Here is a 72089-nt window from a genome sequence, read left to right on the forward strand (position 1 = left end):
TCCCGAGGATGCCTTGACTAAAGAAGAATTAGTAGATTGCCAACTTTTATCTGGCTTAGGATTGAACCTTGCAGATTTTATGGCCGCTCTTTCTAAGAATGAAGTGGGTAAATACATTGGTAAGGCATCTCATTATGCATTCTACCTTTCCTCTTTATAGCGAAATCTTCTTATATCCTAACACCACTATCTTATTACAGGAACAATGGCTCGACTTACTGAAGAAGACCTCCTCCGCTTTCGCCGTGAACAACAGGCCGCTCGTGAAAAAAGGAATCCCTCCAAGTCCGCTGCCGATCAAGACACCAGTCATTCTGGCACTGAAGTTGGTCGCCCCACTAAGAAAAAGAAGAAGAATGAAGAACCTGCCTCTCAGAAGAATAAAGCTTCGAACCAAACTTCTTTGGAACAATTCATGAACAGAAATGATTCGCCAGCGGCGAATAAAGGCTGCTCCTCAAGCGCTCAGCCTGTTTGCTGGAAAAACTTGCTGAAGGAATTTGAAGAACTAACCTCCAATGAAGTAACTTCACTTTGGGATTCAAAGATAGATTTCAACTCTTTGGTGGAAACGAACCTGGTTTTTGAGGCTGACCGTGAGAAAATGAGGAAGATGGGTTTAAAAGAGGCCTGTCAAGCTATGATGACCAAAGGTTTAGAGATTGCTGCAGTCGCCAAGATGATTGACTTAGAGTCTAACGGCTTCGATGGCCTCGCCAATGCCAAACTTGTTGAAGAAAAAGAAAAAGAAATTGGAAAGTTGAAAGCAACGTTGAAGTTGTTAGATAAATCCAACAAAGCCAATGAGAAAAAAGCTGCTGATTTGGCTGTAGAAATTGAGAATGCGAAGAAGACTGCTGAAGATCACAAAGCTTCTGTTCAAACACTGACTGAAGAAAATGACAAGATGAAAGCTGATCTCGCCCAGATTACTACTGTTCACAACCAAACTCTGGACGAGAATTCTAAGATGAAAACAGAAATTGCTGAATTACAATGTTCTGTTTTGGATCAATTTGAGGCTGGCTTCGCCAAAGCACTAAGCCAAATCTCCTTTCTCAATCCTGACCTGGCGATTAACTTGGAGGGGTCAAACCCTTATGCTCGTATTGTGGATGGAAAACTGATCAGCCCGGATAACGCGGATGGGAAAGGAGAAGAGGAAGAGGAAGAAGAAGAAGAAGACAAGAATGAAGAAGAGAATGTCAACACCAAAGAAGGAGAAGGAGAAAACCATTAGTGACAAGTCTTGTGCCCTTTTCCTTTTTAGCAAATTATATAAAAGACCTTCAGTCTCTTTGATCTTTGTCTATTTTGTTTTCTTGGCTGCCATGTACTGAACTTTCCCTTATTGTAATGAATTTCCTTTCAGCACTACATGAATGCATCACATTCTAGTTATTTCGCCTAATAACCAAAACATGTTATAATTGTTTCACCAAAAACCTAAAACTTCATGACTCTAGTAATAACGTTACCCTTTGTTCCCCCCAAACAACTATCACAATTACTAATTCTATGATTGAACACAATGTTACTGAAATATTCAGGTTATCATATAACTTCAAAATATAACTTAACATAAAAAACATTTACTAACCTTTCACCAAAGTTAGTCCGCCTTCATCATTTAGTGGAGTACTTTACCCTCTCATTTTACTGTACATAGTAAGATACTCTTGAGTGAATCTCTTTAAATGTTTTAGAGTTTAAACTTAATCAACTACTTTGGAATCATAAGGCCTTTGTTTGCATAACTTAGTCAAATTTTTCATTTTTGACATAGTTACTCATGGAAATCAAAGTCAAAATATTTGATTTCATTAGTATGCTCGCGTGGAGACTTGTGCTTAGTTTGGACAAGCTTAAATCCAATTTAAGACTGTGCTTATGAATTCGTGGCCGAATGCTCTTGTTTTAAGAGACTTACTTTTTTCTCAATTGTCTGACGTCGCCCAATTGATAGACCTTAGTTGATAAGTTTCCGCTATGGGTAAAAGAAATAAGTAAAATGATAAGCCCTTGATCATTTTAAAAAAGGTTATGCCTCGTTAAAAACTCTCCCGCCTGGGGTAGAGAAAAGAGTGGACACCTGTTATTCATTAATAATTGATGCCTCGTTAAAAACTCTCCCGCCTGGGGTAGAGAAAAGAGTGCATCAAATTTAATCCTACACAGCAAACATAGTCTTAAACGATACAACCAACAAACGTAGACTTCAACACACACAAAACTGAAACAACGAAACATAGTCTTGGACAAACATACACTGAAACAAACTGTACAACACAAAACAAACCGAACGAACCACCCTGCACTTCAACTGTAATAATAACGGAGATGCTGTGCATTCCAAGCCCTTGGGACCCTTCGCCCCGATAACTCCTCCAAATGATACGCCCCTTGACCAAGCTCTCGCAGAATCCTGTAAGGTCCTTCCCAATTAGGTGATAACTTCGAATCATTAGGCCCCTTTGCCTTCCCACGCAGAACCAAATCACCAACTTTCATTAGCCTTGGAACCACTCTAGAATTGTATCGCCTTTCCGACCTCTGTTTTACCATTGCTTGCCTCAAACGAACCTCTGCTTGCGTTTCCTCTGCTAAATTGAGATCAACCACTCTATTCATGTCGTTCTGCTCTTCATTATAAGTTGCCACCCTGAAAGTTACATCTTGTAATTCTGCTGGTATCATTGCATCTACCCCGTAAGTCAACTTAAAAGGTGATTCGCCAGTAGTTGATTGAGGAGTAGTATTGTACGCCCAAATGACCGTGATCAACTCTTCAGCCCATAATCCCTTAGCTTCGCCTAGACGCTTTCTAATTCCATTGAGAATGACTTTATTCGCTGACTCCACTTGTCCATTTGTCTGAGGGTGCTCAACTGAGGCGAAACGCATCTCAATTCCCATTCCTGCACAAAAATCCCTCACACTCCTGCTTGTAAACTGTGTTCCATTGTCTGAGACGATAGTTGCTGGAACGCCAAATCTGCAAACCAATTTTCTCCAATAAAACTTTTTAACTTTTTCTGCTGTTATTTTCGCCATTGATTCCGCCTCAATCCACTTAGTGAAATAGTCCACCGCCACCAAAATAAATCTGATTTGAGAACTTGCTGGAGTGAACGGTCCCAGAATATCTACTCCCCACAATGCAAATGGCCATGATGAACTCATTGAGCTAAGAGTCTCAGGCGGCGCCTTATGTAAATCTGCATAAATTTGACATTTACCACACTTCTTCACATATTCCATACAATCCCCTCGTAAAGTTGGCCAATAGAACCCTGCTCTGAGCACTTTCGCCGCCAAAGATCTTCCCCCTACATGACTTGCACACACACCTTCGTGAACTTCAAACATGATTCTTTCCGCCTCATCCTTAGAGACACATCTCAATAAAGGAACTCCAATCCTTCTTCCGTACAATTGATCGCCCAACAATGTGTAACGACTTGCCTCGCGAATTTGATCCTTAGAGAATGTCAACACATCAAAGCCTTCTGCCTCCAAACACTGTTTGATACGCCCCATCCAATCTGAATTCGCTAAAGTTAACACCATCATTGTCTCATCTTCTTCGATACTTAGGCTGCTTAAAACTTCCTGGATGACTGACTTATTATTTCCCGGCTTCTTGGTGCTTGCTAACTTTGATAGAATATCTGCCCTTGTATTCTCCTCCCGCGGAACATAATTGACCTGCACTGTGCCTATCTGCTTTATCAATCCCTGAGCTTTCAATAAATACTTAGCCAGATGTGCGTCCCTCGCCTGATATTCACCCTGAATTTGCCTGGAAACTATCTGAGAATCTGTTTTAATCATTATGCTCTTGACCCCCATCTCGATCGCCAACTTCAAACCTGCAATTATAGCTTCATACTCTGCCTGATTATTGCTTGCTTTAAAGTCAAACTTGAGTGACTGCTCAACTGTCACGCCACCTGGTCCTTCTAAGATTATTCCAGCTCCACTTCCCTTGACATTAGACGAACCATCTACAGACAAACTCCATTCGCCAACTTCGATATTTTTCTCACTGGAAGACATTTCATTAACAAAATCCACCAATACCTGTGCTTTAACCAGACCTTTCCTGTCAAAAGTGATCTCAAATTCTGACAATTCAACAGCCCAGGAAACCATTCTTCCAGCCAGATCAGACTTTTGCAAAACTTGGCGAAGTGGCAAATCTGTTTTTACCACAATTGGAAAGCCTTGAAAATAAGGTCTTAATTTCCTGGCGGATATGATTAGAGCTAATGCAGCCTTTTCAATTTTTTGGTATCTAACTTCAGCTCCTTGAAGAGCATGACTCACAAAATATATGATCCTCATATCATCCTTATTTTCTTGCAACAAAACTGAACTAACTGCATTATCAGAGATGGAAATAAACATTGATAATGAAATACCTGGAACTGGTTTGGCTAAAATTGGTGGCTTGGATAAATGATCCTTCAAACTTTGAAACGCCCTCTCACATTCTTCAGTCCACTGAAAAGTTTTGTTCTTCCTTAAGCATTGAAAAAATGGTGCTGATTTTTCCCCAGAACACGGAAGAAACCTGGACAAAGCTGTTATTCTTCCTGTTAACTTCTGCACATCTTTAACTGAGGTTGGACTCTGCATATCGAGTATCGCCTTACACTTATCAGGGTTCGCCTCAATTCCTCTCCTTGTGATCATGAAACCCAAAAACTTTCCGCTTTGAATTCCAAACGAACACTTTTCCGGATTAAGTCTCATGTTATGCTTTCTTAGTTCACCAAAAGCTTCTTCAAGATCAGAACAATGCGCCACCATTTCCTCTGACTTGACCACCATGTCGTCTACATAAATCTCCATGTTCCGCCCCACCTGCTTGTCAAACACCTTATCCATCAACCTTTGATATGTTGCTCCCGCATTCTTCAGCCCAAACGACATAGTCTGATAGCAATAGTTCGCCTGATTTGTCATGAAAGCTGTTTTCTCCTCGTCAGGCTGATACATTCTTATTTGATGATACCCTGAGTATGCATCCATGAGGCTAAGCATTCCGAATCCAGATGCCCTATCCACAAGCTTATCAATATTCGGTAAAGGATAAGAATCCTTAGGACAGTGCTTGTTCAAATCTGTATAATCTGTGCACATTCGCCACTTGCCATTAGCCTTCTTCACCATAACAACATTCGCCAACCAAGTTGGATACTTTACTTCCCTAATGAATCCAGCTTCCAGTAACTTATTTGTTTCCACCTTTACAACCTCTGCCTTTTCTTCGCCCATCTTTCTTTTAAACTGAACAATAGGTTTCGCCCCAGGATTTAAAGCCAATTTGTGACATATAAATTCCGGATCGATTCCTGGTAAATCTCTTGCACTCCATGCGAACAAATCCATATTCTCAGATAACAATTTTACCAACCTGTTTTCCTGACTTGTAGTTAAATTGACACCCACTTTCAAGTTTTGCTCACCAATTTGGATCGCCTTAGTTTCCACTTCTGATTTCATCTTGTGCTCACCGAATCCTTCTCGAGGATCCAAAATAATTTCTGACTGTTCTAAATCCACCTCATAGACTCGATGCCCCTCTTTCACTGCTTTCTTACCCATGTGCCCATACTGCTTAAAACTTTCTGAATAACACTTTCGAGCAACCATTTGATCAGCCTTTAAAATTCCAACTCCTCCTTTGCTCAATGGGTACTTCGCCGTTAAATGTCTTGTAGAAATGATCGCCCCCAATCTGTTTAGTGATGGCCTCCCAATGAGTACATTGTACGGTGAAGTACACTTTACTACCAAAAACTTAATAGCAAATGCCTCCGCATTCTTCCCTTCTCCAAAGACAGTCTTCAATTCCACATATCCTCGAACAAATACTTTTTCTCCAGAAAAACCCACTAAAGAACCATCATAAGGCAACAAATCAGATTCATTTAGCCCCAATTTTTCAAAAGCGTCACCATAAATCAAATCCGCCGAGCTTCCTTGATCCAGAAGTACCCTCTCAATTTCATAATCAGCAATCCTCAGCATTACAACAATTGGATCGTCTTCGTGAGGCTGTACTCCCTCAAAATCTCGCACAGTAAACGTTATATCGGGTTGATTGGTTGCCCAACTTCCCCAATCGTTAGAGTAAACAGCATTAATGGAGTGAACGTACCTCTTACGAGCTGAATTAGTCATTCCTCCGCCACGAAATCCACCAAACAATAGCCTGAAATAAATCTTCGGGTGTTGCATCCTAATCTGAATCACTAAATCCTTTAAGGGAGATAGTAGATTCGTACCTATTACTGGGGAACCTTCGATAAATTTCAGTACATTTAGAGCAGCCTGATAGTGTTGTTCTGCAGGACAATCAAGAAATTGGCCCAAGTGATTGATTGCATAGGTGAGATCAGCTCTTGTATGAGTCAAATAGAGGAGTCTTCCAACCATTCTTCTGTAGCTAGTAACATCAGAAAGTGTAGCAGTGGGATCCTTATAAAATTTTATAGAAGGATCCAAAGGTGTGGAATGAAGTTTGTCCCCAAGAAGACCAGTTCTTGCTAGAAGATCCAATGCATACCTCCTTTGATGAAGTGCTATACCTTTCTTAGGTCGTGATACCTCAAACCAAGGCAAAATTTAAGATCACCTAGGTCCTTGATGCTAAATTTCTAATCCAGAAAGTTCTTCAAAGTAACAATCTCACACATGCTTGTGCCAGCCAAAATCAGATCATCTACATAAACTAACACAATAGTAAAATCAATGCTTGTTTTCTTGATAAACAAATAATAATCATCTTTTGATTGAAGATATCCCTGTTCTTTGAGAATCTCTGTGAGTTTAACATTCCACTTTCTACTAGCATGCCTCAAACCATAAAGAGACTCGGTGAGTTTGCAAACTAAATTGGGATGAGGAAGAGATATAAGCCTTAAGGTTGATCCATGTACACATCTTCATTGAGATCACCATGTAAGGGCCAATTGTTGATTGAAGCAAGGGTAAGAAGCAACCTTACTATCGTAATTTTAACAACATGGCTCAAGGTCTCCAAGAAATCAATACCTTCTGGAGTAAGCCCCTTGGAAACCAACCTTTCCTTATGTTTTTCAATTGTTCCAACTGCCTTGTGCTTAACCTTTTGTAGCCAATGGTTTTCTTGTCAGGAGGCAAAATATTAAGTTCCCATGTATTTGTCTTATGTAAAGCATTCAGTTCTGCCTTAATGGTCGGTTGCCAACAACCATGTTCCACAGCTTCTCTGTATGTCTATGATCCAATGACAACAGACAAAAGCTAAAGACAAATATCTATGAGAAGGTGAAAAATTATCATAAGAAACAACAACAGGCAATGGATACATGATAAAAGAGTTTGATCACTTGATGGTGAAGTTTGAGCATGTAAACAACGAGCACTGATAATCTGCCAAGTATTGTGGTGCTTTAATATTTCTTAGGGAGCATCAGTAGCATCATTTGTAGGATTAGGATTTTCATTAATCTCTTCAGAAACATCAAGCACAGGAACATTATGAAACTCAGGAAGAACATAATTGGAAGAAAGACTAGTGTCTTATGTTTGGGCAAAAGGAAACAGGGGTTCTCATAAAAGGTAACATTTCTAGAGACCTGAATTTGTTTTATTTGGGGATTAAAAATGATAAAAGCTTTGATCCCTGGCTTGAACCCAAGTAAAACTGACCTGTGACTTCTTGGATCTAGTTTGCCTCTTTGAGTAGCATGAGAAGACACAAATCACAAGCAACTACAGACAAGAAAATTTGATAAATCAGGCATCATATGGTTAAGAGCTTCATAAAGTGATTTATCATGAAGAACGGAAGAAGGTATTATGTGCACAATATGTGACATAGCATAGTGCCAAAATTTTTAGGCAAACAAGACTGATTTATTATAGCTCTAGTTACTTCTAAGACATGTTGATATTTCCTTTCAACTATCCCATTTTTCGGGGGAGTATAAGGAGGAATGGTTTGATGAACAATGCCATTAGAAGAATAAAACTCAGTTAACTTGAACCACAAACCATTTCCAGATCTAATGGTTTTAGCAGGTTTATAAACCAAGTTTTTACAAAAGAAATAGAAGACTTAAGCAGTGTAGAAGATTCAATTTTAAATTTCATGAAAAAGATCCAAGTAAACCTACTCTTGTCATCAACAATGGTTGACTAGCTTCAAAATATCATTAGTTTGCTTGTGCTTTCAACTAGCCTAGATATTATGGACCGTGAAACATTACCTAGGTAGCTTCTCCGCTTTAACCCATATTCAAGCAATCACGCATGCATGACGGTTGCAGCTAGGTAATGTCCTTGGGTAGGTAGTTCGGGTATATATTGCCAGTGGTTTATTTGGAACCAAAAAATTATAGTTGCAGGCTCATATAGGATTCTTAGGAAACGTATATGATTCAAATACTAGCTACACCAATCATCCTCAAGAAGATGATCAAGAATATTGACAAGAGAGTGTATGAGTAAGCTTGGGAATGGTAATTTATTTCTCGCAAATTCAAGAACAAATAGGACATTAATCAGATAAAAATCTTTAGAGAAAGATAGATCCTGATAAGGATGTAGTGACTGTGTGACCATTAGGCAAAGTGATATGAATAGGCTTTATCTTTTTTAGACATTGAAAAGCCATCATGGTGTGGCAAACATGATCTGTTGCCCCAAAATCAAGTAACCATTCTTGTTTAGAACCACTGGCAGAAAAAAACAGATTATATTTATACCTAATGTGCTAGGGATTGGTTGAGAAGACCAAGTTGTGAAGTGATTCAGAGAAGTACTAGTAGACTGATTCAGTAAGGCTAAAATATCTGTGTTGTCATTCTCAGTTTGAGGCACATTGGAGGCAATATTGTTAGCAACTGAATGTTTTTCGTAACACAGATCAACAGTGTGCCCAATTCTGTTGTAGTAACTACACATCTTATTATACTTACTGTATGTCCTCTTCCAGTTCCTCTGCCTGATCTAGATTAATGTTTCTGCTATGGTTATTTATCAACACCAGAATCACCCTAGGTGTAAGCAAGAATCTCAGAATCACCTCCTGAACTAGACAACTGTCTCTCTTGTTGAATGATCATGGAGAAAACTTTGCTAATGTCTGGTAAAGAATCTAACAGCATAGCATGTGATCTAACTATAACATAATTGTCATTCAAACCATTCATAAACCTGATAACATAATCAATCCCCTTCCCATTACCATTATGTGTTAATTAACACGTCTGAGAGATAATCAAATATAAAAAAACATATATAACCAAACTGATTAACAATTTAAGAAGTAGAATTGACAATCATAGATACTCATTAGCTAGAGTACAATTGGGGGAATCAAGATCAATTACCATCGTAACCTTAATTCATTTAATATAATCTTTGAATACTCTCTTTCTCAATTATAGTCAATATATAATACAATTGTGGGGTTGTCTAAGTGACCCTATCTAAAATTTGGGTTAAATCACCCTCAGTGATGTGTCCCAATAATATTGTAACATGTGTTTTTATGAATTCCAACTCATTTCACTATTTCTTTTATTTATATTTTCATAATATTCATTTTATAAAATAATCAATTTGCACAATAAACCAATTAATTATGATAATCACACAACTCTTTTTCCAAATAAAAATTAAGAACCCTAATCCCCAATTTCTTCCAAGCTTTATGGGTCTGCTACTCTAATTTGTTCTCCCAAAAAGCAAAGTTGTATCACTCTCATCGGTAATCACCTTTCATGCATCTTCCTAGTTGCTTTTACTCTTGGTATAAAAATTATGGCAAACATTTTTTGAAGGGGGTGATTAGGGATTTATTGATTTCACATCAAAAGCATATGGTATTTGAAGATAATTCGTGCAATGATAATGAAATATGGTGCCGAAATTAATTTTTTTTATCATTTGAATGGAAACGTAATTGACGAAGAAGAGTTTGTTTGTCTACTACAATCAATTGATAATACAGAAGTCTCATATTAAGAGATTTTACTAGTTATGCACGTTGTAGAGCATGGAAGAAATTGAGATTAGGGTTCTCACCTTTCTTTTTGAAAAAGGAGTTGTGTGTTATTATTTCTAATTGAGTGGTTTATTATGCAAATAAATTATTTTATAAAAGGAATATTACGAAAATATAAATAAAAGAAATGCTGAAATAAGTTAGAACATATAAAAACACATGTTACAATATTATTGGTACACCTCATTAAAAGGGTGATTTAACCCAATTTTTATCTTGGGTCGTTTAGACAACCCCTACAATTGTACTATATTGTTTTTATGGTTAGCACATTATGAGTTAAAAAGGCATAGTCGTGTGCCTGAAGCTTCAATTGATACCAGAACCCAATTGGGGATCCTCACGTGTAAATTGATCAGCAAAATTTGTCACTCAACCTCTTTAATATTAGAATTCCCTCTAAAGATTATGACACATTAGTCCTGATTCCATTGGCTGCATGCATGTTGAATCAGAGCAACTCAGAAACAATAGTTTACACATGAATAACACATTTTGTAATTGGAGAAGTCTCTTGGAGGTTAACACACATAATTGGGTCAAATTGAATTAGGGTAGACCAACAAGCTGATGATGTAATTAAAAAAAAATGATTTTCAGGAGACACTGATATTTATGCTCAACTAATGACTTAAATAATGTTTATATACATGACCAAGGAATAAAGGAAAAGAAAGACCTAAATATTAAGACAAAAAAAGAAAGTTGCTGGGGTATGCTATCAGTGGACCCAGCTTGCCACCCACAAATATATTTATAAAGTAGTGGTGAATTGATCATTGTGGAGAATTCATGAGAAAATCATGGTTAAGCTAGAAAGGAAGGAAAACCAGTGAGATGAACCAAAGGAAAAGCTGCTTTTAAAAGGAGGACAAACTATACAACAAACACATGTGAAACAGAAGGAAAAGGTATTGACAACAGATCCCCAACGACTAGCATGTAAAATATATGTGTATATAATTGCACGTCAAAAAACATGCTCTTCAATTTTAACATGGGAAACAAAAGGAGAATAATATTTGTACACCCCAATTTCATTTCACACACGAAGAGAAAAAGAAATAGAAGAGAAATAAGTGACATATATACAGGGTGAAATGTGATAAGCACCGCTGGTGTCCGATGAAACTCGCGATAGTTGGTAAAAACTTATGCTAGCTAGGATGCTTAGCGGCTACGAAAATTTCCCAACACATGGCCAACCACTGCTTTTTATTCTTAGAGGTAGTGGTAACCGCCGCTAAAAGCTGTTTTTACTGTCGCTAAAATCTGTTTTCTTGTAATGTGATGTGATTTTAAGGGAAAAACTGAAAAGAAATATAATGTGAATAGAAAAGAAATGCGATACAAATACAAAGTAAGTGTGAATGTATTAAATAAATATGAGAAACAAGTTAGCTGAACTGTGTAGTAGCCTTCTTCTGCAGCCCACGCTAGTTAATACTCCTTTGTTTTTTTCTTTTACTTTATCTTTTAATTTCTTTATTCTTGTTTCTTTCCTCTTTATATAAATCCAATTCTTTATTGGAGAATCAAAAAAGACAAACATCTCTCTTTTTATGCACCTCTCACTCATTATTCCCCTGTACCTCTAAATCAATCAAACCCTCCCTCTTGGGATAACGTATCAACATGGAAAATGATGCTCAAGAAAACTTGTTTGGCACATCCTCCTCCTCCTCATCAACAACACCAACAACATCTTCTACTTCCAATTCAAATTCATGCACCAAGAAAAGCTCCAAAAGAAGGGATGCAATTGCAGACTCAGAAAATGACAAAAAAAGGAAGAGAAGTGAGAATGAAACTAAACACCCCACTTACAGAGGAGTGAGAATGAGAGCTTGGGGAAAATGGGTGTCTGAGATCAGGGAGCCAAGAAAGAAATCAAGGATATGGCTTGGAACATACCCTAGTGCTGAAATGGCAGCAAGGGCACATGATGTGGCAGCTTTAGCTATCAAAGGCCATTCAGCTTTCCTCAATTTCCCTGAATTGGCTCAGGATCTTCCAAGACCTCTCAGCACATCTCCCAAGGACATTCAAGCTGCTGCTTCAGAGGCAGCAGCCAGTGTCGTTTCCAGTGTTTTCAGAACCGGACCGGTAATTGAACCGGTATTTTCAGAGGCTAAGCAATGTCAAGCTGAGGCTGAACAAAGCCAAGGAGAACAAGCTTCATCTTCAACTCTTTCCATGGAGAGTACTCTGGAGTCTTCAAGTAATTCTGATTCTCCCTCTACTGCAGATGATGATGATTCACTGTTTGACCTGCCAGATCTTTTCACTGATGGAAGCAATGGACTTCTCTCTTATTCTTCTTCTTTGTATTTATGTTCTGTTGAAACTGGATTCAAGCTTGAGGAGCAACTTTTGTGGGAGAACTACTTGTAACTGGAACTGGAAATGTTTCATATTTGAAAAGATAAAGGACAATAAATTTTAGAGTTTGCCTTCAAGTTTAATCACTACCATGGTTTTTAAAGCAAAGTCAAAATGGACATTGCAGCCACAATATCCGCGACAAGGTTTTAAATTGCAGTTGCAGTTCAAGTCATGGGTGCTTCGCGGAATTGCAGGATGATTTGAAGGCCTCAATTGCAGTTGCAGACAACAATTTAGAATGTGTAATTTTTCCAAAGATAGCGACGTGCCTGCAGGACAGCAATTTAAAACATGGATCACTGTGTTATGATTGCAGAATACCACTTGAGGGAAAGTTTTCATTTGAATTTGTAAATGGCCATTGTCTGTTGTTAATTTTGTGAATTTAGTTGTGTAGTGATTGGATTAAAATAGAAAGCCAAAAAAATTGATGCTAAAGATGGTAAATAATGTATGGCACTGTACAAAGCAATAAAAATCTCTTTTCCGATGTACCAAAAAAAGCAATAAAAATCTTCTTCACTCGTATTTCAGATTGGAATTTGATTAGACATGAACAACCAGTGATGGAGCCATAGGGTGGACATGCTACTTCCATGGCCCCAAGATTTTCAACTTCTTTTGATGTAGGTATATAACATAAGTTGTGCTCCACTCGTTTTCCATTTTCTTTCACATAGTACATAGCAGCACAAACAAATTTAGCCTCCTAAGTCAAAGTCTTTGCTCGGCCATTATGTACATCGACAAACTTATATATGGTTGCTACTGCCGAGGTAACTTAAGACCATTTCCCTTAATGTTGTTTCCACTCGAATTCACTAAGGTCAGTGACTCATTTTTCACCGCCAGATACTTCATCCGAGGATAAGCAGAGAAGGTAATAGAGTGCAAATCCACCATCCATCCATCTGCACGAAGGACGTTCGACAAGAGGAAATCATAAGACATTGAAGGGACCTGAAACACTCCAACCTTTTTCTATGTAAAGGGACATAAGATAAACTAAGATACACACATTACTCAACCCTTGCTCACCACTAAAACTGTAAGTGACTTGAAGGTAAGACTGTTTTTACAAGTACCACTTGAGGAGGGTCCAACACCACGGTGGAGGAGCATCCGGAAAGAGGACAGGCATGAGGAGTTCGACCAGAGCACCAGACACCCTCACTAGAAGTATCTAGCTCACCCCGTCCCCGTAAGTTCAACATCTTGTTCGTGTGATTGGTTAGATTAGTCCAATCAGATATCAATTTAATAGCATATTTGAAAATTCTTCTATAATTAATTCAAAAGTTGAAATGAATTCTTAAGAAAAACTACTCTCTAAGTTGCTTCAGGGTGCCATAATTGATTTTGAGAAACAATAAATTTATCCAAACTTACTATAGTTGTTTTCTCATTGTGAATGGTGTTATCTTGATTTGGGAGAAATCGAACCTATCCTCTTTATCACTATGATTCATGAGGAAAGATTCTGTATAAAAGAACATTGTTCTTTCTTGAGTTTGCTTTCAACATTTGATGAAGGTTTGATGCAGTCAATTGACTGTAAAGCAAGGCAAACCCGAACTCTGTCTTTCTTTTCTTTATCTGTGTTGGAGATTGATGCCCGTAAGTATAAATGCATCATATAGTAATCATTTCTTTATTAATTGATTTATAAAATAAACAATCAGGTAACAAGTTGAGGTCATACCACTAATAAGAAGGAACCTAATGGAATATTTGTTCCCCCTGCAAATCACTTTTTGCTCCATATTTAAGCACAAGATATTTTATCAGATTCCCGGTTTGTATATACACACTCATTTAGCTTACCCAAAGAAGTTGGCAACATGCATCTTTTAACAAAAGAAATTTATGTAAAAGGCTAAGGTTAGTTTTTTGACATCATAAATATTCTCAATAAAACACAATTTTACTCCAAAGAGTCCATAGTAAAGTCCTTTTTTTTACATGCGAAACGAATTCCCTTTAAATATTTAAAATGTGTTTAGATTATTGGTTAAATTTATTAATAGATACATGTCTAAATGCCTTAATCGAAATTTTGAATTTAAGTCTTGTGAATGAAAAAAAAAAAACATTAATGAAAGAGCTAACCTCACCATTAAACTATTCTTAATAGCTTCTCGAGAACTTTTCTATCACCAATTTGAAAACTAAGTGATATCTAAACACATTTTTAATACAACTACATTCTATGAGCTCAAACTCTAGAAGCTTTTACCCAACCCAAGTTGTGAGGCTGCTAATGAACGACCTTGTTTTTCAATAAGAATGATTAAAAGCTACAAAACAAAAGTGCTTAATGACCTCACCTCGTGGAGACAACATAGAGAAAAGTTGAAAGAGTGAGAGATCAGAATCAGGCATCGTATCTCCATGACACTAGTTAATAATTGCACGCGATTTATTTTGCAATTGGCCAATTTTCTATTCTATGTCACAATCGTGTTAAGCTAAGTAATCCAAGTACAATGATTATTGTTATAAAAAAAAAAGTACAATGATTATTGCCAGCTTTTACCATTTGATATTTTGCAAAATTCAAACAAGCAAGCCAATAAATAAACCCTACTCGCTGTAGTTTCCAATTATTAATTGTATTTTTCCACGTAATCTAATAAAATTATGGAAGAATTATGTGTCTATACTCTATTCCCACCTCAGGGCTGCCTATTTTTTTATTTTTTTTTTGACGGGCAGGGCTGCCAATTATATACAATACATTGCTGATATTTCATATCAGAATTCCTAAACTATTGCCCTATAATATCTCCTCAAATTATGCCTAAAATAGCTTGATTACAATTACAACAAATTACCATCAATATAGCTGACTTTTCCTATAAATACAATCAAGATTAATGAGCCAGATTTGATAATTTGACTTCCTATTATAATCTGAGTATCATAGGGTGAATTTAAGAATCAGTATTGATTAATTCCCATATCACTTTCTCTTTCGTCTTATTCTCATCCGACTTCTCTTTCTATATCTCTTTTCTGTTCGAACTTTGCTATATCCTCAACCAATTTATCTGAAAGATCCAATGACTAATACAAAGAAAGTGGGAAAATTAACATTAATTAACACTCCAGCAATCGGTGGTGACCATGTGTTGTAAACAACAAGGTCAAAGGATGTTTCGTCCAAAAAGTCGTAGGAAACGACATTTCTCTTTCTGTTCTTATTACACGATTTATGATGATGTCTCTCATTTCTCGTCCAAAAAGTCGTAGGAAACGTCCAAAAATTATTTTTTAAAAGACTTGTTTAAATGAGTTATGGAAAAATTTGGGCTAAATCACCCTAGTTATATTTGAGTTATAATTGGACCAATGATATTCAAGATAAGTAAAATTTTTAATCTACTTATCATTAATATTATTGGTTCACTTAATAATAGAGTGATTTAACTCAAAAAATTTATAGTTATTGACAACTCTAAAATTCCTTAACAAATTTATCTAAAGCCACAAGTGTTTTCAGCAAAAAAGACAAAGTGGGACACTAGTTTACCACAAAATAATGCCATTAATATAATAATTAAAATTTTAAACCGTTAGAATATAATAGTTAAAATGATAATAATGTCCATATTACCTTCCTTCGCTTTTTATATACCAACAAGTTCAATCTACACCTCAACCTTCTTCCTCCTTCCGGAAATCCTCTCCTCCACCTTTTCTCTAATTTCCCCCCCCCCCCCGCCCTTCTCTTTAACTTATCACCACCATCAACCTTGTAATAATTCACCTCCCTAACACCCACATCACACCCGCACCACAAATCTAATCGCAAATTAAGCCTAAAAGTGGCCATGCATTAATAGTGCCTTGGTCTCCTTTCTCTTTTTTGGTACATCAGAAAGTTAAATTGCACCGTCAGGAACCGATCTCTGGACCTCTCATACCCAATCCATGTCCTCCAACTCCTACCACTTGAGCTATCCTACGAGGACTTGGTCTCCTTTCTCAAGAAGGTTTTCTAAATTTTTATAAAACAAAATCTTCTCCAAATCAAAATACCAGATAAAACACCACCCTTGGTTAGAGAAGAAATTAAATAGTTATAGATAGACACTAAAAAAATACGGTATTATTGACAGCTTTTTACCCGCTGCTATAAAGTCGTAGATAATTAATTACGGACTTTACCAACTGAATTTTTCTCCAAAGAAAAAAAAATGTTACTGAATCGTTGGTAATTTGGTGGTCAATTTAACTTCTGACTGACGACGTTGACTGTCAATATACTGGCGTAAACATTCTTTTTGTGGTAAAACTGATTGCTAAGTTATCGATGGCTTGGACCGTTACGAAGGAATAACTATATCTTCACACTTCATTTTTGAGGTGTGGAGAGGTGGAGGAAGAGAGAGATAAGAAGAAAGGAGAGAGAAAGTAAAGATGTGATAGGTAATTTGATTAATAGAGAAAAAAGAAATATATAGAAAATGAAAGTGAAAAAGGAGTGAAGAAGTGTGTATATATCATTACTCGTTATGAAGTTATACAATATATGTACATTAAAGTCGTCGGTAAAGTCAACTAGAAACCACGGTAATCTAGAAGTAAGGTCGCGCAAAATACTCGGTACATTGCCTACGGATTTGACCTCCAGTAACCTGTATATATCTTCAAAATTAATGTCATATTCCATTCCATTCTATGTTATATCAACCATAAAAGTTGTTTCAAAAAAAAACCCATAAAAGCACATTTCCTCATCTTTTTATTTATTTTCTTAAAATAGTTTTAATATTTCTTTATTTTGCAGTTAGTATTTTTTATTTTTTTCTATATACTAGTGAGCTTACTATTTGAGATTTCACAGAGGTTAGCTATTGATATTTATTTGTTTAGTTCATGTTTGAGCATTTATATGACATTTTCATATTACATGACATATTATGTTAGATATAACTTGTATTGCAAATTAAGCAAATGTCATCAAGCAATCCTTCTAGAGACCCTACGTGATGGAAGGGCAAAGTACACAGGTCTTCTTCGTAGAAGAAGTCATGCACTAGGTCTCATAATAGCGGTGTTGTTATTGGTTCAACACCACCATCAGCATCTCAAACGGATGATGGTGCTGATTGTGAGTAGTAGACGTATTCGTAGTTCTGAAATCAATAGAGATGGATCTCCTCCTCCATGTGGCCTACCGACGATTCTTCATGTGGCCTTGCAATAAGTAATATTGATTCTTATTAACTTATAATTTAACTTTGATTGCAGGTTATACAGTCTAATTGAGTCGTCTCAAATGTCAATGCTGTTTAGTAAAACATAAATACCTAAAAATCTCTTAAGTATATTTTAATGATAGCAATGTATAAGTCATAAGGATATCATGTACGCAAGTACTTAACCATGGTGGTTTGAGATTTCAGGAACAAAATCATTCAAGCACTATTAAGGTCTCAGAACCTTGAGCCCTCGTAACATTAAAGTCCTCGGATCTTTGAATCCACATAACAAACTTGGTCAAATGCACTAATGTTTTGGAAAAAATAAACAGACGAGGGTTTAAAACCTCTGTAGTTTTGGGCACTTTGCTAAATAATAGCATATTCCACCATCATGGTTACTATTGTCCTTCAATAGATAGAAGCAATTGATGTTTATCACATGACTATAATTCCCATCAGAAGTTGTGGGCAAATGCCAGTGACTGCATCCATGCAATTAAACATTGCCCTGTCCTAATTAAAACGTTTTTATCAATAGTGAGGGGTTGCACAGAGATTGCTGTATTTCAAGAACAGAAACAAAGCAACATTCAGAAGAAAACACTTCAGGAAGATTGGCAAATAAGTACATTAAAAGATTATTTGGCATTCTTATCATTACACAACACCAATTACAATTGATATCGTGACACATCATCTAATAATACACATATTACAGGCTGTGATGAACAAAATTGAAAGGCTACTTCTAACATATATACAAAATCTTCTGAAGCAAAAATTTGTGTTTCTGCCATTTCAGCAGGAAACAGAACTATTGATGTAAGGCATTGTCGTTGTACTCAAAGGAGTCAACTTCCAAGGCAAATAACCATCATGCCAGGCTTAGAATAATTTGAATTATTAATTCCACAGTCAAAGAACAACCTTCATGATCTCTCCAAATCGCATTGGAAGATGTATTATGATAAATCTGCAAAGAAATAATATCAAGTTTCAACGGCTCCATGTTCTCTCACTCAAATGCTAAACATCCCAGATTCAAAAGAGTACAGGTGGTACTAAGAAACAGTACCAGCAAAAATAATCATTTTTGGTCCAATGAAAGGAGACTGGCACTAATTGATCGCTGCCATTGTTTCCTATCACAACAGTTGGCATAAGCATACAATTTGAACCATGGTATCCAAAAACCAGATCATTTAAAAGAACACCGGCATCTTCTTAAAAAGCACGATAGAACCAATTTCCTAGTTACAAATAAACAGGCTTGACATCATTAGCCCCAAAGCTTGTACCACACTGTGGACATTTGCGGTGCCTACTCCCAGTAACTTTCAGCATACACGTGTTGCAGAATAAGTGGTAGCATTTTGTAATAACCACCTGACAAAAAAAAATAGAGAATGAACATGAGTGTTTTCAGCCAAAAAGAAAGCCAATGCAGCAAAGCATCAATGTAAGATATGTGGAAAACCAGAACATATATGGATTTATGTCTCACATGTCTAACTTAATCATGCATATGATATTAATCCAAAATAAGTGCAATTGAGACACGTACAAAGTTACCTAAAAAAATGCTGCTTTTACATTATTTTTCCTACACTGAAACTTTCGTCATTTTGCAAAAAGCATCTCTCCAAGACTGAAACGCTTCTCTACATTGTATTCTTTAATTCGTTTTATTTCCAGATTAGATTATAGAGTAGATTGATACAGCTGTGATCTCTTTCAATCCCTAAATCAAGGTTTACTCTTATTTATACAGCTTGTAAATAAATGCCTTGTATCACCTAAAATTGAAAAATTAAAAATATCTCAACAATTTCCACTTTTCAAACCCTATCTTTGCATCCAACAAAATGCTTCAAATTTTATTAAGTTTCTACTAAATTCTGAATTCCAAATCTTTGAAACTGTATTACATTTCAAATCCATTGTGAACCCCCCTGCATATTTGGATAGGAAACTAAATTTGATTATTTTAAAAAATAGAAGGACTTAATTTACTCGGAAAAAACTAGAAGCACTAAAATTACACATAGTTGAAACTACTAGGGCCAAAGTGAAATTAAGTCAAAAATTAATAATGTTAAGATAAAATTTTGAGGGAAAATACTCAGGCTAGAATCTTGTGGAGTGTGTTTGCAGTTTTTAATGCGTTTGAATGAGGATTGCTAGCATTTTCAAAGGTTCCCTAACCCTAAACATTTCATAGGAAACAACTACATTTATAGCTTCCCTTAAGTTAACGTTAGCCATTTATGCTGTTTCAAAAGAGCTTGTTCTCTGAAATAGAGAATGGGAAGCAGATCTGGATTCTACATTTTTTTTTTCCAAATCATATTAGTCTGTTTTAAAGGCCATGTTATCCCCAGCCTAGTTGTCATTTCACCTTTTCTCACTAATCAATTCTTTTAATATCAAAAAAAAAAAAACAACAAAAACAATCTACTAACTCTACAACAAAACTGCAATTTCAAATACCTCTGGTGAAGGTCAAGGTAAATCAGAAATGACTCTAATTTGAAAACCTAGCATGACTTTAAATTTAGGGATAAATATGAAAATGGTCCCTGAACTATGACCGAGGGCTGGTTTTGGTCCCTCGCCGGCGTACTTCCGGAAATGGTCCCTCTAGAGTGGTGGCTCCAGCCAACATGCTTATTTGTCACCACCGTGCCTATTTGGCACTGCCACGTCATTTAATTAAATGATGTGTAATTTTATTTTTTCATTTAGTATAAACCATTCCACATCATTTAAAATAAAATAAAAATTATTAATTAAAATAACATAACAAAAGAACTCTTTTAATCTTCCTCCTTCATCTTCATCATCTCACTCCCAGCTCACAGCTGATGCTCCCAAGCATTAGTTTACAGCTTGAGAAAACTCATGTGAAACCCATCTATTACCTCAGATCAAAAAAATAAATAATAATAAAATACCTCCTTTGTCCTGTCTTGGCAGATACTGCACTTGATAATTTCCTTGTATTCTCCCAATTCCTGTTGAAGCTTTTCAGTTAACGAGGAACCCTCATTCTGTACTTTAAGGCGTGAAAACTTTCTCCTAGCAACCTCAAGCTCCTCCTCAAATCTTTTCTTGGCAAACCTAGTAACGAAAAGACAAAAAGGTTAAAAACTATTGTGTACTAAAAACATTTTAAGAAAATAACTTGTATACATGAAGACTAAATACCTTTCTTTCTCGACTTCCACTTGTAACTCCATATAAGTCACTCGACTACTACTAATTTTGCATTGCTGTTCCACCACTGTATCCCTAACCTGTTGAGTTGATGATCTAATATCTGCAAGCCTTCTTTGTGTATTTTCAAAAGTGACAGAGTTTTGAAGCTTATCTTCTGTAAGTTTTTGAATCTGATCTGAAAAATGCCTCAACTGCATATCAAGTACACAAGTCAATTCCAATTTCATATATGAAGTGCGATTTAAATTAAGACAAAGCTACCTGGTCTTCAATTCTTGCAGCTTTCACATCATATAGATTCAGGGATACATTTGCTTGATGGATCTCTTGTTCAATTACTCGCTTCTCCATAATTAAAGAATCCTGCTTCTGTCTCGCCCTTACACCTTCTAAAACAAGCTGGCCAAATGCAATATAAATATCAATATATAATCAACAAAAATAAACATGTATATGTCGGTCTTCAAGAATAACAAATATCCATGTATAGCACAACAGAAAATTTGACAGAAAACATTCAAGTCCATTTTCTTCCAATTCATGGTCTTTCAAAATGGCGTGTACACTACCAAACCAAGTATTTTTTTTTGCTCTGAACTCAATTCTATAATAAAGTAATTCACATTTCTTTGAAAGGTTGTAAGGATTCTGAAGTTAGAAGAATCTCCAAATGGCGAAAAACCAATGAAATGATAATGTAGAAAAGACAAGAATGGAAGATTGAATAAAGAATGATGTATCAATCATCGTCGAATGAATGAACAAGAGAATACTCCTTTACCAGGAACGCCCCTTGAGAACTGAGCTCAAACACTTCACTCTCTTCACAATTCCTCAACTATACAGTTCCCCATATTTAACAATCAACCTAACACTCACTAACAAAGATGCAGCAGAACTATATCATCACCTCAGCCTGTTCTGCTAACCCAGACTGAAAACGACCAATCAAGAATTCAAGTTTTGTGAAACAAAGGAGGCTCTTGTTTATATGACGATGGAAAATAACATATTGCATTCGAAGTTAACATTATTATCAAACTAAACTTATATACAACCAAATTCAAGACAAATTACCTTAATATTATAATCATCCCTCTCAGTAATCTGCTGTAACAGATGTTGGTTTTGAGTTTGCATGTCATCATAGGCTTGTCCTATAGTCTGCAGGAAAATCATCCCAACAGCAATAGATCAAAAATAGCATTGTAAAAGCTTTAAAAAGGTACAAGCTAATAATCAGAACAAATTGATATATGTTGAAAAAGATACAAGCTTTACATAGTGGACCCCTTCCGAAGCGGTCCAAGGATGCACCAGTAGTAAATACGATATGATTTACTAATGTTACAATAGATTTCACCGTTGAGTGGTACAAAACCTACTTCAGTTCAAATCACACCTTCTGTGGTGCATTTTACACCTCCAGTTGTGCTATACCTGCTCAGATTTCTTCTTCAGTTCAAGCAAATCCTTTGGTGCCCTCTTCATCCTCCATTATGTTTTCTCCTTCAGTTATTTCTGGAAAGCTGGATAAAAATTTTTTTGCTACCGAAACAGAAAGTCGAACCAGTCATAAAAGCTCAAACTCCATTACTTCCCTGTATCAAATAAAACTTCTTGATTTTCACAGCGAGTTGGGTCGTGACCATGAGAGTCAATGAGGCATACACAGTCTGAAAGCAGCAAGAACAATTACTATTCTCTTGCCCGCAGTCATCCTTGCCCAGACCTATTCTCACTGAAGCTATTGGATAAGATCCACTAATTCTAGAAATTACAGTACAAATTGCACGACCACTTCTATGGACAAGGTTAATGCTAAAGCTAAGCAATTGAGGACTGAACTTCAAAGCACAAAAGGAAATCATTCTATTTTTTATTATCTACTTTGCATAAAAGCTATGGATGACTTGTTTACCAGCATTGGAGATCCTATCACCTTCAGAGAACAGTTAGAAGTTATGCATTGGGGTTAACCTTCAGAGTTTGAACCATTGGTCACATAAAGAAGTGGCAAGTCTTAAATGTTTCAGTTGGAAGAGATGATATGCTTAATGCCACCACATGAGGGTAGAATTGAGATAAATAAGAACTGTTTGCTGAAAGTACCGCAATGAATCTAACACAACAACAACCCTCATCACGAGCTCGAGCTCAGGTCAGTCAGTATTCTACTAAGTTTCTGCAGCCATTTCCTCATAGCAATTCTCAGGAAGCAAGAGCCAGTCCTCTCAGAGGAGAGGCAGACACTTTGGAAGAAGCTGGGATAACGTTCAGTGCCAGGTTGGTGATGCTGTGAACTGTTATCATAGGTTCTAATAGATTGATGAATATTCAGCAAAAAGAAGCATTCCCACTGATTGATTTTTCATAGAATGATCACGAGATACATTTATAGACTGCAGCTATGTTTAACCCATAGCTAAGGTCTAACAGCTTTGACAGCTGGAACAACTAATCATAACTACCTGTAACAAACTATATATTTTGCAACAGTTTACAAAAGCTATAATCGATACTATGCAACTAGTGAAGGGGAGTGCTACAGTCCCTTCACCATACCGATTCTCGGCACGGTGGGGAAGAAAGCAGTGTTGGCCATGACTTCCGAAAAAAATTAGGCTCTATAGATTTGTGAGAATCAAGAGAAAATTATAACTCACTAATTAATTTTTCAAATAATGATTACAAGATAAATATCCATAGATGGTAGCTATGCTAAGCTACCCATAGCTAAGGTCTAAGAGCTTTGACAGCTGGAACAACTAACCAAAACTAACTGTAACAGACTATACTATTTTGATCCTACACTGGCTGCAACAGTTTTACAAAGTTTTGATCATCTATTGTTTGCCACAGCTTTACAAAGGCTGTGATCCTATGCAACTAGGTGTATGCTAACTTGCAAACTCCAATAGATTCAACCCTTGCTACAGCCATCAGGATGTTCCTCCACAGCAGTTCAACAAGAATTTTAAGTAATTTCCTAATGAAACGGCACCACAGCATTGCTGCTCCTACCTGGCACAGCCCCAGCAGTCATGACGTGCTGTTTTAGCATCATCATTCCTATTCTACCAGCAACACCCCCTTCAACATCATCTTCCACTATTTCTTTCCAATGGGCTTTTATGACCGACTCCACAGCTCCTTCACAAGAGTCTCATAGTTGGTTTGTAGATTCCTATGCAAACCATCATGTGAAAAGTGATCCTCAACACTTATGGAATCAATCAGTGCAAGATGGCAAGGAGCAAATACTAGTTGTCAATGATCAGGGTCTGCCAGTCCACTCAATTGGTTCCACTTTCTTCTCCTCACCTTTTAATTCTACACTAATACTGTACTAACAGAATCTTCCCCTAGTTCCTTTTTTCACTAAAAAGTCCTATTAGTGTCAGCAAGTTCGCCAATGATACTTTGATTAGTCTAAATTTCATCCTACGAATGTTTTGTTAAATCTGAGGGCACTGACCAGATTTTGCTTGAAGCGCCATCATGGGCCTTTTGTGTCTTCCAATAGAACTTAACATCTGCCCAAGTTAAGACTTCTGCTGATCACTCATCTTCTGTTGTTTCTTCTAAGTCTTGTAATATAGTAATTGAATGAATGTACCTAGCTCACTGTAAATACTCACTCCACAGACAGTCACCAACTCTTACTTTTTAGTTCCTATACCTTATGGCCAATAGGTTAGGCCATCCTAGTTGGAATGAACAGGAGCTTGTTTCCAAACTTAAAAATCTCAAACCTATGAATAAAAATACTTCTGATTTTAGTGTATATTCTTGGATGGGTAATCCATCATATACCTTTTCATCAGTTTATTAGGATTAAGTTATTGTGAAGGTATCTTCTATTAGAAGTTGACCTTAGAATCATGAATACTATGAACAGGTGATATTCAGTGTAATCTACAGCACACCACATCTCAGCTCTGCTGCCTCTGATGTGAAGTCCGGCACCTCAAATGTCAACGCCGACAGGTAGAAGAACCACTCTTCTCTCAACCTTCCGCTTGCACTTAGGTGTATCCTGCAGCTACTCTCAACTTGCTTGCTAGTTACCCTGGCTCTCTCTTCACGATACTGTTGGCACCCCTGGTTTCACTGCTAGTTTTAGCCAAATCAACACCAGATCTGAGATGCTGGGTTTAACGACATTGTCTACAGTCATTTTGAGCTGCTTTTGACCTCATGGGCTTCCAGAAATTTTCATAACATTCAATTATTTTGTTATAAAACTAAAAAGACCTACAATAGCAGGTTAAATATAGTGGTGCGACGGAAGTGGTCCACCATATAACAGCCCATGCGGAAAAATACAATTGCATTCCACCAGTATAAGAAATCAAACCTCTATTTCGGATAAGAAAGCTTCATTTTCTTCATTTTTAGATCTCAAGACATCCGACAATTTTAACATCTCCCTGAAATAGCAAAACGCCTTGGATTGAAGTTAACCATCACTAAATAGTATAGCACAAACTAAGGGCATACAATAGCAAACAGATGAAGGACTGAAACTCTGAAAGGTAGTTTCATGAGCTTGCTTCAACTACTTTCACATGACACGTGCCCACTGACATAAAGAATAAGTAAATTCACCCAACAACTGAAAGAAAAACTGAAGTATCATAACATCAAACCCCAAGGACACAAACCTTAGTAGGCACACAACAGCATAATTAAAATACTACACTTTTCTTTGCTTACAAATATCAAAATAATTAATAAATGCAAAATCAAATTGGAGTATTTACAGAAGAATGATAAACTTGGTTTCAGTAATCGGGATGAGAATGGGATGAGTCTAGGGGTGCACATGGGTTGGGTTGGATGGATTTATAGGCTAATCAGGATCCGAACCAATCAAAATTGTTTGGGTTGGGTTGGGTTGGATTTTGCATTTTTCACCTTCGCACCCGAACCAATCCAATCCGACGATCTTCGGGTTGGTTCGGATGGGTTGATTGGATCACTATATTAAAATAATAATAAATCTGGAATATTAAAAAAATATATTAAAACTTCCAAAAAAAACTAGAAAAAACTGTTAAATACGGTATAGTACCAAATAGCATAAAAAAGACACAAAAACATTGTACTAAATAGCATGAAATAGTAGTACATAAATAACATAAAGCCAAATACCATGAAAAACAACTGCAGCAATGAAATCAAGTTAATCGAATGACATGACACTTGGAATTTAAATGTCTCCATTCTCCGACATCCCAAATAAAATTGTAACAAAAAGTGAAGAATGTGAAAAGTGAAACTGTGAAATAAAATAAGGGTTATAGAATATACATGTATGTTAGGTAAAACTATTAAAAATATATATTAAATAATATATTATTATTGTATGTTTGGATTTCGGGTTGGATTGGGTGGATTGTTATTAAATCCGATATCCGATCCGAAGTTGATTGGATTGTTAGAAGTCCCACATTGGCTAGAGATAAGGCCAATCAAGTGTTTATAAGGGTTGTGCAAACCTCAACTCTTGAGCTAGCTTTTGTGGTTGAGTATAGGCCTCCCAATTTCTAATATGGTATCAGAGCCTATCCTAGATCCATTTGTTGTTTGTTGTGGAGACTTCCCATATTCGGGGCACCCGTTGTTGTTGATCCCACGTTCCAGTCTGTTCAATCCTGGACGTGAGGGGGTGTGTTAGAAGTCCCACATTGGCTAGAGATAAGGCCAATCAAGTGTTTATAAGGGTTGTGCAAACCTCAACTCTTGAGCTAGCTTTTGTGGTTGAGTATAGGCCTCCCAATTTCTAATATGGATCATAATAAAATCCGTCGTATTGACCCGTTTGCCCAATCCAACCCGCATTTTTGTCATTGGATTGGGTTGGATCGGGCGGGTTCATTGGATCTACCCGACCCATGTGCACCATGTCCCGAGAAGTTCATACAGAAGAAGATTGATAAAAGATGAGTTCATGGTTGTTAAATAACAACTCAAAACCATAGAAATAGCAACTGAATGAATAATATTAGAGTACACTATGTAACGTGTAAGAGAAGCTACTGTTAGTTAGCTTGCTGACTGTGTATGCAGTCAGTTATAGGGTTAGTTAGTGTTAGCTGTCATAGTTAGTTATGCTGAGCTGTCATAACAGCTGTCATAACAAAATCAGTTAGATAGTTAGTTATGCTGAGCTGTCATAACAGCTGTCATAACAGAATCAGTTAGGATTGTTAGCTTGATCAACAAGCTAAGTGCTCTTCTATAAATACTGATGTAATCTCTTGAATCTGTAGCTTTTACAAATCAATGTTAATCAGTTTTCTCATTTACAGTTTTCAACATGGTATCAGAGCTGGTCTGATCCAAGCCATGACTTCCGCTTCCAAAAAAAAAAAAAAAAAAAAAAAAAAAAACGAAAAAAAAAAAGTAAAAATCCGAGAAAAAAAAAAAAAAAAAAGCAAAAATGGCAGTCCCATTTGCGCAAGCCAAGGCCTCAGACTCAGACGAAGGAGCACAAGTCCAAGGAACTCCGATGCTCCCGCTAGAGTACTAGCCCAGACAAAGAAAGTCGAAAGGCAGACTCAGACGAAGGAGCACAAGTCCGACGACCACTGATGTTCCCGCTGGAGTGCAAGGCACAGGCAAAAAAAAAAATGGAGTCCCAATTGAGGGGGAGTAATAGAGATAATGAAGTGGTAACTCAAAGAAGTCCCACATTGCCAAGATTAGCAAGTGCACAAGTGCATATATAATAAAGAACACACACACCCATTGCCTTAAGCCTAAGGTTTTGTGGTGTTGTGTGGTTCTAACTAAGGATTTCTAACATGGTATCAAGAGCAGGGTACGATCCTTGAGGTCTCTCTTCTCAAATTTTTCTTCTTCATTTTCTTCACCATGGCTGAAGAAGCTCCTGAGATTCCGATTCCCGTTCCAGTTGCAGTGGCTCAACCACAGTTGAGTTCCTCAACTCTTGTTCACAAGCTTTCACTGAAGCTTGATGATACGAATTTCCTTTCATGGAAGCAGCATGTGGAAGGGATCGTTCGTACGCATCGATTGCAGAGTTATCTTGCTCGTCCTGAGATTCCACCACGATTTCTCAGTGAAGAAGATCGTGTGAATGCAGTGGAGAATCCTGCATATCAAATCTGGGAGCAGCAAGACTCTGCTCTGTTCACGTGGTTACTCTCGTCTCTTTCGCCATCGGTGCTTCCTACGGTGGTGAACTGTTCTCAGTCGTGGCAAGTGTGGGAGGCAGTGCTCGATTTCTTCCAAGCACACTCTCTCGCACAGTCAACGCAATTGCGATCTGAAATTCGATCCATCTCCAAGGGATCGAAGTCATGTTCCGAGTATCTCAAACGTATCAAGTCGATCGTTAATGCGTTGATCACTATTGGAGATCCAATCTCCTATCGTGAACAATTGGAAGCAATTTTTGATGGTTTGCCAGAGGATTACAGTCATCTCCAAACGATTGTCTATAATCGTGAAACACCGAGTTCAATCTCGCAGATCGAAGCAATGATTATCGCGCATGAAGCGCGGCTAGATCGCGCTCGATCTCGTCAGGTTACTGCGAATCCTCCATCGGCGCTGCTGACGCAGGCTTCGCCGCCGCCAGCGACGCAACCTCCATCGTCGGCGCCGTCGCCGGTGCCTTCTGAGGCAAATTATGCTTCCAGTTCCGTCGATTCTTCCTATGAGGAGCGCTCCTTTGATGAGCGCGGTGATGAGCGCAGTGGTTTCTCTGATTCGCGTGGTCGTGGTGGTTATAATGGACGTGGCGGAGGCAACAACTCTCGCGGTGGCTACAATGGACGTGGCGGAGGCAGAGGCAACAATCGCAGTGTGCAATGTCAGATCTGCAAGAAGTATGGTCATGATGCCAGTATCTGCTATCATCGTGCATCTTCCACTCCTTCTATTGGCATGTCTGGCATGAACTCAGGCTATGGAATGCAATTTCCTAATTTCCCTATGGTTCCTATGCCTCAGTTTGGTTTCTCTCCTTACTGTGGTTCTCCTCAATTTGGAAATCCAACTCAGTTTGGACAACAACAATACTCTGGACCTGGTTCCTCTTTTCCAGGATTTCCTTTTGGTCCTCAGCAGTTTGGTTTTCATCCTTTTGCTGGTACACCTTGGAATACTTCATCCTCTTCTCAGTTCACAAGTGTAGGGCACAGACCTGGAAATTACAATGCAAGACCACCTCAAGCTATGATCACAGGTTCATCACAAGCAGGAGGCTCTTCTGCCTCAGCAAATCTGAGCACTTGGTTCCCTGATTCTGGTGCAACTCACCATGTGACTAATGATGCATCAGTTGTCTCAGATAGTGTTTCTCTTGCTGGTAATGATCACATCTTCATGGGGAATGGACAAGGTTTGCCAATCCTCTCTATAGGATCTGCTTCCTTTCCCTCTCCCTATCATACTAACACCACACTCACTCTCAAAAATCTGCTTTTAGTTCCTGATATAACCAAAAATCTGGTTAGTGTGAGTAAATTTGCAAGAGATAATAATGTTTACTTTGAGTTTCACTCCTCTTTTTGTGTTGTGAAATGTCAGGTCACATCTAGGGTTCTTCTTAAAGGTCATGTTGGTCCAGATGGCTTGTATGTCTTTGAAGGCATGCACACTCCTTCTCTTTCCAAGAGATCTTCTGTTCAAGTTCCAAGTTCCTTGCCTCCAGTTGCTGTTTCAGATTCAGTTTCTGCCTTGTCAGCTGTTTTCCCTAGTTCTACTATTCCTAGTTCTAGTAATAAATCATCTACTATTGTATGCCCAACCTCTTATGGTTTATGGCATTCTAGACTAGGACATCCTCATCATGAGGCTTTGCATTCAGCTCTCAATAGTTGTAATATTCCAGTACCTAATAGAGCAAAATTTACAGTTTGTTCAGCTTGTTGTCTCTCTAAATCACATAGACTACCTTCTCATTCTTCTAGTACTGTTTATCATTCTCCTTTGGAACTTGTGTTTGCTGATTTATGGGGACCAGCTTCCATTGAGTCCTCTTGTGGATTTTCATACTTTCTTACTTGTGTTGATGCCTATTCTCGCTTTACTTGGATTTTTCCCATTAAGAAGAAGTCTGATACATGTTCTGTTTTCCTTCAGTTTCAAGCCATGGTTGAGTTAAAATTCAGTTTAAAACTTAAATCAGTTCAAACTGATAATGGAACAGAATTTAAGCCTTTAACACCCTATTTCACTAAGTTAGGGATTGTTCATAGGCTTACTTGTCCCTACACACATCATCAAAATGGTAGTGTAGAGCGCAAGCATCGCCATATAATTGAAACAGGTCTTTCCTTGCTAGCACATGCTCATTTGCCATATCAGTTTTGGGATCATGCTTTCCTTGCAGCTGTGTTTCTCATCAACAGATTGCCTACCTCAGTTTTGGGCAATGTTAGTCCTTACTTTAAGCTCTTCAAGGTGCAACCTGATTATAAGCTTCTCAAGGTCTTTGGCTGTGCTTGTTATCCACATCTCAGACCATATACTCACTCCAAGTTGTCTTTGAGATCCAAGCTTTGTGTGTTTATTGGATACTCTTCTACACATCAGGGTTACAAGTGCATGGACAATGAAGGCAAGATATACATCTCCAAGGATGTCATTTTTGATGAGTTTACATACCCCTATCATGCACTGTTTAATCCTAATGAGAGTGCAACTTCTGGACAAGGATTGTCTTCTGTTATTCCTCTCATACCTGCTGCTGCACACATTCAGCAACCTAATACTGCTGCTGCTATTTCTGCACCTTCTCCTGAGCACAATGCAGACAGTGTTTCTTCTGTCCAGCAGCAGCCCATGCATTCTCCCTTGCCCTCAGCTTCTTCTGGTTCAGCAGCCCAAGGACATCAGTCATCTACATCTTCTTCTGCTGGTTCTGTTCCTCAACCAGTTGGGAATGTTCACCCTATGCAGACAAGGGCCAAGTCTGGCATTGTCATGCCTAGATTGTTCCCCACCTTGCTTCTTACTCAGGCAGAACCAACAACTACCAAACAGGCTCTTAAGGATCCCAAATGGCAAACTGCAATGCAGGCAGAATATGATGCTTTGATGGCTAATGGTACCTGGACTTTAGTCCCTCTTCCTAAGGATAGGAAGCCTATTGGATGCAAATGGGTATTTAGAATTAAAGAGAATGCAGATGGAACCATTAATAGGTATAAAGCTAGGCTTGTTGCCAAAGGATATCATCAAGTTAAAGGCTTTGACTATTCAGAAACATTTTCACCAGTGGTCAAACCTATTACAATCAGACTTATTCTCACTTTGGCCATCACCAAGCAGTGGCATATTCACCAATTAGATGTGAATAATGCCTTTCTTAATGGAGCTCTCCAAGAGGAGGTTTATATGACTCAACCTACTGGTTTTCAGAATTCAGATACTACACTTGTGTGCAAGCTACACAAAGCTCTCTATGGCCTCAAACAGGCCCCTAGAGCATGGTTTGAAAGGTTAAAGTCAGCCTTAGTTAAGTATGGGTTCACACCTAGCAAGTGTGATCCATCCTTGTTTACTTTTTACATAAAAGGTTCAGTCATATACATTCTTGTTTATGTGGATGATATCATCATTACTGGCAATTCTCTGCCTTTGGTACAGCAAGTAGTGCAGAATCTTGACTCTGAATTTTCTCTGAAGCAACTGGGTCAGCTTGATTATTTTCTTGGAGTTCAGGTTCATCACTTGAAAGATAGGTCCTTGCTTTTAACTCAAACCAAGTACATACATGATTTACTTGAAAGAGCTGAAATGGGGGAAGCAAAGGGTATTTCTACTCCTATGATTGGTGGTGCCAAGTTGAGCAAGTATGGGTCTGATTATTTTGCAGATCCAACCTTGTACAGGTCCATTGTTGGTGCCCTGCAGTATGCTACTCTCACAAGGCCAGAAATCAGTTTTGCTGTGAATAAAGTTTGCCAGTTTCTTAGCCAGCCCTTAGAAGATCATTGGAAGGCTGTCAAACGTATTTTAAGGTATCTTAAGGGTACTATTCATCATGGTCTTCACCTCAATCCTTGTTCCTTGTCCTCTACAGTTCCTCTTGTTGCATTTTGTGATGCTGATTGGGGTTCTGACCCTGATGACAGAAGGTCCACCTCAGGATCTTGTGTGTTTTTTGGTCCTAACTTGGTGTCTTGGAGTTCCAAAAAGCAGACCTTAGTTGCTAGGTCCAGTACTGAGGCTGAATACAGGAGCCTTGCCAATACTTCTGCTGAGTTACTTTGGATACAATCTTTGTTGCAAGAGCTCAAGGTCCCCTTTTCTTCTCCTAGAGTTTTCTGTGACAACATGGGGGCTGTGGCTTTAACACACAACCCTGTTCTGCACACCAGAACAAAGCATATGGAGCTTGATATCTTTTTTGTCAGGGAAAAGGTGCTGAATGGCTCTCTCTTTGTTCACCATATTCCTTCTGAAGACCAGCTTGCAGATATTTTTACCAAGGCTCTTTCTCCAACCCGGTTTGAGCTTCTTCGTTCCAAACTCCATGTGGCTGAGAAAATCCTTTCCTCACCACCTTGAGTTTGAGGGGGTCTATTAGAGTACACTATGTAACGTGTAAGAGAAGCTACTGTTAGTTAGCTTGCTGACTGTGTATGCAGTCAGTTATAGGGTTAGTTAGTGTTAGCTGTCATAGTTAGTTATGCTGAGCTGTCATAACAGCTGTCATAACAAAATCAGTTAGATAGTTAGTTATGCTGAGCTGTCATAACAGCTGTCATAACAGAATCAGTTAGGATTGTTAGCTTGATCAACAAGCTAAGTGCTCTTCTATAAATACTGATGTAATCTCTTGAATCTGTAGCTTTTACAAATCAATGTTAATCAGTTTTCTCATTTACAGTTTTCAACAAATAAAAGACTATTGATGAACGAACCTTAGTTATAATTGATAAAGAAAACAAAAGCAAGAGGAAGGAAGACAAAAAAAAACACCTTTGCAGTAAAAAAAAATCATCAAAGATCCAGAGCTAAATAAAATAGATAATGTGTCTTAAGGCTTGCGTATGAAAGATGCAGATCAGGTTAGAGTACTTTCAACAAGCAACATCAAACTAGAGGTCGACCTTTTAGAATCTTCCAACTTCTTTCTCATGTCTGCTATCTCAGCTTCAGCAGCAGCAAGATTTTGTTGAGATCTGGCCTCTGCTTCATTAGCCATCTTAACTCGAAGTTCCAAGTTGTGTTCATCAAGAGATGATTTCAAACTTTGAACATGTGCCCATGCTCTGTATTCTGCATCCCTTGCTTCCATGACATCCCTGCAGACCCAAATCCCTATTAGTGTTCCACATATCATTTTTCGTTCATTTTAGGACCTAGCAAAGCAACTACCCAAACAAGGACCAGATGAGGCACAACTCCGAATCGTTAATGAGACACAATTCCAAATATTGACCAGAGGTAAAGCTTATATGTCTTCATTAAAAGTTTTATCAATTATCATATAAAGTTCTTTAAGAGATTTTAATCAGATGGAAGTGGACATTGTGTTTCAATTCTGAGTGCAAGACTGTATATTTATTTCCAAGGAGTGTTGGAAAAAATGTAAATCAAATAATTATAGGCTAATCTTATGTTGTATATTATTATGTCTTAGGGTTAAAAATATTAGGGGTTTAGGTTTATTTTATTTCTATCTTTTAGTTTAAGGGTCTATCTTTTATTTTAGGAGTTTAACCTTTAAATTTGGTAGTCTATCTTTATTTCTTATTTGATAAAGTCTATTTTATCTTTGGTCTATATTTTAGTCTGTTTTATTATTTGAGTTGAGTCTGTGTGAGGCTAGTGTTATTTGCTTAGTAGGGTTAGTTTATTATAAATAGGAGTACCCTCTTTAGGTTAGAGTCAGGAATTGAGTAATTGAGTTTGTAACTAGGAGTATCCTTCTTTGGAATACTCACCCTTCTTGTTTATTTTTCGGTTTTAATATACAAAAACACCAAAAACATTCCTATTTCCTCTCCCTTATCTTATTGTTGGCTGTTAGGATTCAACAATCCTAACATTGTGCAGTTACGGAAATTAGGGAAACCATTGATCCTTGTATTTATGAAACTTACAATATGAATATATCATTCGCCAATGTGTATTTGAGACTCACTCATGTGTTATCTCGTTTTCTCTCTATCAAAAAATTCCCATATATCAAATTAGGACAGCATGCTTATGTATAACACTTTGCCTCTATGTTCCTTGGTTACTATTTCTTCACATACCAACCAAAAAAAAAATCAGTTTTTTCCATCACTCATTTGTTTCAAAAGGTAACATAAATTCTGAACGTTCTTTGCAATGTTAAGAAGAAAATATAAATTGGATCATTTCAAGAGGTCATGTGAATGCAAGAGAATTGAAACTCGGACCTTGAATCAATGGTCTCACGTCTAAACATTTCCCAAAACAACTTCAATTCCTTATCAGTCTGTCTCAAATCTTTAACCTGCATCACAAGCAAAGTGATAACATGGAAAGGAAATGAGGGAACAAAAAATCAACTCTAACTGCCTTCATACAAACCTAACTGGAAGCATTTATACGACTTTGCATACAGTAAATTGTCACAAAACTCATTCTTCCCAAAGCAGAAATTATAATTTAAGACATCCAGTGTAATAAAAAATAAAAAATCCCTACTTTTTATCCAAATAAATTTAAATGCCAGTAACGCATGATGGAAACAATAATGAGAATTAGCATAACCCTAGTTAACATATCACCCACTTCATTGATTTTGGTTTTATTTATAACTTTATACATAAACTGATAAGTATTAGAGTATAAGGCAGTTAAACTCAATGTTTGTTATGAGTTTGTTATAGTTAGTTGCGGTTAGTTGTTAACCCTGGTTAGCCAGCTGTCAACTCTAGTTAGTTCAGTTAGAATTATGGTTAGTCTAGATAGCTTGTTTAGCAAGCTACTCTCTCAAGTATAAATACTGAGACTCACTCTTGTAATCATACCTTTGATTCAATGATAATTTCTATTCAGTTTTTCAGTTTCTGCTTAGGTTTTCAACATGGTATCAAGAGCACGGTTAGATCCTTGTGATTTTCTTCTTCGATTCTTGTGATTTTCTTCTTCTTCTTCAGCCATGGATGAAATTCCAGCAAATCCAGGAGCACAGCACAGTGTTACCAATGGTTAAGCACACAAAATTTCGATCAAGCTTGATGATACGAATTTTCGTTCTTGACGCCAAATTGTTGAAGGCGTTGTTCGTTCTCATCGATTGCAGAGCTTTCTGGAAGATCCAGAAATTCCTCCTCGTTTTCTCTCTGAAGAAGATCGAGTGAGCGCTACTGAGAATCCAGCTTACACGAACTGGATTCAGCAAGATTCAGCGTTGTTTACATGGCTTCTTTCGTCTCTTTCTGACTCTGTTCTTCCTACTGTGGTGAATTGCAAGCAGTCCTGGGAGATTTGGGAGCAGATTCTCGAGTTCTTTCATGCGCAATCGACGCAGCTTCGAACGGAGTTACGCACAATCACCAAGGGCTCGAAGACTATCAGCGAGTATCTCAAGCGGATCAAGACGATTGTCAACGCTTTGGTTTCGATTGGAGATCCTGTTAGTCATCGCGAGCAACTGGAAGCCATTTTCGATGGACTTCCTGAAGAATTTTCTTCTGTTATGACTGTCATCTATAATCGCGATGATCCTTGTCCAATATCGCAAGTTGAAGGAATGACCATCGCTCATGAGGCTCGCATGGAGCGTGCGCGCAAGCGTCAGTTATCTGACACTCCGGTTTCAGCGCTTCTTACTCAAGTTGCTGCGCCGCATTCGTCGTCTTCTCCGGCGCCGACACCGACGGTGAACCTCACCACTGGTTCCGCCTCAGATTCTGAGTCGTCTTCTTCCTCGCAAGGTCAGCGCTATGAGGATCGCAAGTATGAGGATCGCGGTCGTCAAGGCTACGATGATTACTCCTATGATGATCGGAATCGTGGAGGCTACGATGGCCGCTCTAGTGGTCGCGGTGGTCGTTCTGGTAGAGGTCGCGGTGGTGGACGCAATGTCCAATGTCAGATCTGCAATAAGTGGGGCCATGATGCTAGCATCTGCTATCATCGTGGCAATGGCAATTCTTCTCCATCTGGCATGTCTGGGAAGCAATCTGCTTTCCCTGCTTCTCCTTATGCTATGGCAGCGCAATTTGGTGCTGCACTTCCACAGATGATGATTCCTCAGTTTGGCTTACCACCTTATTTTGGCATGTCTCAGTTTCCTTCACAGTATGGAGTTGTGCCTCAATTTCCTGGTCATGGATCTATGTTTGGTAGTGCATCTGGCATGTCTGGTTATGGAATGCCACATCCTCTGTACTCTGCACAGTTTTCAGGAGCTCATAGGCCTTCTCTTTCTCCTGCCAGGCCACCTCAGGCCATGCTCACTGGCCTCCCAGCTTCATCTTCTGGAGCATCAACTTCTGGAGCTTCTGATTTGAGCAATTGGTTTCCAGATTCTGGAGCTACACATCATGTGACCAATGATGCCTCAGTGGTCAATGACAGTGTTTCTTTGACTGGTAATGATCATGTTTACATGGGGAATGGCCAAGGTTTACCTATTCATTCTGTTGGTTCAGCTTCTTTTCTTTCTCCTTATAATGCACACACACAATTTATACTCAAACATCTTCTCCTTGTTCCCTCTATAACCAAGAATCTAGTTAGTGTTAGTAAGTTTGATAAAGATAATCATGTTTTCTTTGAATTTCATCCTTATCATTGTGTTGTGAAATCTCAGGCCACCTCTAAAGTGCTTCTTCGAGGGACTCTTGGACAAGATGGTTTATACTCCTTTGATAGCATGCATTCCTCCAATTTCTTCAAGGAACCTAAATCTGATGATGTAGCTCAAGCTTCTGTTTTCTCTACTTGTTTACCTGCTTCTACTTCTACTGTTTCTTCAATAAATTCCTTAGATACTACCACTGTAGTTCCTACTACTTATGATCTATGGCATGGTAGATTAGGGCATCCTCATCATGAGGCTTTACTTTCAGCACTATCTCATTGTAATATTCCCATACCTAATAAAACAAAGTTTTCAGTTTGTACTTCTTGTGGTTTGGCCAAGTCTCATAGACTACCTTCTACTTCTTCTCATACTACTTATACTGTTCCTTTAGAACTTATTTTTGCAGACTTATGGGGTCCTGCCTCAGTTGAGTCATCTTCTGGTTATACTTACTTCCTTACATGTGTTGATGCTTAAACTCGTTTTACATGGATTTATCCATTAAGAAAGAAATCTGAAACTTGTAGTGTTTTTGTTCAGTTTCAGAAAATGGTTGAATTGCAGTTTAATCTCAAACTAAAATCTGTTCAGACTGACAATGGCACAGAATTTAAACCTCTTACTTCTCATTTTGCTTCATTAGGGATTGTCCATAGGCTCACTTGTCCTCATACTCATCACCAAAATGGCACAGTAGAAAGGAAACATAGGCATATTGTTGAGACAGGTCTTTCTTTGTTAGCTGCAGCTCATATGCCATCTCAGTATTGGGATCATGCCTTCTTAACTGCAGTTTATCTTATCAATAGGCTTCCTACTTCTGTTCTAGGAAATGTTAGTCCATACTTTCTTCTCCACAAGACTCATCCAGATTACAAGTTTCTCAAAGTTTTTGGAAGTGCATGCTATCCATTTCTTAGACCATACAATCAGTCCAAGCTGTCTCTCAGGTCCAAGGAGTGTGTCTTTTTGGGATACTCTTCCTCTCACAAAGGGTATAAGTGCTTAGATGATGAGGGTAGGATTTTTGTTTCTAAGGATGTTCTTTTTAATGAATTTAGATTCCCTTATCCTGAGTTGTTTCCTACATCTTCCAGTTCTGTTTTGGATAAACAGGGACTTTCTTCTGTGATCCCTCTTTTTCAGACACCTCCTCTCACTACTCATATACAACCCTCTCCTATTCTTCCCTCTCCTCAACCTGTTACTCCTCAGTCTTCACCATTACCAGTTCAAGGGACAACTGTTCAACCTACTGCAGCATCATCTTCTGCACCTTCTGGTTCTGCAGCAGTACCTGCTGCTGTTCCTATTGTTACTGCTTCAACTAATGCTCACCCTATGCAGACCAGATCCAAGTCTGGTATTGTCATGCCAAGACAATTTCCTACTCCCTTGCTCACTCAAGTGGAGCCTACCACTACAAAGCAGGCCTTGAAGGATCCTAAATGGCTTGCAGCTATGCAAGCTGAGTATGATGCATTGCAGGCTAATAATACTTGGACCTTGGTTCCTCTTCCTTCTCATAGACAACCAATAGACTGCAAGTGGGTGTTTCGAATTAAAGAAAATGCTGATGGTTCTATTAACAGATACAAGGCTAGATTAGTAGCAAAGGGTTATCATCAAGTACAGGGTTTTGATTACTCAGAAACCTTCTCTCCTGTGGTGAAACCTATCACCATAAGGTTGATTCTTTCCTTGGCTGTGACTAAGAAGTGGCATATTCATCAGCTGGATGTTAATAATGCCTTCCTCAATGGTGCTCTTGAGGAAGAAGTCTACATGGTTCAGCCACCAGGATTTCAGAATGCTGACAAGTCCTTAGTTTGCAAGCTAAATAAGGCACTTTATGGCCTCAAACAGGCCCCAAGGGCCTGGTTTGAGAGGCTTAAGACAGCCTTAGTCAAGTTTGGGTTCAAGCCAAGTTGCTGTGATCCTTCTCTATTCACCTTTCATACTAGTTCCTGCTGCATTTATGTCCTAGTCTATGTTGATGATATCATCATCACTGGTAGCTCCTTGACATTGGTTCAGAAAATTGTTCAGAATTTGAACTCAGAATTCTCACTCAAGCAGCTGGGTAAGTTGGATTATTTTCTAGGGGTTCAGGTGCATCATTTACAAAATGGATCCTTGCTTCTCACTCAATCTAAATACATTGGAGATTTATTGGAGAGAGCAGATATGGCAGAAGCTAAAGGTATCTCCACTCCTATGGTTGGTGGTGCTAGACTTAGTAAATATGGTCTGATTACTTTGATAAGCCAACACTCTATAGGTCTATTGTTGGGGCATTGCAGTATGCAACTCTAACCAGACCTGAGATCAGTTTCTCTGTGAATAAAGTGTGTCAATTTCTCAGCCAGCCTTTAGAGGAGCACTGGAAAGCTGTCAAACGGATTCTCAGATATCTTAAGGCAACCAGTCATCATGGTTTGTTGATCAACCCTTGTTCTCTTTCTCAACCAGTCCCTCTTGTTGCCTTCTGTGATGCTGATTGGGGATCAGATCCTGATGATAGGCAATCAACCTCTGGTTCTTGTGTATTTTTTGGTCCAAACTTAGTGTCTTGGTGCTCCAAGAAACAGACCCTGGTTGCAAGGTCCAGTACAGAAGCTGAATACAGGAGTCTGGCCAACACTTCTGCAGAACTTCTATGGGTTCAGTCTCTTCTCCAGGAGCTACACATTCCCTTCCAAACACCAAAGATCTACTGTGACAACATGGGGGCAGTAGCTCTGACCCATAATCCTGTTTTGCACACTCGGACTAAGCATATGGAATTAGATATTTTCTTTGTTAGAGAGAAGGTTCTCAACAAGTCACTGTTTGTGACTCACATTCCTTCAGTTGATCAGCTAGCAGACATTTTTACAAAGCCTCTTTCTCCTACCCGGTTTGAAGCCTTAAGGGACAAACTCAATGTGTTTGAGAAATTTCTTTCTCAACCACCTTGAGTTTGAGGGGGTCTATTAGAGTATAAGGCAGTTAAACTCAATGTTTGTTATGAGTTTGTTATAGTTAGTTGCGGTTAGTTGTTAACCCTGGTTAGCCAGCTGTCAACTCTAGTTAGTTCAGTTAGAACTATGGTTAGTCTAGATAGCTTGTTTAGCAAGCTACTCTCTCAAGTATAAATACTGAGACTCACTCTTGTAATCATACCTTTGATACAATGATAATTTCTATTCAGTTTTTCAGTTTCTGCTTAGGTTTTCAACAATAAGTGCATAGTAAATCATTTTTATTTGTATTGATAAAGCCAGAGATATCAATAACATAAGTATACTTTTTAACCTCCTTTCTAAAACAAATTACTTTACCACCTCATATTTATATTTAGGCCCGTGGTAATGTATGACAAGAACAAGTTGTTCAACAGACCATAAACAATGACTTAAGGAAGACAAGTCAGAACACTAAATACACAGCAATTTCAAGTGGGTTGAAGTCAAAGCATATAAGCCAACATGAATATACATGGAGTTTCTTGTAACTGCCAAGACATATGGCCGCAAGGGAGAGAAAGAAGTTGCAGAACTCTGTTAGAGTAAATGTTAAAAAGCTGTTAGGGAAAGATGGAAGGAAGGCAGAATTGCATAGCAAATGTACTGGTGGGGCTGGCTTCTCCAAAGGTCCGTAATTGTTTGAAACTAAAAGAATAGAGTTTGGTGATAAATTTCTGGATTAGTGGCAGTGAGCTTCTTTTATGTATAACTATGATGTCATCAACATAGACCAATTTCTATATGGTGTTTCTAGCACCTAACTGAACAAATAGAGAAGGATCGCACTTTGGTAGAAACTGGGTAACCAATTGAAACCAGTGAGCCAATAGGAGCCTAGACGTGCAGCAAATAAACTGAGATCACACAATATAAAAACCTTCCTTAACTTTTCTACATTACAACTAAAACTGACTTGAAATCTACAAAAGTATGTGAATTGAAGAAATTGTGGAAACCTCCCATAGTTGCCACGAATTCACACACCCAACAAACTCTGAAAAGATAATCAGAATGTCGCTACCAAAGCAAAGAGAACAGAAGCTGATATTACTGCTAACAAGTCAGCTATGAATAACTACTGATCTCTGAGAACTGCTGTTATGAATGATACTGAACTCGAAGACACAAGTCCTTGATCAAACAGAAGCAGTAAGAAATAGTTATAGTTAGATGCAGTCTCTAACTGCCATTAATTGGGTAACCAATCCCTCCACTCTAAATGGCTAACTATTTAATACACTTATGGATTTCATTTAACAGCATAATTCTTGTGTGTTGCTTAGATCACACTTCAGCACAGCATACAGACAGTGAGAGCTAAGTTATCATTACTATAACATGTATTATTCATTTAATTTTGTTCTTGTGTCCGAGATTTCCAGCATTGACTTCTGGTGTAAGATGCTAGGTCATGTTTTCTTATCCAAAAAATAAGCTCTTAATAGAAACCTACGTAGTCCTCTAATGAAGAGAACATTTGTTCTTATGCTTAACCCAATCCCTTAATATAACATATAAGTAAAATGACGCCTTGTAGGACAGGAGATCCAGATTGTGCTTTGCTGGCTTTACATTACGGCTAATAATGGATCATTTATCAAAATTACAAATAGGTCAACAAATATTAAATTTCTGCCATCAAATGAGACCTCCAAATCACACCAAACAGGTTCTTGGTGCAAAGAAAAAACACCCTTGACACATTGCTATAAAAAACATGCTTTATAGTAGTATCTTTATCTATGCTGTTTTTTCACAAACTGACATCTATTCCCTGAGGAACTTCCAAAAAGACATCAAATATGCTTTACAATAGAGCACAAATTGAAAGAGACAAGTTTAAAGAACCAGATAAACCCAGTGTAGTTGATGTTTCCCAAATACCAAAGACAAATAACATACCATAGCATGTAGCTTCTTTATCTCAGCTAGTTGACCAGTAGACTTAACCGATAATAGATCACATTCTTTTACCTGTTATATAAAAACAGAAACATTTCAGGGACTGTGATTTTATGCTGCAAAAATGCACAGTTCATTTAAGCAAATACACCAACCTTCCTGTCAAGAATACTAGAAATAGACTGCACATCCGCACGCAGAGAATGGATATCTGAAGCTGATTCTTTATACTTACTTAGTTGACTTTGCATAGATCCCATTTCCTCAGGAAATGAAGAAAGCAGAGATTTAAATTCTGCAATAATTTGTTTCCTTCCTGAAGCAAAAGCAAATGATCACTATTATAAAACCATGAAACAATCAGATAGCTCATTTTAATAGGGCGGAAACCCAACCTGGTTCTCTTGCTTCCTCTTTCAGCTTATTTTCAATCAAATTTCTCGCATCTATCTTATTTTGTATCTCGGAGCGTATATCAGCCACTCTCAAGTCAGAAACTGCTACAGGTCTTTGAAAAGTATCTGCTAAGTCATTTTTAATGTACCACTCCCTCTCCCTCCAAGCAAGATTATCCTTCTCAACCTACAAGTATACAGCGTAATCCAGGGAGAGGGATGTTATCGTCAGAAATACATCACAGCAAATAGGACCACGATGAAAAGGCACAAATGAAACTACCAACCAGTTACAACCTGTACTTTCTCATATAAGGCCTGATACTCCCGAACTTCTGATTTTGATTTTTCTATCTGATCTCTAACCAATTGGTAAGCATTGGAAGAGGTAATGCACTTCAAATTCTTCAATGAGTTCTGATGTAATTGTTCTAGGTCAAAAACTATACTGCAATAGAAAAGGAAGATGCCCCACATGCACAGACACAGACAAATGCATCGTAGAACTTGAACAATAGTAGAGTTACAGGGATAAAGCTTGGATATTGATGAAATCAAACCTGTAGATCACACAACTGCTGTAATATTCTTATTCTTTCCTCATGAAGAGTTTTCAGTTCCACTAATCGAGTTGAGCCTTGGTCCTAACAAACTCAACAATTAAGATAAAATATCCTCTAAATTATAAAACTAAATCAAAGAATGCAAAAAAGATTAATAATAATAATAATTACCAATAGCTCCTTCAGAGTAGATTCCATATCTTGCAAATCCTTTTGCTTGTCTCTGATCTTATCGTTGGGAGTCTGAGCATTTCCAACATTTAACACAGGGAGAACTACCCCTTTTGCTGCATCCCTCTCTTCCTTCAGCGTTGCAAGTTTGTGATTGCTTTCTTCCAACTCTGCAATCGTGCTTTCTAGTTCCCCTAAATAAATCAATGAGTGCAAGACAAATAAATTGTATATCCAAGCTTCAAAGCATAAATCAGATGACAATTAGGAGCAGATCTATTTTTCTACTCTTTTCCTCAGCCATTTGGAGGGAGAGCAATGGAATAAAAATAGATTAAATGCTTAACTCATGTCCAGAACAACTAAATTATATACATCTCTGTCAATGCAACAAAACAAGACAAAAATGTGGATGAACGCATCTTCAGAGATAAAGATTGAAGACAATAAACAGCAAAGTAGACCAACCTACACAGCAGCTGCGAAGTTGACCAGATACAAAAGCAATAATACATCACATAAATATAACATCTACGGCTTATATAACCCTAAACAGCTATGAATAGAAAATAACTGAAATATATAAAGAAAGCAATAATAAAAAAGGTTAAATATGTTCCAGGTCCCTGTAATATAAGCTGCATCTAAATTGGTCCCTAGAAAAAACTTTCAAACCATTTAGTCCCTTCCAATTGTTTTTTATTTTAATTAAGTACAAGTGATGTCATGGTGCTTACATGGCCAGACTTTTGCCCAATCAACCAGAGCGCGTGGTAGGCCTAGTCAGATTAGGACTGTACACTTGTACTTTTTACATAAGTTTTGGTCCTTCAAATGCTTTTAATCACTTTTGGTCCTTCTCTTCCCTCTTTTTCATCCCACCACCCAAACCGTCCCCCACCACCGCACAGGACCACCATCTTAAACCAGGCCCAGCCACCAGTGTCCACACCACCGCACAGACGACTGCGGCCAGCCCCAAATCCACCCCTTTACCACCGCAAGACACCCGCTGGCCATCAAACCCCAACCAGAATTCTGATTGTGCAATCTATTGGATCCCAATGTCACAACTCAGCACCAGGTATCAGAAACAGAAAAGGAAAGCTCAAAACTTAATCGTACTTGAAAATCTATTCTCCTTCGGACAAATTACTGAAAACTTAGTCCACAACTTGACCCACCAAGGTAACAACCTCATCAACAACGCAAATTTTCGCTGATACTGAAAGGGGAAGCCCAAAAAATCAAACCTTGGGTATCAAACCAACATTTCCTCAACAAAGGGGATGGCCAAAACTTTACCAGTTGGTGCAAGAGAAAGATTTCCATACGGAGCTCGAGAAATATAAGACAGTGCAGCTACTTTTACAGTTTTGCTTGAAACCGTGGCTGGAACATGGTTGGGATTGCTGGGGTTTTGAGGGGAGGGTTTTGTGGCTGATTGAAAACGGTGGTTCTTGTGGTGGGTTGGAGCTGGTCGCAGTGGGCTGTGCAAAGGTCTGGCGTGGTTGCTGGTGGCTGGGACTGTTTGAAGACAGTGGTTCTGGGTGGTGGTGGGGAAAGGTTTGGTGAAGTGGGGGATGGTAGTTTGGGTGGTGGCTAGGAGGTAGTTGTGGAAGTGGGTGATGGTTGGGAAGAGAAGGACCAAATGTGACTAGAAAAAATTTGAAGGAACAAAACTGATTAAAGACGTCAACAGTCCTAATCTGACTAAGCCTGCCACGTGGGCTGGTGATTGGGCAATAATCTGGCCATGTAAGCACCAAGACATCACTTGTCCTTATTTCATGAAAAACAATTTTCAGGGACCAAAAGCTTTGAAAAAAAATTCCAGGGACCAATTTAGATGCGACCCTATATCACAGAGACCTGAAACATATTTAAACCTAATAAAAAGTATGCCCAACTCAAGTTATGGTTTGTTCCTACCCATACAAACATTCTATTTATTAAGTTCTAATCAAATATGATTGGATCACATGGAACCATTTATCAAGAGAGCAATTCAATTCTATTAACACCAATACCAAATCTTATTCTCTATACTTTGTTAAATCTCTCCACATTTTGGGAGCCAAATTAATTTATTTTCATATAAATTTCGAAGTACATATTTTTCCTCCCGATATGAATTTTGATTATTTTCCAAATTCCTCAAATGTAAATTTTTCAAATTTCATTCCTTAGGTATTGTACTAATTCTGCTTCAATTTCTTTCCTATGAATATTTCTCTAACATGTGATGTATGAAGGCCGACTCCTAGCACAATTCCAAAAGAATATGAACTCCTAAATTTGACAAGGAGAAGAAATAGTTCAATGATTCCAATGAAACTGAAATTCTTCCCTAATTATGTTATCCTAATGTCACTTTAGTGTAGTTTCCCAAATTATATCCAATTACTTCTTTAAGTCAGTTACACGAATTATTAGAGTACATTGTATGAATGTGTACAGAGTTACACTTTAGTAGTTGCTGACTGTACTAACAGTCAGCACTAGGGTTGTTATAATGAGCTGGCAATTCAGTTAGGCTATGCGGTTATGCTTAGCTGTCAACTGAGTCAGTTAGATGCTTAGCTGTCAACTGAGTCAGTTAGAGTTTGAGTTTGTTAAGCTTGTTGAACAAGCTATAGAGTTCTATATAAGTTGTAATCAGTCTCTTGTATCATTAGCTTTTCAATCATCAATGATAAACACTTTTTACAATTCTGAGTTTCTCTAACATGGTATCAAGAGCCTTCTACGATCCTTGAGATCCTTTTCTGATTTTTCTTCTCTTCTTCATCATCATGGCTGATGAAGTTCATGCAGATCATGCTTCTGCAATTCCTATGCCAGTTCCGGTTGCTGTTGCTCAATCACAGTTGAGTTCTTCTACATTGGTTCACAAGCTCACGCTGAAGCTTGATGACTCCAATTTTCTCTCCTGGAAGCAACACGTTGAAGGCATTATTCGTACACATAGGTTACAGAGTTATCTTGTTCATCCAGAGATTCCACCGCGGTTTCTCAGTGAGCAAGATCGTGAGAATGCAGTCGAGAATCCTGCATATCAGGTTTGGGAGCAGCAGGATTCAGCGTTGTTCACGTGGCTTCTCTCTTCACTCTCGCCTTCTGTGCTTCCAACTGTGGTGAATTGCAAGCAGTCGTGGGAAGTGTGGCAAGCTGTGCTTGATTTCTTTCAGGCTCAGACGATTGCGCAATCAACACAGCTTCGATCTGAATTGCGAACCATTACCAAAGGATCGAAGAGTTCATCTGATTTTCTCAAACGCATCAAGTCGATCGTGAACGCTCTTGTCACGATTGGCGACCCGATCTCGTATCGCGAGCACTTGGAAGCGATCTTTGATGGTTTGCCAGATGATTATAGCTCTCTGATGACGATTGTTTACAATCGCGATCAACCTTGCTCGATCTCGCAGGTTGAAGCGATGATCATCGCGCATGAAGCGCGTTTGGAACGCACGCGTGTGCGTCAGATGCAAGCTTCGTCTCCAGCGGCGTTTCTCGCTCATGCATCTGCGCCACCACCGTCGCCTCAGGTTGCGCCACCACCGGCGACACCTATTGCACCACCTCCGACGACAGTTGCGCCTCCACCGCCGGTGCACTCAGAGGTCAACTACGCTGCTAGTAGCGTTGACTCGTCAGGATCTGATGATCGCAATCGCTCCAGTGACTCACGCGGTTATGGCGGCGATCGTGGTGGCTACAATAACTACGGTGGACGTGGTGGTCGTTCCAATCGTGGTGGACGTGGCGGCGATCGTTCCGTTCAATGTCAGATCTGCCACAAGTATGGCCATGACGCAAGCATCTGTTATCATCATGGTAGTTCTTCTCCTTCTGCGTCTCCTTCACACAGTGGTGTTCTACCACAGGCTGCCTTAGCCTCACTTCTTGGTTTCAATCCTAATTTTGGCATGCTACCACAGTTTGGTTACTCTCCTTTCAGAGGCATGTCTCAGTTTGGTTCCCCTGCACAGTTTGGAGTTCCGTTTACTGGAGCAGGATTTAGTGCTGGTTTTACCTATCCTTCAAGTGCTATGATGTATCCTACTGCACCTGCCTCTCTTCCCTTTGGCATGTTTCCTCGTGCTTCTGCTCCACATCCTCGAGCACCACAGGCGTTGCTCACAGGACCAACATCTTCTGCTTCTAACCTTGGCACTTGGTTTCCAGACTCAGGAGCAACACATCATGTCACTCATGATGCCTCTGCAGTTTCAGATAGTGTGTCTGTGGCTGGTAGTGATCAAATCCTGATGGGAAATGGTAAAGGTTTGGCTATAAAATCTGTTGGTTCTGCCTCTTTTCCTTCTCCTTATCACACACAAACCACTCTTACTCTTAAAAACTTGTTGTTAGTGCCTGATATAACCAAAAACCTTGTGAGTGTTAGCAAATTTGCACAGGACAATGGAGTTTTCTTTGAGTTTCACCCTTTTCATTGTGTTGTTAAATCACAGGACACTTCTAGAGTTCTTCTTCGTGGCTCACTTGGCAAGGATGGCCTGTACTCCTTTGATGGCATGCACTCTTCCACATTTCTCAAGAATTCTCTTCCTGTTCAGTTTCCTTCTGATTTTGCTGTTTCCAAGAATAATTCTGATGTATCAAGTCCTAGTGACTCTGCTTTTAGTATTGTACCTAGCCAAAGTTCTTATGACTTATGGCATAATAGATTAGGGCATCCTCATCATGAGGCTCTGCACAATGCATTGTCCACTTGTAAGATTCCAATTCCTAATAAATCAAAATTTCATGTTTGTCATTCTTGTTGTGTTGCTAAGTCTCATCGTTTACCATCCTCATCTTCTACTACTAGTTATTCTACACCCTTGGAATTAATTTTTACTGATCTTTGGGGTCCTGCATCGGTTGAAAGCACTTCTGGTTGCCTTTATTTTCTAACTTGTGTAGATGCCTACTCTAGGTTTACTTGGATATATCCAATTAAGAAAAAGTCAGAAACCAGCTCAGTTTTTCTTCAATTCCAGGCAATGGCTGAGTTAAAATTTGGTACAAAACTGAAATCAGTACAAACTGATGGAGGTACAGAGTTTAAGCCTCTCATTCCTCACTTTGTCAAAACAGGTATAGATCATAGAATTACATGTCCTCACACACACCATCAAAATGGAAGTGTGGAAAGAAAACATCGTCATATAGTGGAAACTGGTTTGTCATTACTAGCTTGTGCTAACATGCCTTCCCAATATTGGGATCATGCTTTCCTTACAGCTGTCTTTCTCATCAATAGGCTTCCAACACCAGTTTTGAGTAATCTCAGCCCTTATCACAAACTGTTTAAAGTTCCAGCTGATTACTCTATCTTGAGAGTGTTTGGAAGTGCATGCTATCCTCACTTGAGGCCCTATAATTCTTCCAAGTTAGAGCTCAGGTCTAGAGAGTGTGTGTTCCTTGGTTACTCTTCTTCTCATCAAGGATACAAATGTCTAGATAGTGATGGAAAGATTTATATTTCCAAAGATGTAAAATTCAATGAATTCAGATTTCCTTACACTACATTGTTTCCTTCCTCTGTATCTGACTCTTTTTCTTTGGGAATTTCTTCTTGTATACCACTGGTCCCACATGGTCACACACTGGCTCCTCTCCAAGAGCAGCAACATTCTGCTCCAGTGGTTCCTTCTCCTCAGCCAGGTACACCTGTTTCTGCAGTTGGGTCTACTGCGTCTGTTGAGACCATGCCCTCTTTGCAGACTACTTCAGGTGCTTCTCCAGCTGTTCAAGGCACTCCTACTTCCTCAGGGTCCATATTTCAGCAACCAGCAGCTGTTATTTCTCAGGGAAATGTTCATCCCATGCAGACTAGAGCTAAGTCAGGGATTGTGTTACCTAGGCTTCACCCTACATTGCTTCTTACACAAGCTGAACCTACAACAACTAAGCAGGCTTTGAAGGATCCTAAATGGCTTCAGGCTATGCAAGCTGAGTATGATGCTCTCCTTGCTAACAACACATGGACCCTTGTTCCTCTTCCTTCCAATAGAAGGGCAATTGGTTGCAAATGGGTGTTTAGGGTGAAAGAAAATCCAGATGGTTCTGTCAATAGGTATAAAGCTAGGCTAGTGGCCAAGGGGTATGATCAAGTGCATGGTTTTGATTATGCTGAAACCTTCTCACCAGTTGTAAAGCCAGTCACAATCAGGCTTATTCTTTCCTTGGCTGTTACTAAACATTGGCATATTCACCAACTTGATGTGAATAATGCCTTCCTTCATGGTGCCCTTCAAGAAGAAGTTTATATGGTACAACCACCAGGTTTTCAGCAAGAAGATAAGCAGCTGGTTTGCAAGCTTAATAAAGCTTTGTATGGTCTCAAACAAGCTCCAAGGGCTTGGTTTGAGAAATTGAGGGCTGCTTTGGTCAGAAATGGTTTCAAACCTAGCTGTTGTGATCCCTCTCTCTTCACTCTCCACACAGCAACAGATTGTGTTTATGTCCTAGTCTATGTTGATGATATAATCATCACTGGGAATTCTCTTTCACTGGTTCAACAAATTGTTACTAAACTTGATTCAGAATTTGCTTTAAAGCAATTGGGCAAGTTGGATTATTTTCTTGGTGTACAAGTCCAACATCTTCAGGATAGATCTCTTCTTTTAACTCAGTCCAAGTATATTGGTGATTTGCTGGAAAGGGCAGATATGGCTGATGCTAAGGGGATCTCAACACCAATGGTTAGTGGTGCAAAACTAAGTAAATTTGGTGCAGATTATTTTGAAAATCCAACTCTTTACAGATCTATAGTTGGGGCATTGCAGTATGCTACCTTGACTAGGCCAGAAATTAGCTACTCAGTTAATAAAGTCTGCCAGTTTCTTAGTCAACCTCTGGAAGAACATTGGAAGGCAGTAAAAAGGATTCTTAGGTATCTCAAAGGGACTATTCATCATGGTTTACACATTAGGCCCTGTTCTCTATCTTCACTAGTGTCTTTGGAGGCTTTTTGTGATGCTGATTGGGGCTCAGATCCTGATGATAGGAGGTCCACTTCCGGATCTTGTATTTTCTTTGGTCCTAACTTGGTTTCATGGGCTTCCAAGAAACAAACTCTAGTAGCTCGTTCTAGCACTGAGGCAGAGTACAGAAGTCTGGCCAATACATCTGCAGAATTGCTTTGGATTCAATCCTTACTTCATGAGCTTCATGTTCCATTTTCTACTCCAAGAATTTACTGTGATAATATGGGAGCAGTGGCCTTAACTCATAATCCTGTGTTGCACACCCGCACCAAGCATATGGAACTTGATATCTTCTTTGTCAGGGAAAAAGTTCTCAATAATTCTCTTCATGTGCAGCATGTGCCTTCTATTGATCAGCTTGCTGATATATTCACCAAGGCTCTTTCTCCTACTCGTTTTGAGGCTCTTAGAAACAAACTCAATGTGTGTGAGAAACTGGTTTCCCACCCACCTTGAGTTTGCGGGAGGATATTAGAGTACATTGTATGAATGTGTACAGAGTTACACTTTAGTAGTTGCTGACTGTACTAACAGTCAGCACTAGGGTTGTTATAATGAGCTGGCAATTCAGTTAGGCTATGCGGTTATGCTTAGCTGTCAACTGAGTCAGTTAGATGCTTAGCTGTCAACTGAGTCAGTTAGAGTTTGAGTTTGTTAAGCTTGTTGAACAAGCTATAGAGTTCTATATAAGTTGTAATCAGTCTCTTGTATCATTAGCTTTTCAATCATCAATGATAAACACTTTTTACAATTCTGAGTTTCTCTAACACGAATAAATGTAAATTTTATAATAGAACCAAAACTAGAATACTAACGGGCAAACCAGGTGCTAATGCTATAAAGCTACCGCTAAGCGCGAGGTCCAGGGAGGGGCTGGACCCACTTTGTGGATCTAATATAGGCAGCCTTACCTTGCATTTTTGCAAGAGGCTGATTCCACAGCTTGAACCTGTGACCGCAAAGTCACATGGCAGCAACCATACCGTTGCGCCGAGGCTCACCCTCCAGATGCGTTATGAATGTGTTATAAGAACCTCACAATCGAAGAACTACAGTCCATTTAAATGGCCAGAATCATTCAATTCAAACAGATAGTATCAGCGGTCAGCCGGTCACAAGTCACAACTGCAGCTGTTCCGCCAATTGATCTCAGTTCGTACGATCTGCGATACGTTTCCCAATGTTAAGTCTAGTGCCATTGAAATCTCAATAGATCTAAAGATCACCCTTTATTTATATACCTTCTCACGGTGCAGATATTGTGCAACGAATCTCAAATTAGATAAGAACAACCACCATGATCAACGAAGGCTTGTAAGGAAGGCAGGTAATAAACTATGCTTATGAAGATTTTACACAAGAATATTAAGAGGTTTAGGGAATGCAAGGGAACAGAAGAAGCTTACCCTGGTAAAAATAGAAATATTATACAGAAAGGAAGGAATGCCGGAAGAAAATCCTATACTTACATCAAATATATATATATATATATGTGTACAAATTTATGTAAGTAACAACAGCTAGTTAGTTTTGCAGTGCAAGACTTCTGCCTTCCTTGGAACAATCATTTGGGTGTTCTTGATTGGCAATGGGTATGTCCTACTTTGCAACAATACCCCACATACTGCTCAAAGTTGTCTGCAAATTCCTCCACTGCCCAGTTTGCTTGAGAGATAATAGCAGCTCAAACGAATTTTGAACCATGGACGGTTGAAAGCGCCTAACAACTGCAAGTTTGAACTTTGAAAGCCTCCCACGTAAGTGCAGGATTGCACCTTTCCCACCATTGGAACCAACTCAAAGCTTTTCCCTCCATAGCAACCATGGTTGTTTGCATTCTTTCCTCATCCGTGACCCCTTTAAAGTTTAAACTGAAATAACATTCCAGTTTATGGGTCCAGCCAAATGCATCTTCCCCAGCGAATATTGGGATTTCCAGTTTGCACCAATGTTCACGCCCCTAATCCCCTGAGTCTTCACCTCTATCTACTTTGGGAATTTCACCCTGCCTCAGGCCCAGTTTGGCAGCGATCGCAGCAAGAAGTACTTCGTTTTCCTTGGTCCTGGCTTCATTCAATTCTATTCGAGTTAGCATCTCCTTCGTCCTCTTAGTCCAATCTTCAGAGTTTTGAGTCATACTTCTTGTTTGTACCATGCCCAGCCTCAGAATTTTCATGGTTCTTCAGGGCACTGGGGTGCTCTGATACCAGTGTTAGAACTGGTACCAAACAGAATAGAGAAACCGAACTAGTCTGGCCTAGCCAAACAGGTTCGCACCCTCCCTTAGGAAAAACAGAATTTCATCCCCATTAGGAAAAGCAGAGTCGTGACTCGTGAGTTGAGAGAGAAGGAAAACGGGAAACGTCTATTAGAAAAATATCGCTCTTGAGAAGAATTACAAACTGGACACCTATAGCCACCCACCAACTCCTAATTCTTCCCGAAAACCCCCCAATAGAGGCACAGCCACCTCTATATATACTTAACCCAAAACCCTAATAAAACATAATAAAATATTAAACTAATGCTGACTGGAAAATAAAGCATAATGCTGACTGGATAAATAAAGACAGAAAGCCCAAGGCTGTTTGGCTGAGAAATGTCAGCCTGTTTGGCTGGCGCACAACCTCTGTTTCAGCGCTAGCTAAGGCAACGCTTGCTTCTCTATCACGACGCCTCCTATAGACCTTAGTGACAGGAGGTTTAGGCTGAATTCTATCATCTTCTATGATTCATTATGAACGTATTGGTATTAACGAGGCAACCTTTTCTTTCTATGAAAATTTCTATAGTAAAATTAATATGCATCCAATTCCACATGTATAGTAGGCAGGGAACAACCATTCTTTATTCAAAGTGCTAATTAAGTAATTAACATCAAACAATTCAACCCCCAACCCAGCAGTCCCCCACCATAGAAAAGGGAAAAATCAAGTACACAAAGAGACAAAGGCATATCCGTACTTTACTGGCATTAGAATTCAGGTCTAACTCAACACCAGAAGCTAGCTCAAGGGGTGACGGTTGACCAGCCCTTTATACGGAGCACTTTTGAAATATACCTAATCAATTGGGTCTTAACAACAGGCATTCAACGTATTTTAATTTTGTACTTGAAACTCACTTGAAGATACCTCTACATCTTAAGATCACAATAGAGAAACTTTACCTTTTAATCGCTTAAGATCGGCTTTATTTTTGGCATCATGATCTTTCTGAAATTGTAACTCACTTGCCAAAGACTTGTGCTTCAAGTGAAGTTCACTGAACGCCAATCTCAGGTTCTTAACTTCCACCTCTAGATCAGCGGACAACTTCTGCCGACATGAAACTATAAACAGGCAGTGTGACTAAGTTGAGAAACTGCTCTGGAAAAAAAAAACTAACATTTAAAATAATATACAAGCACCCATAGCTTACCATCTCCTGGAAGCTTTTTCAGTAATGCAGTATGCAATCCATCCTTCATACCCCAAAGGTTATTAGTAGCTGTCACTACATTTTTTAAAATGCTTTTAGCTTTTTCAGCAGTAATTTCATTATGCTCTTCCATCTGGTTTGCAAAGCGATACGTGGAGGAACTTTCAGTTGCACCAGTTTGCATTAATCGGCTAAGAAAAACATCCTGAACAGTAGATGAACTACAATCTGGCAAATGAATCAAATGATCCTCATTAGCTAGTACGATTCCTCAACATAAAGACAATTAACAATGTTTTCAATGTAATATCAAAAAGAAAAAAACAGTAATTTAATCAAAGATTCAGTTGCTGGGATAAGTGACAAATACATTAATAACCAGAAGCAGGAAAAACGAAAAAAACATTATACCCTGCCCTAAGTTTCGACTTCCAAATAACAAAATAAATACTTCAAAGTCCAAACTGATAAAGAAATATGCAGCATTTTTAAAATGAGGGGGAGAATATCCATGACTCTGCTGTATATGAAACCATTTTAAAGCCTTAATTTGGAATACTATATTTTGATTGAGGAAAAGAAAATATAAATGAAGGAAAACCTTGACAATTTGAAATTTCTTCCCTCTGGAGGAATGGAAAATTGAAGAGGGAAAACTTGACCATAAAATTCCCAAACAGATTTCATAAAATTTTTCTTCAATTCAACTTATCGCAATTTTCTTTCTTTCAATCCAAAAATAGTAAACAAGAAGCAGCAATAGGGTAGAACACTTCCGGAATAAAATAACTCCATTGACTTAAAGGCAGCTACAGGCTTCTCCATAAAACCTCAAGAAAAGTTCACCATATTATCATTAAGTATCATGTACATATGAACCAAACAACCAAAAGAACAATGCACACCAAACAATGCACTTCATTCACAATTTCCAGTATTTAGAAAGAATATGTAAGTTATAGAAAGAACAATGCACACCAAACAATGCACTTCATTCACAATTTCCAGTATTTAGAAAGAATATGTAAGTTATAGACAATAACTTTGAACATAACGAATAACAAGCCACTTAACATTTTAGTATTTTACAGAAAAATTAATACACAAGAGAAAACTAGCAGTCAGAACAAAGCAAGACCTATAAGGAAACACATCTTTCCCTCCTTCTGCATAGTACTCTCACCAATCTTCCATTAGGATCACCAAGACACTAGGTTTCATAGCCCTTAAACACTCAACAGAAGGCATAAATATATTAGCGCCAAACACATGAATGGATAACTCTAATAATAATGCTTTGTTTAGCCTGAAAGGATGGAATGTTATATCAGATTTAATCGATCAAAGGACTCCTATATTTATTTGCTCTCACTTATTCTACACCCGCGCACACCACAATGAAATCTCATTATAACAACAACCAAAATCTTTTTCCCACTAAGAGGACTGGCCATGTTAAAGAACTGGGGAGAGACTAGAAAGAGAAAAAGTGATGTGCAAATCTGAAATGTGATTTGTTATTACTTATCATGATTACCACTAGCGCCATTATGTACATATATAGCCTGATGAGGCTTACTGCATAAGTAGCTAAAAGCTATCCGTCTTTAACTGAATGCAATCCGTTACAAACAGCTACTTACAACTTCACTCTAACTAACCTGATCAGTAACTTATTTCAGTCACAAACAGCTTAACAAACATACCCAGACTTAATACACTTCACTTTAGGCATGCAATGCTGACTTCTATAACACTCTAACAAGCTAAGTAGATAAAATGATGGCATAATGTCCTGTAACAAATCATGTCCAATGTCATACCATTTAAATCCAATTTATTCTTTTTATATATGTTGACCTATTACCAAGGAAATTCAATTTTAGTCTTCCACTACCTCTTACTTTAAGGTGATGGGTTACCATGCATTTGATCTACTTTTAGGGAAAGAGATAAGGTAGTTAGGATATTAGATCTAAATATTAGTTATTAGGGATTACTCTATGAGCTGTCAAGGTAGTTACAAGTTAGTTAGGATATTAGATTTAAATATTAGTCAATCCATTCTGTTATTGGGAATTATTTGTTATCCATTCTGTAATTAGGATGAAAGTTAGTTAGGGTAGGATGAACGTATTTAAATATTAGTCTGTTCAAGAGGAAAGAGGCAGTCAATATGATTTTGGGATTGATTCTCGGATACAAAATTCCTGAGTTAATAAAGGGACTTATAGGGAGAAGAAGGCATTTCCTTCTTGTTTCCATCGGCTATGATCTGTTTTATCCCTCTGTTTCTGGTTGGCTCACATTGGCTCCTAACACCTACCCTTTGGCAGGAATATACTGGTCTTCTCCATTTTACTTCTACTTAAATGAAATTGATGTGCTAGAAAATATTTTCCCCATAGCTCTAATCCTCTCTCAACTTTATATCTATCACCTATGACTATATCACGTGCGAAAAGAATGGAACGTGGCATCAGTCCTTGAATAACTTTGGTAAGTACATCAAGATTAAGGTAAAATGAGGGTCAAAGTTGAGCCCTTGCGCAATCCTAAAGGTATATAAGGAAGTCTTTCGAGACTCAACCTTTTGTTCTAACACTAGTCATAACTTCAGGACTTCTCCAAAACATTCCACACTATCTCTCTCTAGTCTCTATGCATCCTATTTATGTATTTTTTAAACCATAAAAATTGTGTGTAAATCTTACATGTTCCTATAAATCTCTCCATTAACCCTCATAGCAAGTATTTAGCTTCCAAGGCTGACCTCCTGTTATAAAATCAAATGATTACCTTATAGGACTCAGTTACCCTCGTCAATAGCTTCATAGAAGGGTTCTCGAGCTTAATCCCCTTTTATTTTGAAATTCTATCAATCCAAACAAAAATTGAATTGAAATTCCATTATTTTTCTGATATGCACTTGCAAATTTATACAGAAAGATACAAATTACTTTTCTACAATCTTGATTAATAAAAAATAGACATTCATACTACACACAATATGGAAGAAAATAATAAAGTTTCTTATTTTTTTATTAAGGGCATTTTGTTGTTTACACCAATTAGATTCTATTGCATATTGTAACCCATCCCAAGCACCAAAATAAAAATTGTCTTCCAAGTCATTTAATATCCAATTACTCCAGTTTATTAAAATATATATTTGTTTAATGGAAATCCCATTTTTGCATCGAAAGCAACCTTATGTGTTTGGAAGTCAATTGTAAATGAAATGAAGTAGAATGAAATAAAACATAGTTACCACTCCATTGTTTGGATATTTTTATAATGGAATGGGGAAAAAGGTTGATTCTATCACATACCACAAAATTGGAGAAGAAAAATAAGAATTTTGAATGCAATGGAATAAAAAAATTCCATCAAGTTCCATTCCATTTCAACCTGTTTAAACAATTCAAACAATGGAAACTAGTACCATCCTGTTCCATTTTCAGTCGAAGCCATCCATTTTTATCAATCCAAATATATTGAATCAGCAAAGTATGTCAGCATTAACAGCCTAGGGTAATTTGTACGGAATAAAGGAAGTAAGCCAAGTGACTTAGGTAAGAGGTTAGCATAAGATTAGGTGGCAATGCAGGAACCAGTTACTATGAACAGACTGAATTGATAGCTGACGATATGATGTAAATAGTGCCTGCCAAAAGATAACTTCTTGGTATGTGTTACAGGTTATATCTAAGATAGTATTTATAAGGAATCTTTCAAATGAAAAGGAAATAAATAGAGTCTTGCTTTTGAGTTGTTGGAAATTTAAATGAGGCACTTGGTGAGTCTTAAGAGAAAAATTGGTGGATATATACAGTAATATGATCACACAAAGAAACATTTAGATCCAAATATAGACTCATCCAAATTTAACTGAGAAAGGACATAACTAGAGCTCAAATCCAAAAAGGAATCAGGCTTCCCATTAATAGTAATACCAAACCAAGGATGATGCAGTAAAATCAAAGCAAATAATGACCTGGTAGGACTTAATTAGCAAAAAAATTAACTCACTAATAGAAAAAAAAATTAAGTCCAAATAGTCGAACCCCTAATAATGACAGCAAGAATAACAATGAAAATGAAGCATTTTGGCCTTTAATGAACTTCATAGCTAAGTTATTGACCTCATTAAAGTTCCAACAGGATTCCTACAATAAGACATGCAAACAATTGAGATCAAGAATTCGCTTTTGCAAAGCTATATTAGCTGTGCCATTGAACTAGTTTGTTTTGCTCCCACAAATTTGTTCTTCAAAATTTAAAGAAAGAACTTTTTGGCTGAAATTGAGAGAACAAAAAGGTAATACAAACATGTCCTAGGTCTTTAAATGCTCTGAAAATAATTATCAATCACAAAGCTTTAGTTGATACCTGAACTAAAAAAGCTGGAGCACAATTAGGGAGTAGAGATCACTTAGGACACCACTAGGTGGTTGGTTTTCCAGGAAAATTACGCAATATTTGGTTGGAGTTGGAAGGGAGGGATTCGTTAAGCTGTCTTGTTTGTTCAAACTTTCGAAGGGGAGGGATTCTCTAAGCTGCCTTGTTTGCTTCAAACTTTTGAAGGGAAGGGAAGGCGAATGGAAGGGACCAAAATCCCTCCTGGCTCAATTTTAGCTCCCTTACAAAATTAGGGGGTTTGGAAGGGAAATAAATCATGTGACTAACATATCTTAACTCATATTTTGAATCCCAAAATTGTTTTAAACGTAAGGACATGAAAACAAAATCCCTCCCATCCCCTCATGAACCAAACAAGCAGAGGGTTATTTACCTTTCATGAGAATTTGGGCCTGAACCTAATTCTACCCCAAAAGCTAGATAACGGGTGAGGATTTCCATACCCTTTGTAAGGATTGTTTTGGAATCTCTAGTCAATGTGGAACTTTTATACCCATCCACTTCTGTCGGCCAAACATGATAAGAATTAAACTCTCCCTTCCTTTGAACAAACACGGCAATAGTTTAGGACCTATCATTTTAGTCACTTATTAATGCTTAAACCAAAATTATTATTTGCATAAGAGATGCATGTTGCCCACTGAACAAAGAAAAACTCCTATCATTGGTATTTTTCTCTTTGCCTACTAACATAAATTAATATCAAAATGGCATGATACTTGAACGTCATACTTATGAAGGACCGCAATTAAGATCCCGAAAGAGAACTACATAACTAGTGTTTGCATTGATAATCTACGGTCTACACCCAAACAGGAAAACAAAATTGCTTCATGAAAAAGTTAATTTTACTATTATATAGATAGATTGAACTTGTTATCAATTGATGTTCCATAAATTCTATAAACCCACAACTTCAGATTTAATTTTTCAATCCTTCCCATCAAAAATAAAAATCCAGGCTCAGATATTAAAGGAACACAAAAAATACATTGTGTCAATGCATGCAAATAAACAAAGATTAAATCACATATTCTTGCATCAGGAAAACAAAAAGAAATTGATGGTCACAAGAAAATGATCCTCACCATTCATAACTGATGCAAATCTGGAATCTGATTTGCAGCTAGACTCTCGTGTGCCTTCAGAACTTGACTCTAAATCATTAACCATCTATGCACAGAACATAGACAATACCCCATATGTCATTGGGACAAATTAATAAAAGAATAAAAAAATAGTGTAATAATATAATATTACAGAAGGAAACAAAAATGAACTGGGAAGCAATTACCTGCTCCCAAGACTTCTTGACCACTGTTAAAGCAGAATCATATGAATGTTGACTCTCATTCAGTTGAGAAAGTTTATTCTCAAGAGCTGCATATTCTAACTTCTGGGTTTCCAATTTCTGTAAAAGCTTTTGATTTTGATACTGGAGTACAGCAATATCAAGCTGTAACATAAGAGAACGCATAAGTTCATATAGTAACAGTGACTTCTTCCTACCTGGTGAATCAGTAAATGAAATCCATATGATGTACTAAATACATGACACATTTTGTTTTTTATTGGTATTTATATAAATGCCATGCTCACATATGGCAATCGTCTTTTTTCAAGATTTGGGCCATTAAAGATAAGCATTAATTCATGAAGCAATGAAACTAAATCAGCATCGCCTGCATGTATTTAATTTTCTTTGCTAATCAAGGAATCAAATCAATCAATGAAGTTAAAGGATTTGCGGTGTTTGGACCAGTATAAGTACTACCTCCCAAATTAAGAGCAACAAAGCTAATATGAACCAGTTTACACATAAGTAGATTAAAAACCCTTTTTGTGTTTATCAAAGGACAAAGAACTGACCATTAGCCACTAGTTTAACAAACAAAAATGAGCAGTACAAAAGGGAAAAGTAAGTAATTTTCAGAATGATATTTTACTCATACAAATTTCTACAACCTTTATACATGATCCTATGTGTAACCAATGAAATTCACGCAGCAAACGACAATTATAAACTCATGGTCAGAAATCAACCAAAAAAACAGGAAAATATTCAACATTTGAAACTCAAGCTTCAGATATCAATAAACCATGGAAACAAACAAAAAATGGAATACCTTTTTGTCTTCAGAAATGGGCAAAAAGGGAAGCTTCTTGGCAGTTGCAGCAGCTGCAGGTGTAGGAGATAAGGAGCTAAAGTGACGCCGTTTTCTGTCTGAGTCACCCATACTCCCCATTGAAACCCTAGAAAACACACACTCCACTCATATCACAGAGATTCAATCCTTCATAATTTGCCCCAATTACCACCAAAACACAACCATAAACAAAAATTCAAAATCAAAGCCCAATCAAAACCCTAATTCAAACCCCTCCAGTGAACCCAAAACATTGAAAAAAATACAAAGAAGAAGAAGAAGAAAAATTTGAAGATTTTCTCGCTGTTTTCGTTCGTTTTCCTCTCTCTGTTACTTCGATAGCTAGTTGTGATGAACAGAGCATGAGAATTTCAATGTCTTAGTTCGTTCGTTCTTCTCTCTCTCTCTCTAGAAGTTCTCTGCATATTCTCTCTTTCGCTGAATGAATGGAACCCAAAGGTAGAGAGAGAAAATTGAAGGTGTTTTGTAATTTTCTTCGAGGTAATGGCTAAAGTGTAATTTCAGCTGGGTCTCGAGGGTGTTTTCGTAGTTGGGTCACGCGTGTGAGAAGTTACATACGTGCGTGGATAAATTACATGAGAGACTTAATTCTCATTTATCAATGTACAAGATAGTATGGTAGTGTTAAAACCTACTTTTAATTTATTTGTTAGTTAATAAATTCACAATACTCAGTGATTGAAGGAACAAGATGATGGTGGAGGGTCAGGTAGCACTGGTGTTGGAGGTTCGTGATACATACTTCAGTGGTCACGGTGGCAGTGGTTGTTACCGATGATGGGGTGGTAGCAGTGGTGGCGATGGTAGTGGAGGTTATGAAGGAAGAGTTGGCGGCAGTGGCAGTGGTGGTGGTTTCGGAGGCGGTAATGGTGGTGACGTCGGTCATGGCGGTAGCAACAATGGTGGCAGTGAATGGTTGTGATGGTAGAGGTAGAGGTGTGGTGGTGGTGGTGGAAGGTGGAGGGTGGTGGTAGTAATGGAGGTGATGGTGGTGGTGGCAATGAAATTGGTGGTGTTGGTGGCAATGGAGGCGGTGGTGGTGATGGTTGTCATGGCGGTGCCAATGGTGGTGGTGAACGGTTGTGGTGGAGGTGATGGTAGAGATAGTGGTGGTAGTGGTGGAGGTGATGGTAGTGGATGCAATGAAGTGGTGACAGTGGTATCGGCGGTGACGGTGGTGACGACGGCAACGATGGTGGTGGTGAACAGTTGTGGTGGAGGTGATGGTAGAGGTGGTGGAGGATGCACGGTAACAGTGAGGGTGGTGGTGGTGGTGACAATGAATGTGGTGAAGGTGGCGGTGGTCGTGGAGGTGACAACGATGGTGGTGGTGGACGATTGTGGTGGAGGTGATGGTAGAGGTGGTGGTGGTGATGGAGGAGGATAGAGGTGACGTCTCTACGACTTATTTAAAAAAAAAACCATCATTTAACTTTTTTACTTAAAAGTCACTTTATTATATTTTCTTTGTAAAAAAATAAATAACTTATTTTTTAAGAGTTTATTATCAAGTGTGTTTGGCCTAACTTTCCTTAAAAACTTTCAAAATATTAGCAGCAATAACAATGCAGCCTGATTGTTGAACCCCCTCCATCTTAAGACCTGAGTCTGTGCGTATGCGTGCGACTAAGGTCTGGAAGATTGGTAAATCGTGCGGCTTGGTTTTCCCATGCGCTGACGAGGAGGCTATTGAGGCTTGTGTTTCTCATCTTGAGGAGACTCTTGCGGAGAGATATGGTGGTGGGTAGGGTCTTTTTGCTAGTCGAGGTTTGGCTTAGTTTTGGGGGCTCGCTTACTTTCTTTTTGGGATGTTTTGGTCGTTTTTGGGTTTCTGTTGTTGCTGTTTTTCGTTTCTGTTCATTTATTTCCGTGTTCTCGTTGTATCGCCCATTGTCGAGAAGGCTTGTTTCTCGACTTTGATTTTTAATCAAATCTTTTTGCTCTCAAAAAAAAAAAGACACACCATCCTCTCATCTAGCCCATACTTAGCACACACTTACTATTATGAGTTTAATGGTTGTGCACTGTCAGTGTAAAAATATTTTACATAGATATCCAATAATTGAATGTCACGTGTTCAAAATCATTTATGTTATTTTTTATTTTAATTAAATTAAAAGCTTGTTTTTTGATTTGACAACCCATTATTGGATGTCTGTGTAAAAAATGTTTATACTGACGACGCATTACCGTTAAATTCTACTATTATTGTTGTTGTTATTTTATTAATAATTAAATTTAAGTAATATTAATATATAATTTTATATATAAATGATTAAATTTTTATAATTATTAATTAAATAGTGAATAACATAAAAGGTTAATTTTTTCACGTAACATAAAAGGTTATTACTTATTAATGTGAGTCATTTTCACTTTACTTATTATTATCATTATTATTTTTAATTTTTTCTCTAGTTTTGATTAATAATTATAGTTTAAATAATGATATTTTTTGTTTTAAATATGAAAAATTAAAATAATTCTTCAATTATTGATTAATATATTGAATATTATAAAATGCTATTAATAACTAATTAGTATTGTTATTACGTTTTAGATTAATTGAGGTTTACTTGTTTATCTATCTATCTATATCGAAAAGATAAATTACACTCTCATAGAATCAATTTTTTATTTTAGTTTTATTCTAATATATATATATATGTATATATATATAGATGTATATATATATATATATATATATATGTATATATATGGCGAACGTTGGAGTGGACAAGAGGAGTCTTGGTTCCCTCAAGCTTTTGGAAAAATCTCATATAATGATTTGCATTTTAATATTTTGTGTTAAAGGAAATATAATAAATACATAATGGTGCGCTCACATTAACAAATTATCTTGTGTCCTAGTGGTTTGTTCCTCCCTACCTGTTTTATAGGTTTAGGGATCAAGTCCTCCACGCACCTCTTACTTTTCCGAAAAACAAAATTCTCATTTACTAAAGGATAACATTTTCTTAAAATGTTTAATAACAAATAATAAATTATTAAGAAAATCATTATATTGCATTTTCTCTTATTTTCTTAGTCTTGTTTTGCCTTTTTCATTCCTTTCTTTCCTGTCCCTGTATCGTTTGTTCCCCAATTTTCTTTCTTTGTTTTGTTTCTTTTATTTGTTGTATCTATTTTGTTGTATAGGTTTTTTAACCCTGCTACTCGTAATACCAAGACTGATTCGAAGCCCAAATGGATGAAGAAGATATGGAGACCAAAGCATTAGGTAGCAAGACTTATTTCAAAGCAATGGATAGTCAAGCAAGTATGGAGGGAGAAATGTAAGGAGCATGTTGGTTGGGGGAAAAAGAAGATATGCACCGCCAGGTTTTGTACATGAAGGGGAGGACATAAAGAGGTTGAATACTCTCGCAGAGGCAACCTCGTCGGAGGTTTACACCATTGAAGTGCTACAGGAGTTTCTTAACATCAATGGTATTTACTCAGTTAGAGTTAAACCTCTTGGTGCAACACAAGTGATTCTTGAGTTTCTGTCCAACATAATGATGTTCAAAATTTAACACAGTGACTTCTTATTGCAGAATTTCCAAACTATTGAACCGTGCTTGAGGACGACGAGCTCAAGGAATCACCTAACATGGTTGAATATTGGGTGTGTGCCTGTTTGCACGTGGTGCTATGATTTCCTTCAAGACTGTTGCTTTCCATTGGGACAACTAAAGTTTTTGGATGGACCGTCGAAGGTTAGGACTTTCTTTGATGTTTCACGGATCCTCATAGAATTGAAAACTCCAATAATCGTGAGTCGTGACATAGCTTTGATGGTTGATGCAGACTCGCTTGTTACCATTCATGTTGATCGATCTAGATCTAGTAGCATGTCAGACGTACGTATCCTCGCCGGGAATATCCCGATGGTGATTATAGCACGTTGGATTCACAGGGGGAGAGCGAAATTAAAATTTGCGGGAATCTAAGGGAGAAGAGTTAAGAAGAACGTTTCGTTAATGGAGGGAAGAAAATGTGTTATATTTACACGGGGTGCAGGGTGACGAGGCCAATAGTGTGTGTGGCAGAGTACACATAATTGAACACTTTCCTCTCATTCTCCTTAGGATCCTTTATATCCCATTTATGATATGATATCGGAAATAGTAACACAAGAAAGAGTGTTTTGAATTGTGTTCGGTTAAAAACTTGAGTATTTCAAACGATTATAAGTTTATAAAAAAAATTCACAATCGTTTGGTGCAGCAAATATAAAAGTAAGATAATCGACGAAAAGCACACAACAATATATCCTGATTCACCCAGAAACGATGGGGCTACGTTCAGTCATTGGCTTAACCAAGTTTTCCAGTAAACAAGTATCAATGACTTCTCCTACACCAAGTATTAGACAAGACTTCTCCCAACCAAGTATTATACATGACTTTTCCTAACAAGTATTAGACAGGTGATAGACAGGACTTCTCCCAATTTCAATTATTGTTCAAGACTTCTCCTAAGATCTTTTTCAAGATCGTTTAGCTCTACATGGTTCTCTTCGCACATAATATAAATTGCGAAGCACAAGAACTACAAAGTGTTTGAGAATTTGACTCTGGTGTATACTTTGTGTTCTTGATCTAGAGAGATTTGAGCATGTGGATTTGACTCTTAAGTTTTTCTCAGACGATGAGGATTTTTCTTTTCTTGCTTGGTTGAAGATTTTAGACTTAGATAAAAATTCTAGCTCAGTTTCTTACTTCTAAAAATCTTCAAGTCCTCCTTTTATACTTCATGAGCTTTTAGGATTTGTTGAGAGTTGTTGGAGTGTGTAAAGCATCCTGAGTACTGGTTGTTGGTCAATAATTCACTGAGACATTAATTCAAACACAATCAAAAAACTTTCCTAATTCAAGTAAGCACCCAATCACTCATTGATCAATAATTCAAAAGTTTATCTCTTAAAACTTTGAATAGGAAACCTCATTTTCACATATTAAACCAACAACTCGCATATCAAGCTAAAAAGATCAATTTTTATTCCTTTATTTTCCTCCAGGCCCGCAGCTTCATCATTTAACATCGAAGGTTTCTTCTCAAAAATTTCCTTTGCATTTTCCTTCATCTTATGGCTCAAACATCAACTCAAACAAGTTTCTAACTCAATAAACACAATCAATCCAAACCTTAAGAGATTTAACTAGAGACTTTTTCATAAATTATAATTTACAATAGAGTTAAAAACTATAACCGTCCCTGCACTTTGAGCGAGATTTGAAAATCGTCCCTCGCCGGAAAATTATCTGAAAACCATCCTCAAACTTTCAAAAACAAAATGGACCCGTCCCTCCGGCCACCATAGCTCCGGCGATCCCCTTATGTGGCATTCCACGTCACTTAATGAGTCTTAGGTGGAATTTTTTTTAAATTAAATTAAAAAATAACCTTACCTAAAATTAATCCCTAGATTATTACTTTCTTTTCTGTTACTGAAATTTATCATCTTCAACAACATCATCATGTTCAACATCTTCATCATCTATTTCTAAAAGAAAACATCATCATCTATTTCTAAAATAACAACTTCATTATGAATTTTAAAATAAATCATCTTCAATATCTTCTTTTTGAAGATTAAAATTTAAAGAAAATCATTAAAACATCTTAAAGAAACAAATTCATAAATCATCATCTTCTTCATTTGAGCTGAACTCCAACCCCAAAACCCAGGAAAAAATACCCAACCTCCAAAACTGAACCACCACTGCAACTTCTTCAACGTCCAGAACCACCACCCACAAAACCCAAAACACAAATCAGAAGCCAAAACACAAATCGAAACCTAGAAACACAAACTGAAACAAATCAAGCTCAGAAACCCAAAAACCCCAACCCAAAAATCCCAACGCATGTATAACCATATAGAGCTACCACCCCCAAACCTCCTCAGATCAAAGAAGCAAAAAAAACCCAAAAGAAGAAGAAGAAGAAGAAGGTAGTCTCCCTCCGTCATTCTTCATATCTGAAACCAAACTCTGCAATTCCTCCACCATTATCCAGATCTGAAGTCAAATCTCTCTCTTTCTCTTCAAATCCAGCCAAATCCCCCTCTTTCCCTTCAAACTCAGCCAAGCCCCCTGCTTTCTAGGTCGGTGTTTTGAGGTTTGTTGGTGGTTGGAGATGGAGGCGCGATATGGGCTAAAATTGGCGGCGGCGGCGGCGGCGGCGTAGTGTGGTTGCTGCGGCGGTGCGATGTTGTTAGGGTTGTGGGTGATGGCGAGTTTTGGGATGTTGGAAGAAATGAAGCCATGAAGAAGAAGAAGAAGAAGAAGAAGAAGAAGAAGAAGAAGAAGAAGAAGAAGAAGAAGAAGAAGAAGAAGAAGAAGAAGAAGAAGAAGAAGAAGAAGAAGAAGAAGAAGAAGAAGAAGAAGAAGATGATGATGATGATGTTGTTGTTGGAGACTTTGAGAAAATGAGAAGAAGATGAAGAAAGGAGAAGAGAAACGGTAGAAGATGAGAATGGATCTGAAGAGATTTTGTTTTTATTAATTTTTTATATTTTTAAATCATTAATAACCTAATTTGAAATTAAAAAATAATATATATATGAATTTATTTATTGACGTGGTTTCCACCTGGAGCTCAGCCTGTAAGATCAAGTTTTGATCTAGTAGTACAACTCTATGTTTTGATGATTACAAGTTAACCTTTTGATATGAACAATTATGGTACTCTAACGTGTTTTTCTGAGTGTGCTATTTACAGGCTCTGACCTCTACTCAATCTCACACAAATCAGAAGCACTGTGTATAAAGAGTGACCTAAGCAACGCTTTCGCATTGACCATGTTCAATATGAACAATGGAAAAGCTTCAGAAGTTCTGAAGCTACACAAACTCTGATGTGGACTCAGTCACTAGAAGCTCTGAAGATCCAGAAGTTCTGATAACCAAGAAACACTGAAGGTTCAGATGTTCTGATGGTGTAGAAGACTCTGAAGATACAGAAGCTGAATAGTGGAAACTCTGAAGTCCAGAAGCAAGAAACTCTGAAGACCATGTACTTCCCTCTGAGTTCAGAATCAGAAGATACAACGGTCAGAGGATCTGTGCTTTCCCTCTGACTCTGATCAACTGGCTTCACAAGTTCCAACATGAAGCATTCCCCTGATCAGAAGTCTCCTAGGTTCAAAGGTCAAGTCGCTTTCCAAGTACAAAATCATATGTACTATCCTGACGACCTACCTAACATCCTCAGCCACAACAGAAGCTGGAATTTCCAGAACTGCCCTCCAACGGTAGCATTTCCATGCAACGTTCAACCCTAATCCTTGGAGTATAAATAGTGACTGAAGATTGAAAGAAGCGGCGAGAAGCATTCACACACGCGCAAGAAATATTAAAATCCTTCTAAGCTTTCTTTCATCCTGAATTTCATTGTGTTTACTATAAGCTTTTTAGAAGCACTTTCTTTGTAAACAAGAACTTCATATACAGTTGTATAGTTTTCCTTTAGGAGATCAAGATTGATCGGATCCTAGAGAAGACTAAGAGAGTGAATCTTAGTGTGAGCTAAGTCAGTGTATTGTTAGTCACTTGTAGGTTTCAAGTGCAGTTGTAACACATACCTGATTAGTGGATTGCCTTCATTCTAAGAAGGAAGAAATCACCTTAACGGGTGGACTGGAGTAGCTTGAGTGATTTATCAAGTGAACCAGGATAAAATCCTTGTGTGCTTTTCTATCTCTCATCTTTAGCACTTAGTTCTCGAAAAGATTTGTTAAAATCTTTAAGGTGGAAGTTTTATCTTGAAAACGTTATTCAAACCCCCCCTTTCTACCGTTTTTCATACCTTTAATTGGTATCAGAGCCTGGTTCTGATTACCACACCTAACAGTGTTCAGTGATCCGGGCCGGTGTGAAAAACAATGGCTACCACCAGTGAAACACAGAAAGATGGATACAACGCAAAGCCTCCTATGTTCGACGGTCAAAGGTTCGAGTATTGGAAAGATAGACTCGAAAGTTTCTTTCTGGGTTTTGATGCAGATCCCTGGGATATTATTGTGGATGGCTACGAGAGTCCAGTTGATGCAGATGGCAAGAAGATCCCAAGGTCAGAGATGACTGCAGATCAAAAGAAGCTGTACTCACAACATCACAAAGCAAGAGCAATTCTTCTAAGTGCTATTTCTTATGAAGAGTACCAGAAGATTACAGATCGTGAGTTTGCAAAAGGAATTTTTGACTCTCTGAAGATGTCTCATGAAGAAAACAAGAAAGTTAAAGAATCAAAGGCATTGTCCTTGATCCAAAAGTATGAATCCTTCATCATGGAGCCAAATGAGTCCATTGAAGAAATGTTCTCCAGATTTCAGTTACTTGTAGCTGGCATACGACCTCTCAACAAGAGCTACACAACAAAAGATCATGTCATAAGGGTCATCAGGTGTCTTCCTGAAAGCTGGATGCCTTTAGTGACATCAATTGAGCTCACAAGAGATGTCGAGAATATGAGTTTAGAAGAACTCATCAGCATTTTGAAATGCCATGAGCTGAAGCGTTCTGAGATGCAAGATCTGAGGAAAAAGTCTATAGCCTTGAAATCCAAATCTGAAAAGGCTAAGGCTGAGAAGTCAAAGGCTCTCCAAGCTGAAGCAGAAGAATCTGAAGAAGCATCAGAAGATTCTGATGAAGATGAGCTGACTCTGATCTCCAAGAGACTCAACCGCATCTAGAAGCACAGGCAGAGCAAGTACAAAGGCTCTGGAAAGGCAAAAGGAAAGTCTGAATCCTCAGGCCAGAAGAAGTCCTCACTTAAGGAAGTCACATGCTTTGAGTGCAAAGAATCAGGGCACTACAAAAGTGATTGTCCAAAGTTGAAGAAGGACAAGAAGCCAAAGAAGCACTTCAAGACGAAGAAGAGTCTGATGGTAACATTTGATGAATCAGAGTCAGAGGATGTTGACTCTGATGGTGAAGTCCAAGGACTCATGGCTATTGTCAAAGACAAAGGAGCAGAGTCAAAGGAAGTTGTTGACTCTGACTCAGAATCAGAAGGAGATCCTAACTCAGACGATGAAAATGAGGTATTCGCTTATTTCTCTACCTCTGAACTGAAACATGCCTTGTCTGGTATCATGGATAAGTATAACTCTTTATTGTCTAAGCATAAGAAGTTGAAAAAGAACTTATCTGCTGTTTCTCAGACTCCTTCTGAACATGAGAAAATTATTTATGATTTGAAAAATGACAATCATGCCTTGATCAATTCTAACTCTGTGCTTAAGAACCAGATCGCTAAGTTAGAAGAAATAGTTGCTTGTGATGCCTCTGATTGTAGAAACGAATCTAAGTATGAAAAGTCTTTCCAAAGATTCCTAGCTAAGAGCGTAGATAGAAGCTTGATGGCTTCAATGATCTATGGCGTAAGCAGAAATGGAATGCATGGCATTGGCTATTCTAAACCAATTAGAAATGAGCCCTCTGTGTCTAAAGCTAAATCTTTGTATGAATGCTTTGTTCCCTCTGGTACCATATTGCCTGATCCTTTACCTGCTGAAGTTGCAAAACCCCCTCTCAAAAAGGGATCTTTCTCTATGTCTAAATATCATGCAAAAATTCCTTTACATTATCATGTTGAGAAACCCAAGGTGATCATAACCTCTGGGATAACTAACAAGAGAGGACCCAGAAAATGGGTACCTAAGGATAAGATTATCTATGTTGCAGATATCCTTGATAGCTCCACTGAAACACCAATCATGGTATCTGGACAGTGGATGCTCGCGTCACATGACGGGAGAAAGGCGTATGTTCCAAGAGCTAAAACTTAAGCCTGGAGGCGAAGTTGGCTTTGGAGGAAATGAAAAGGGTAAAATTGTTGGTACTGGTACTATTTGTGTAGATAGTAGTCCATGCATTGATAATGTGTTATTGGTAGACGGCTTAACTCATAACTTATTGTCTATAAGTCAATTAGCTGACAAGGGTTATGATGTTATATTCAATCAAAAGTCCTGCCGGGCTGTAAGTCAGATCGATGGCTCTGTTCTGTTTAACAGCAAGAGGAAGAACAACATTTATAAGATCAGATTATCTGAGTTGGAGGCTCAGAATGTGAAGTGCCTTCTTTCTGTTAATGAAGAGCAGTGGGTATGGCATAGACGGTTAGGGCATGCCAGTATGAGAAAGATTTCTCAGCTGAGCAAGCTAAACCTTGTCAGGGGCTTACCCAATCTGAAGTTCGCTTCAGACGCTCTTTGTGAAGCATGTCAGAAAGGCAAATTCACTAAAGTCCCTTTCAAGGCAAAGAATGTTGTCTCAACCTCAAGGCCGTTGGAACTTCTGCATATCGACCTTTTTGGACCAGTGAAAACTGAGTCTATAGGTGGCAAGAGATATGGGATGGTCATCGTTGACGACTATAGCCGCTGGACATGGGTAAATTTTCTAACCCGCAAGGATGAGTCTCATGCTGTGTTCTCTACCTTCATAGCCCAAGTGCAAAACGAGAAGGCTTGTAGGATTGTGCGTGTCAGAAGTGACCATGGTGGAGAGTTTGAGAATGACAAGTTTGAGAGTCTGTTTGATTCCTATGGAATTGCACATGATTTCTCTTGTCCCAGAACTCCTCAACAAAATGGTGTTGTTGAGAGGAAGAACATAACTCTTCAGGAGATGGCTAGAACCATGCTCCAAGAAACTAGCATGGCTAAGCACTTTTGGGCAGAGGCAGTAAATACAGCATGTTACATTCAGAACAGAATCTCTGTGAGACCAATTCTGAATAAGACTCCCTATGAATTGTGGAAGAACATAAAACCCAACATTTCTTATTTTCATCCCTTTGGTTGTGTTTGTTATGTTCTTAATACTAAGGATAAATTGCATAAATTTGATGCTAAGTCTTCTAAATGTCTATTACTTGGCTATTCTGAAAGATCTAAAGGTTTTAGATTTTATAATACTGATGCTAAGACCATTGAAGAGTCGATTCATGTTAGATTTGACGATAAGCTTGACTCTGACCAATCAAAGCTAGTTGAGAAGTTTGCAGATATGAGCATAAATGTTTCTGACAAAGGCGAAGCTGAGCCAGAGGAAGATGAACCAGAAGAAGAAGCTGGTCCCTCTGATTCACAAACTCTGAAGAAGAGCAGAATCACTGCAGCTCATCCTAAGGAATTGATTCTGGGCAACAAAGACGAACCAGTAGAACCAGATCAGCCTTCAAACCCTTTGAAGAGATCTTGCTTAGTCTGAAAGGATTGGTGTCCTTAATTGAACCCAAGTCCATAGATGAAGCTCTTCAGGACAAGGATTGGATTCTGGCCATGGAAGAAGAATTGAATCAATTCTCCAAGAACGATGTTTGGAGCTTGGTGAAGAAGCCTGAGAGTGTCCATGTAATTGGAACAAAATGGGTGTTCAGAAACAAGTTGAATGAGAAAGGAGATGTAGTCAGAAACAAGGCAAGGCTAGTTGCTCAAGGCTACAGCCAGCAGAAAGGAATAGACTACACAGAAACATTTGCTCCAGTAGCAAGACTAGAAGCAATCAGACTGTTGATCTCTTTCTCAGTGAATCACAACATAGTTCTTCATCAGATGGATGTGAAGAGTGCCTTCCTAAATGGTTATATTTCAGAGGAAGTCTATGTTTGACGAACGCACTGTCGCGGGTGCGTGCCAAAGTATTCTGCTTTGAATGCAGTACAAGGTGATGAACACCAGGATCGATCTCACAAGGACTTGATAAATTATTAATTGATATTAGAGTAAAACAAGAAACCTAAAAGGGGGTTGATTGATTGGATTGAAAAGTAACAAAACAATAACTAAATAGACTAGACAGAAGAGAGAAAACGTTAGTCATCGGATTATAACATTCAAGTGCAACAAACCTTCATTGGTTACAAAAGATTAATTCTTCCTTATCAATTTCCTAATTCGTGAGAACTAATTAACTAAGCGGAAATTAATTCACAGTTTTCTAAACTAAGCGATTAAGAAACAGTTACGAACTAGCATGAACTAAGCGAACATGCATCAACTCTTATTCCTAAACCTAAGGAATTAAGCAAACCCTAGATCAGAAATAGAGATGAAAAGAATTAATAAAGAAAGAAATTTGCATTAAGAACAGAACCTCAAGTTTGCAAACACAAGAATATTAAAAATCCTAAGACTAACTATGGAGTTTAGCAACTCATACTAGAAAAGAGGGAGAGAGATATTAGGAGAAGGTGGAGGAGGTGATGGTGAGATGTGGTGAGGTGGTGGTGAGGTGGTGGTGAGGTCTAACAAAAGCCTAAAATCACTTATTTATACTAATAAATAAACTTGTTCATCAAGTAACAATCTTTGTTATCTAAATCTTTTCTAAATCTTCACAAAATCGGGCCCACATAAAGGAG

The 72089-nt window shown here is 38.1% G+C and overlaps 2 protein-coding genes across 3 annotated transcripts; one reads left to right on the forward strand and one right to left on the reverse strand.

The window, feature by feature from the left end:
• The first annotated feature begins 11601 nt into the window (after positions 1 to 11601).
• On the forward strand, positions 11602 to 12979 carry LOC130729470 (ethylene-responsive transcription factor ERF034-like). Its single transcript, XM_057581248.1, has one exon. It carries the CDS (start codon positions 11702 to 11704, stop codon positions 12458 to 12460), a length of 759 nt encoding a protein of 252 aa, XP_057437231.1. The 5' UTR covers positions 11602 to 11701; the 3' UTR covers positions 12461 to 12979.
• Positions 12980 to 18265: 5286 nt separating this feature from the next.
• On the reverse strand, positions 18266 to 60149 carry LOC130729471 (E3 ubiquitin-protein ligase BRE1-like 1). Of its 2 annotated transcripts, XR_009016003.1 has the most exons (20): positions 59667 to 60149; positions 58835 to 58996; positions 58629 to 58713; positions 53119 to 53346; positions 52868 to 53029; positions 42698 to 42891; positions 42524 to 42607; positions 42261 to 42380; positions 41964 to 42150; positions 41724 to 41884; positions 41569 to 41640; positions 34278 to 34354; positions 32979 to 33173; positions 25241 to 25313; positions 21958 to 22044; positions 21142 to 21279; positions 20869 to 21071; positions 20616 to 20781; positions 18737 to 19047; positions 18266 to 18634 (listed from the first exon to the last, which is right to left on the reverse strand). XR_009016003.1 is itself a non-coding variant. In XM_057581249.1 (19 exons), exons 1-19 carry the CDS (start codon positions 59784 to 59786, stop codon positions 18916 to 18918), a joined length of 2646 nt encoding a protein of 881 aa, XP_057437232.1. In that variant the 5' UTR covers positions 59787 to 60149; the 3' UTR covers positions 18266 to 18915. The 2 variants fall into 2 exon arrangements, 1 of the variants encoding a protein (XP_057437232.1); XM_057581249.1 differs by having other exon boundaries at positions 18266 to 19047.
• Positions 60150 to 72089: the final 11940 nt, after the last annotated feature.

Source organism: Lotus japonicus, chromosome 1, assembly GCF_012489685.1.
Source record: "Lotus japonicus ecotype B-129 chromosome 1, LjGifu_v1.2".
In the NCBI taxonomy this organism is placed as follows: Eukaryota; Viridiplantae; Streptophyta; class Magnoliopsida; order Fabales; family Fabaceae; genus Lotus; species Lotus japonicus.

Excerpts from the sequence above, each read along its gene's own strand:
- LOC130729470 (XM_057581248.1), top strand. The coding sequence starts at position 11,702 with ATGGAAAATGATGCTCAAGAAAACTTGTTTGGCACATCCTCCTCCTCC.
- LOC130729471 (XM_057581249.1), bottom strand. The coding sequence starts at position 59,786 with ATGGGGAGTATGGGTGACTCAGACAGAAAACGGCGTCACTTTAGCTCC. Across the intron at positions 53,347-58,628 it reads ATTTGCATCAGTTATGAATG|ATTGTAGTTCATCTACTGTT; the intron begins GTGAGGATCATT and ends TTCATTTGCCAG. Across the intron at positions 42,892-52,867 it reads CGATCTTAAGCGATTAAAAG|GGGAACTAGAAAGCACGATT; the intron begins GTAAAGTTTCTC and ends TGATTTATTTAG.